At 35.1% G+C, this 72,089-nt stretch overlaps 4 protein-coding genes across 7 annotated transcripts; 2 read left to right on the top strand and 2 right to left on the bottom strand.

Moving 5' to 3' along the window:
- Positions 1–3,227: 3,227 nt before the first annotated feature.
- On the bottom strand, positions 3,228–14,662 carry LOC108989649 (phosphatidylinositol transfer protein 2-like). Its single transcript, XM_018963333.2, has 10 exons — positions 14,461–14,662; positions 13,797–13,827; positions 13,523–13,671; positions 12,885–12,976; positions 12,773–12,780; positions 12,603–12,674; positions 11,137–11,304; positions 10,712–10,807; positions 4,714–4,836; positions 3,228–3,600 (listed from the first exon to the last, which is right to left on the bottom strand). The coding sequence occupies exons 1-10, from the start codon at positions 14,478–14,480 to the stop codon at positions 3,559–3,561; spliced, it is 801 nt and encodes a 266-aa protein (XP_018818878.1). The 5' UTR covers positions 14,481–14,662; the 3' UTR covers positions 3,228–3,558.
- Positions 14,663–16,961: 2,299 nt separating this feature from the next.
- LOC108989648 (phosphatidylinositol transfer protein 1-like) lies at positions 16,962–22,537 on the bottom strand. 3 transcript variants are annotated; one of them, XM_035684987.1, is made up of 10 exons: positions 22,255–22,537; positions 21,994–22,024; positions 21,764–21,912; positions 20,919–21,010; positions 20,812–20,819; positions 20,635–20,706; positions 20,201–20,368; positions 19,783–19,878; positions 18,683–18,805; positions 16,962–17,511 (listed from the first exon to the last, which is right to left on the bottom strand). In XM_035684987.1, the coding sequence occupies exons 1-10, from the start codon at positions 22,272–22,274 to the stop codon at positions 17,392–17,394; spliced, it is 879 nt and encodes a 292-aa protein (XP_035540880.1). In that variant the 5' UTR covers positions 22,275–22,537; the 3' UTR covers positions 16,962–17,391. The 3 variants fall into 3 exon arrangements, with proteins under 3 accessions (XP_035540880.1, XP_035540879.1, XP_035540881.1); XM_035684986.1 differs by having other exon boundaries at positions 20,812–21,010; XM_035684988.1 differs by lacking the exons at positions 20,812–20,819; positions 22,255–22,537.
- Positions 22,538–37,456: 14,919 nt separating this feature from the next.
- On the top strand, positions 37,457–45,185 carry LOC108989639 (carbamoyl-phosphate synthase large chain, chloroplastic). 2 transcript variants are annotated; one of them, XM_018963314.2, is made up of 4 exons: positions 37,457–38,970; positions 39,815–40,507; positions 41,667–43,237; positions 44,873–45,185. In XM_018963314.2, the coding sequence occupies exons 1-3, from the start codon at positions 37,621–37,623 to the stop codon at positions 43,215–43,217; spliced, it is 3,594 nt and encodes a 1,197-aa protein (XP_018818859.1). In that variant the 5' UTR covers positions 37,457–37,620; the 3' UTR covers positions 43,218–43,237; positions 44,873–45,185. The 2 variants fall into 2 exon arrangements, with proteins under 2 accessions (XP_018818859.1, XP_018818858.1); XM_018963313.2 differs by having other exon boundaries at positions 37,478–38,970; positions 44,836–45,185.
- A 9,718-nt stretch (positions 45,186–54,903) lies between these two features.
- LOC108989605 (LOB domain-containing protein 1-like) lies at positions 54,904–56,563 on the top strand. Its single transcript, XM_018963279.2, has 2 exons — positions 54,904–55,248; positions 55,770–56,563. The coding sequence occupies exons 1-2, from the start codon at positions 54,997–54,999 to the stop codon at positions 56,166–56,168; spliced, it is 651 nt and encodes a 216-aa protein (XP_018818824.1). The 5' UTR covers positions 54,904–54,996; the 3' UTR covers positions 56,169–56,563.
- The last annotated feature ends 15,526 nt before the right edge of the window (positions 56,564–72,089 follow it).

The following is a 72,089-nucleotide window of genomic DNA, read 5'->3' on the forward strand; positions in this document are numbered from 1 at the left end:
TGGTTGATGACAATGACCAAGAATTTATTTCCAAAGAAGGAATCTCAAACTTGTTTCAAGATTATTTTCAAAACTTGTTCTCTTTTTCTAACCCTGTGAATATTGCAAATTGTCTTGGATCTATGGAGGCTCGTGTGACTGAGGATCAAGATAACATGTTGCTCAGACCCTACACTCAACAGGAGGTGAAGACTGCACTTTTCCAGATGAATGGCTTTAGCTCTCCAGGTCCTGATGGTTACCTTGCTGCCTTCTATAAAAAACATTGGAATATTGTGGGAGACCAAGTAAGTGGAGCAGTGCTATATGTGCTGAACTCAAAAGGAAGTATGTCTGATATTAATAGCACTTTCATTACTCTAATTCCCAAGAAAAAGAATCCCACCAAAGTGACTGAATTCAGACCTATATCCTTTTGTAATGTGATATACAAGCTGATTTCCAAAGTTATTACCAACAAACTTCAAAAAATATTGCCAAGCAATATATCCCCCTATCAATTAGCATTTGTCCCAACATACTAATTTTAGATAATGTGATTGTTTCCTTTGAAGTCTTGCATCCAATGAAGAGTAAAATGACAGGAAATGAAGGATATATGGCCTTAAAACTTGACATGAGCAAAAGGCATATGATCGAATTGAATGGAAGTTCCTAAGAGCTGTGCTAACCAAACTAGGATTCAGTAGCCAGTGGGTGAACCTTGTCATGAGATGCATTGAATCAGTTTCTTATGCAATCCTTGTAAATGGTGTCCCTCAACCAGTTTTCCATCCAACAAAAGGGATTAGACTAGGTGATCCCTTTTCACCTTATCTCTTTATTTTGTGTACAGAAGCCCTTAGTAATCTTATTGTTCAAGCTGAGAAAGCAGGAGTGATTCATGGTGTACTAGTTGCAAGAGGGCAGATTCGAGTCTCTCATCTCTTGTTTGCTAATGACAGCCTGCTTTTCTGTACGGCTAATGCTCTTGAGTGGAGAAGGTTATTCAGCCTTTTGAAAGACTATGAGAATGTCTCTGGACAGAGACTAAACTTAGAGAAGACATCCATAATTTTTAGCAAGAATACTCCCAGGTTGGCTAAAAAATACATCCTGTCACTAGCTGGAATGAGATCTACTATGTTCTATGAAAAATATCTGGGCTTACCATCTGTTGTGGGAAGGGACAGAAACAAGTCCTTTAAAGGTATCCTTGATGCAATTAGAGTGAGAATTAATGGCTATAAGGTGAAAAGTCTATCTTAAGTAAGGAAGGAGATCTTTATAAACACTTTATTCAAACTCTTCCCACCTACACCATGAGTGTCTTTAAGTTACCAAAAACCTTGTTTCACTCTATAAAGAGTGTCATTCATAATTTCTGGTGGGGCCAAAAGGAAAAGGAACACAAGATTCATTGGGTTTCTTGGAAAACTATGGTAAGGCAAAATCTGGTAGAGGAATGGGGTTCAGGGACCTTCAATGTTTTAATAATGCATTGCTTGCAAAGCAATGCTAGAGGCTAGTGCAAGAACCTGACTCATTTGCAGCTAAGGTATTGAAGGCAAAATACTTCCAGAATGCCACCTTCTTGCAACAAAATTAACAAAATTAGGCTCCAAACCATCCTTTATTTGGAGGAGTTTTCTGGCAGCTCGACATGTGGTGGTAGATGATTCTTGCTGGAGGATTGGTAATGGGAGAAAGGTTCAAATATGGCAGGACAAATGGCTTGGTCACCCAGTTCCTAGTAAGGTGCTTAGCCCGGTAGTGCATTTGGACAGTCGAGCTACTGTCTCTGAGTCGATTGATAACCACTCCATCCAATGAAAGTCTGAGCTTGTGAAGGAAGTCTTTGATGAAAGGGAGGCCAACCTAATCCTACAAACCCCAATCAGTTCTATGGATGGGAGTGAGAATTATTTGGCAGGGTACTAAAGATGGCTATTTCTCTGTAAGAAGTGCTTACCATATGGAATTAGCTAGGGAACATGCAGAGCAGGGTCAAGCATCTTGTAACAATCAATTTAAGGAGGTTTGGCACACTCTATGGAAATTGAAGGTTCAACCTGGAGATGAGGTCTTCCTGTGGAGGGTTTGTCTTGAGGCTCTCCCAACCCAATCAAATCTGGCTAAGAAGAAAATTGTGACTACTCCAATATGCCCTCTATGTTGTAGAGAAGAAGAAAGTGTGGTCCATGCTCTTTGGAGCTGTGCCTCTGCGAAGAATGTGTGGTGTCAAGCTTCAAAAAAGCTGCAGAAGATATACCTGCCACAACTATCTTTTCTGGAACTTTTTGTTGCCCTCATTCTGTTGACTGAAAACCAAGTGCTTCAAGAGTTTGTCATAGTGGGTAGGAAGATTTGGTGGATGAGCAATTGCTTTATCTTTAACAATGAATTCATTCATCCAAATTCACTTGTAAAGGAAGCTCGAGCCATACTTGATCTGTTGGATGAAGATGCTAGGCATAAGGACTCCAGGACTCAATAGTTTTGCTCATCCCTAGCAGCATGGAAGGCTCCTCCCTTGCATTGTTTCAAAATAAATTGGGATGGATCTGTTGACAAAAAGAAGGGAATGATAGGAGTTGGTGTTGTAGTCAGAGATAGTTAAGGGCAAGTACTAGCTACCATGAGGCCAAAGCAAGAAGCAGTTTCGTGACCCCTTGCAGCTGAGTCTTATGGTGCTCTTTTAGCTATTAAATTTGGTATGGATCTAGGCCTTAAACAAGTCATCATAGAAGGAGATTCCCTACAAGTGATCAACTTTATACATGAGGATAAGGAGGGAGGGGGAAGCAGTGCCTCTATGTTTGTTTGTGAAGCAAAATTGTTGTTGCAAAACTTTGCTAGATGAGAGGTTTCTCATGTTAGGAGAAATGTCAATGTTATGCCTCATTTGTTAACAAAAGATTCTCTTTCCATTTCAGATTTGATTGTACCGATAGAGGATACTTCTTATTGTATTTCCTCTTTACTATAATGAAATGGTCTAAGAGTTTTCCTTTAAAAAAAAAATGAATATTGGGTTGCTAGATTCCACCACAGACAATATTTTGGAGACCATTTTCGAAGAAGTCGCACAATCTTCTAATCATAGCCTCCGAGGTTGTCAAGAAAACCTTACTCGATGGAATGCACAAAGCTAACAGTATAGTGTCTAAATTTCGAAAGACATAATATGTAGATCCTATAAACAATATAAATAAAATGCTTAATAAATATTGACATAGGCTTTAGAATTCGGACAAAAGCTTTAGGGAATCTTTGCTGTCGCAAACAATAAGTTGCAGGTTTTGGTGCCCATATATTGTCCAAACTTGACGCCAAACTCTAATTTAGGATACTTTACAATACCAACTGTGTAGTCAGTCAAACTGAAATAATCAATAAAGTAATAAATGGGAAATTGAATATGTTACGTTAGCAACTATATAATCTAGGAAATGAGTGCTGTAGGAGTTACACTGCAAACGTATAACCGGGATAGTTCAGATAATACTTTGCAGATCAGCTGCAAACCAACGTCTATGTGAGCTCCTGCTATAAATGTCTTCAGAATCAAGTGAAGGGTTAATCTTCTGCACTTGTAATCAATGCCGGCTTGCCAAGTTTCTGCTTTTAAGCACAAGATGCCAGTCAGCAAGAACTGAATTGTATTAATAAACATCAAGCAGATTATGAAATACAGGACTGAAACTTTATATCTTGTATTCATGCCTTTTTTTCTTCCAGCAAAAAAAATTTCTTAAAACGTTAGACAATAATTCTTATTATACATTACATAATAAGAATTTAATTTCAAATTGATTCATTCAAAACATCAAGGAACGAGAGTAATTGCTTTTTCTTTCACCTTTTTTGATAATTGATTATAAATAAATTTTTATAAACTCTAAATGAAATTCAGTAGAATCAGTGCACTGATAAATATGTATGTGCGTGAATGCACAGGTGCAATTCAACGATTAAATGATAACCAGGAGATATATTCTCGACGAAGTGATAATGTGATAAGAGAACACATAGATGCTTTTGTAAGTTATGACGACAAAAGCAGGTATAAAGATTAAAATCGCCACATTTCATACCCTGCAAAGCTGCAATTCAGAGGAACTCCCTACTAGTTATTGACGCCAATAAACCAATTCAAGAAGATACCAATTGTAACTCGGTACATGAGTATTTTTCAAATTACCCCCACAAATACCAATCATCTTAGTAACAGCCTTCTTGACTATAATGATCTGTGCATTATTTGTCTGCTATAAAGCATCTCAGGGGGAAATATATAGCAGCCAAACAGAATAAAATAGAGCTGCCATCAATTGGTGAATGTATTTTGAACCATCTAGCTTTTCATGAGATCATAAAGTAGTCCAAGTAGTGAAGTACAAGATGAAGATGGTGATTGTTACATAAATTCGAAGAATTAAATCATTACATCATCATGGAGTGTCCAGACACTTCTGACAAACACCCAAATGTACTAGGAAAAACTATATATCAATTAATAATGGCTTGACATCAAAACTAGCATGAGTGGAACACAAATTCTACAACCCATGAAAATGCAATCCTCACACATTAAAAAAGAAGAAAACAAACTAGATGACTTAACAGCCAAAAGAAAACCCCAACTTTCAGATATAAGCCTCCAGATACAGTCCTCATATGCTGATCAAATCATATTTCTACCAACTTCTTTGGAAGTTTAGGACTTCTTACCTCATTTAATGCAGAATGGGTTTGTTGTTCGAGCTCATATATTTGTTGCACTGTCATCCCATACCACTCATCGATCCAACTAAAGCAATTACGGTGACTTTCCAAAAATAGCGCCTTTTCACCCTACCAAAAGCAGGAAAAATTATCAATATGGTTTTTCATTTTTGGAGGCAAGGAAAAGCTTAATGAATTCTATTTATCTTATTTATAATGAAAAAGTTAGAGCATGTAAACTACGCCAAAAACAAATATACAAATTATAGAACATACAGCTAACCAGTAAAGTTAATGGTACTTTAAGCAAGTCAGTAAAAGTAAGTCCAAGGATTTCTTTATCTTTCCATGTACTATACTTCTTTACCAACAGCATCTATTCAGAAAGGTCTCTACATTGTCGAAGTCAGCCAACTATGTTGACATTATCCATTCAGATACAATGTTTTGGTTATGGCTACACTACTAGTTCTTAATTCCTATTTTTCTGGTCCTGTTGGCCAGTGGTCTTATGCTGTAAGGGGGAGTAACGCCTTATTAAATGATTTGAGCTCAAAATGATCATCTTATGCCGTAACATGTAGTACAAAATGTACAACCTGATTGAGAAGGGATAAGTCGATCGTGTGTTATGCAGGATGCCAAGGAACATTGTATGTAACTGTGTATGGATTGTGAATGGAAAATTGGTATTCTTATGGATGAATTTAACGGAAATGAATACTAATGAAATGTTGTGGTCAGTTATGTTATATGCAATGGCATACGGAGATGGATAAAGCATTAAAACTGGTATTTACACGCATACTTGTGTTGCTGTACTACATAACTTTTGATTGAAGATACACTCATACATGTTGGCTTTGGCTAACCACTCACTTGATTACATACTAGCACTGGTTAACTTGCTAGTCAATTGTCAAACTCACCTCTTTTTTATGTCAATTGATGCCTTGGATATACTGTGACGGGCCACTTAATGGTCACAGATGGAAAGATAACCACCAGGACTTTGGCAATCATTCACCCGCGACTTGGTAATGAACCTTAGAGTGACATATTGGGTGATTGTTTTCTCTAATGTTTTCACCTGTTAATTTGTATCTACCCCCACTAGCACCTGTCCACCTTAACGAGCCATTGCCTAAACACATGTACTGATCCCTCCACCAGCAGGAGATAATCCAGTAACCCCTCTTAAGGATGGGGACATTTGTAGTACAAATGACTAGGCCAGCTACGGTAACAACTGGCAGTCTACAAACAGTTGAAGGTTGACTAGTATTTTGTTAAAAGTGTAGTGTGGTATCTATGGTATGAACTCTCCGAGGTTAATAACCTACCTATGAAAAGGTATGTATATTTTGGACAACTAGCCTTGGAAGACTGCTATGTTCTGTAATACATTATCAGGTATATTTCCCACTGATATATTATTACTTTTTTATTGGAAGATTAATTCTAAAAAAAATGGACCAAGTAAATGAATCCATAAAAGAATAATTAGACTTACAATGGAGTCTAACTGGTTTGGTCCCAAGTTTAGGACCAAAATTAAGATATGTGCTACTTTCCACTTTGTGCACGGTGGCTCCGGGTCTTGACCTAGTCAGGGTCAACTGGGGTCGTGACATTACGTGTAAAACAAAGACATGACCTTCCAGTTTCAGCTCAAAAACCTTAGATTCTACAAAGAATTGATTCAATACCCCCATGCTCTCCTAAAACACCAAAGACTCAATAGTGAGAAAAGAGGAATGTAGTTGTGAACTCAATAATTCATCCCATGAATTACTAAAAACCTAGGTTTTAAGCAATCAAAAAATTGAAATCGGGTAAGGACTGAATCAATGGATTGGGCGATTCAACAAATTGAATAGGGTGATTCATGAAAATTTTGAATTAGTTATTTCAAAGTTGATAAAAAGTATTCAAACCCATATATAATGCAATTCAAGCATTTTATATCACATACAAAAGAGTATAAAATATAAATTCATTGACTAGTTTCAATAAATATGGAATTTATGTATTTAACCTTAATTGTCCACATTTTTTTGCCTCATATATGAAGAAGAAAGCACATGGCAAATGTAGTATTTTAAGCACAACCACAAATTTAATATAAAAAACTAACAAAGCCGCTTCTAAGTAGTCCGTCCGTTTTTTAAGGAATAACAACCCTCCAATAGTTGGGCGCCACCTCATAAATCACACCATAACGGGGCTAGACTCATACGCACGGGATAGAATTGCAAAACACTAACTGAGATACAAACCATTCATTTGTTGCCCCCAAGAAATCAAATCTTGGGTGAACTGAACGTTGATTTTCCTCCTCCAATCTCGTTCCTTTGGTCTCCAACAATGCCTCTCATTTTCCTTCCACCCTCCTTACCTAATGTTCGCTCTTTGCAAGTGGGGCGCCACTCTCTCCAGTGAAGTTTGATCGAGAAATTTTGTGCCCATGTCACTCTACAACTTTGCTTAGAATTTTAGGGAAAAGAAAAATAATAAAGAAGCCTCTGAGGTTGATTGAAATTATGGTTCCCAAAAACTTTCTCATGCTTAAGGCTCGTTTCGATTTGGCTTTATAAATGATTCTGCGTTCGGGAACACGATTTGGGTTATGGGTTCTGTATGGTTTTTTGTCTGCAACTACATGCTCTTTGTTTTTGGATTACTTCTTAGATTCATATTCAGGTACGTTTTTCGCTTTCATTCTTGTGTGTTGGATAGTTTCTTTTTCATGCTTTTGATCATTAGTTAAGAAATGGGAGTTTTTCTTTCCTTTCTCAGATCTCAGGCAAATGATTCGGAAAACTTTCAACAGAATGATCAAAATGGTTCAAGTGATTCTCATATTGATGGATTCAGAGAAGAAGAGACAGGTTTTAGCTTACAGATAAGTAAAAGTGGTGACAAAAACAATGGTCTGGGTAGAGCTCCGTCGGGGGGTCGAGTTGCCGATGGGATGAGTGTGGGGGTCGAGATCCTTTGGGAATGGGATGGAGTGGAAGACGAAGAAGTGAGGCACGGGAGGGCTGTATGGGGTCTCATCGGGTGTAGGCAAATGCAGACTAAGTATAATAAAATGCATTCATGGCGTCCAACTATTGGAGGGCTGTTTATTGAAGAGGAGCAGATGGACCAGGCTGCAGGTATTCTCAAATACTAATTCATCTCCTATTTTTGCTCAACTAAATAAAATAAAGAACTACATTTTCATCTTTCAATTTTTCTGTGATTCTTATTGAATACAATGATGAAAAAGTTAATATATGTTTAGTTCTATTATATTTTTGTACAAGAAATAAAATAAAAAATAAATAAATAAATATTAAAAAAAAACTCAGTTTTTAGACAACATAAAAATAAATAAAGTTTAGAATCGGTCTGAATTGATCGATTGAAGCGGTTTAGTGAACGATTCAAACATTTCACTAAAATTGGTTCGGTTTCTTACAGATTCAATTTGAATCGAACCGTTTTTTCGAGCCTTGGTTTTAAGTAGTGTGTGCGTGTGTGTAGAGAGAGAGAGAGAAAGATCACTGCTGCTCTAGCTTTTTTCCACTGATTTTGAAGACAGAAGAATTGGTCATGCACACAAAAGCAAATTGAGCATATACAAATTGATCCATGATCATAAGTTATAATCAACTTTTTTTCTAGAAGTAAAGATATCATGTTTCTTTTCATAAAAAAGTGCCAGGGGCAGAACCCAAATACATTTGGGTATGCATAGAGACCTACTTTAGGAAATGGTAGGATAGCAATGGGTAATGAAATCTACAAGAGAGAAAAAAAGGAGTATTGTTATGAACTATAGTCCATTCATACAAAGACATAAGCATGAAAGTGTTTAACTATGCTAGTGTTCTCTCACGTTCTTCAAAGTTTCGTGCATTACGCTCATTCCAGTACTCCATTTTAAGCACAAAGGAGCCATTCTTCTGATGTCTATGTCCATATTTCCACTTAGGGTTAGCTCCACCACATAGAGCGGCTTCAGCCATTCTATCCTAAGAAGTTGGGAGACCGATGCCCACAAGGCCCTTTCCACTTCACGTAGCAACAGGTGGTCAATGGTTTCTTCGCAGTTCTTGCACATGCAACACCAATATCTAAAACCACTGTCCATATAAAGAAAGCCACTCTAGAGAGTGCCTTGTTTGGCCGTATACTTTTTCCAGGGAAAGAAGCGTACAGCCACAAGATGTAGAATGCTATAAAATGATTTTGAATCCACCCCATTTTGTTCTCACGTCCCTTAGCTAATATAGTACCTTGAGGAGTGAAGTGAGGACTCCGCATCCCAATCCTGCACTAATCTATTGAAGGATATGCTCCTCTAAGGACAGCCATTCATAATCTAGAGAAATTCATGCATTGAAGCCTCCCTGTAAGAAGAGATACTAAACAGTCCAGGGTATATTTCTTTCAAGACTTGATCTCAGCACCACATACACTGCCAAAACCTAATGCTACTCCAAAGGACCCATTAACTGAGTTAGTACACCATCCAAACCCACAACCTCCCATACTTTGCTTCCACAACAAGTTGTCACAGAGCTTCTCTCTCCGTTGCATCGTGCCAAAACCATTTGCCTAGCATTTTCCAATTAAAAACAAGCAGGTTTTTTACACCAAAACTACCAGAAGAGACCAGAGCACTTAATATTGACCAGTTGACTAGATTATATTTACCCACACCTTCCAAGCCACCCATAGGAATTCCTTTCGAATATTCTCAATGCATTTTACCCCACCTACAGGGGAAAAGGAAAGAAGAACAGAACATTGGTTGGTAAGTTAGATAGAGTACTCTTGATCGAGGTCATCTGGCCCCCTTTTGGCGGATATAGACATTTCCAGCCAGTCAGCCGCCTTTCCATTTTCTCAATAATGCCATCTCATAGTGATTTACCTTGTACGATGCCTTTCTATGGAAAATGACACCACCCTACATCCAAGGATAGTAGCTAATGACCCATATCTTCCATATCACCAGCCGAAAATGATTCTGATTTAGCCAAGTTAACTTTCAACCCTAATACAGACTCAAAGCATAAGAACGAGTATTGTAAGCAGTGAAATTGCTCTAGGTCATTCTTACAGAATATCAGAGTATCCTCCGCAAAACGAAGGTGAGCCACAATCTGCTTGTTCATGCTCCTTTGACCCACTGAAAAGCGATAGGAGTCCCCTATCCACAGTTACACATATCATTATGCTCAGAACTTCCTTGACCACTACAAAGGTCAGAGGGGATAAGGGCCACCTACGCAGACCGCAAAAATAGCTAATGAAGCCCAATAGTGTACTATTAATCAAGACACAGAAACACAAAGTAGAGAAACACACATCTTCTCAGCAAGTAAATAAAAAGTCTCAATCAACATGGTCAGAGGCCATTTTTAAATCCAGCTTACATAACACAATTGGGATCCCTGGACGAATTCTACTAGCTAGACATTCATTGCTAATTAGAACCTGATTTAAATCTGTCTCCCCCTGATGAAGGCATTCTGGGCCCTGGGTATTACCCTATCCAATGCCACTTTCATCCTGATAGCTAAGGATTCGTTTGGATTCGTAAGTGATCTCAGCTCATCTCAACTCATCTCAGCTCATCTCAACTCATCTCACTACTATTCAGCAACTTTAACTCATAAATCTCACTACTATTCACAACTCATCTCATTACTATTTACAATCCATCTCAGCTCATCTCAGCTCATCTCAAATCATCTTCGAATCCAAACGTCTCCTAAGACTTTAGAGATAATCTTGTAAACACCTCCACAAGACTAATGGTATGAAAATCCTTTTATCTCCACAATCCCAACTTTTTTTAGGAATGGTTGCCATAAAGGTGGCATTAAGGCTTCATGTGAATTTCCCCTGATAGAGAAATTCCTGGAACACACTCATTAATGTTGACTAAATAATTTGTGTTGAAAGTAATATATATTAAGAATGTTTGATACAAAAAAGGCATTACCGCTATTAGAGCTTGTTCAAGTCGGGATCCAAAACCCCAGTATGGTGCATCGATTGTTACCAATTTGTATGCTGTCATAACAGGATTACACCTATTCTGCAAAAGAATTTCATGGCTAAATCACAACGTTTTTTTTTTCCACAAGGATTTATGAAACATGGAAATCAGAAAGCACAACATGATTGTTACAAGATATTTGATCCATAAAATTGAGAAAGAGAGGGTGGGGGGAGGGAGGAGGAGGAGGAGTGGGGCTTTTCATGGAAGGTGAAAGCTACAAGACAAATGGAAAATTCCCACAAAAGCCATCAAAGGGTGAGAGAGCTAACAAGCGAACAAGAAACTAAGAAAAGATATAACAATAGAAGAAATGCCAGTGAAATTCCTTGCTAGTGGCATCTGTAACATATAAAGGAAATTCCAACCTGCCACCCCTCCAAAAGTGGACCACGGCCGGTTCTTTCTGATTTGAATTCAGAGAAGTCCACATCATTATTTCCAACTAGATAACTCCAATAATTGCCTTCAGAAGAAGCTATATCAATGTATTCCACTTCCCTGACTGCCAGTTGTTCTTCACTTAGACCATGAACCTACAGCTACACAGTGAGAAATGCCAAAAAAGCAAACAACAGAGGTAGAAAAAATGCAAATATATATTTGATAAAACGTTGGAGACATAGTTTTTAAATGCCAATTATATTGTGGATCGATTTACCATGTTTTTGTAATTTACATGACAAAAAGACACGAACATGCAATCAAATTTCTAAAAAAAATACACACGTAGGTATAAAATACACTTTTTTTTTTTTTTTCTATATGACCTTGGTAAATAATCAAGTAATGAGATATTTATCATCACTTAGGCAGTAACATTTAAGGAATATGGCTAAATAAATAAAAACAAGATATATTTGAAATATCAAAAATTTCATAAATTATCACACAATTTCAATTAAAAAACTAGCCGGTAAGGAATTCACACTTCACATTTAAATGGATCGCACCCAAAAGTGACAACACATGATATAGAACACGAATAATCGTCTTTTTTTTTATAGGTGAAACACAAATAATCTTCTTGTTTACCATCTTCGTCATCTTTTAAACTAGAATAGGCTACCTAGATACAAGGACACACCAAAAATAGTCATCTAATAAAATCTAACAATCACAAACTAAAAATAAATGTTCCAATAAGAATTCTCCACAATATCCTAAATACAAAGGACAAAAATAAATAATAGTTAAAGAGTTTTGAAAAATAACTTTCTTTAAGAGGACTTCTTCTTCTATATCTAAGAATAAAAGCAAAGCTATGGTAGAAAAAAATTTCCAATGACGAAAGCAACAAAAAGTTAAAAGGGAAGGGAAGAGAAGAAAAAAAGAGAGCTCTTAGATAGCTTTTTTCCCTTAAAACTTGGGTAAGCCATTAAAGATGATTGGGAACACAAGCAAAGAAAGATTACATCTTTACGCATGGATAAGCAAAAAGCCATATCATGTGATGTAGTGATTCTTCAATTTGAAACAATTTGCACGATACACCTCACTGTATCCTACCATTCAAGAGCCTCTTAAATATACCCAAAAGATTCAGAAATTTTACAAATGCTTCGCTTTGAATCAGACAATACATGATACAATTTCTTAAGATTGTAAAAACTATGGTTACAGGCATTCAATTGCTAAAGAATAGATATAGATATGGAGTGGCCAAAGAAACCAACAAAATGAAAACATAAAATAATATGCAAAAACATATATGATGACAATTCAAAGGTATGCAACTGCTAGTGTCTTACCAAAAAATGCTAGGGTCTGGATAAAGCTATAACTTTGAGTAAATAGGGTCAAAGAGAAAGAGAAACTTCCAAAAGAAACTTACATTTTCTGACTGCCCTTTGTCAGGCCTATTAACAGTTTCAAGGGTTAACTGAAACCTGGGAAAATATGGGCACTGCAGAAATGCAAAACCGATAAGCATGCTCTTCAGTGTTAACACAACTTGCCCACAAACATTTATTGAATGTGAAAATTAATTCAAGAAGTTGTTACCTTCATCACTGCGTAATGTGGCATCCATATGAAAATCACAACCAAAAAAAGCATATTAATGCAAGTTCTAAAAGAAACATGTTACACAAGGTACCATGATGAAGTGGCAAACCTGATTTGCATTTTGGGAATGCATTCCAGGCTTCCTCTTTTATGATGAGAGCATCCGATGGTGCAAAAGTAGTAAGCCAAGAAGGAACTTTGCTGCAACAAGAATTACACGAGTATGAGAATTTAAAAATTCTAACAAGATATTCCAAGAAAAACGAAAAGGAAGTACCAAAAAAAAAAAAAGAATCCACAAAAAATTTGCAGATGTAGCAGATCTTACAAATTCATGATAGTAATTATAAAAATTATAATTAAAGTTATCGTTTGATAGTATTAATACTTGTGCTCGTCAAATTTGCACAAGCATATAAGGATACAATTCAATAGATTATCTCAAGTGCCACATGCAGCGGTCATAATCTTATTAGATGCATAAGGGCAAACACCCTGTCAAAGATGACACTATTAGTGCCCTACAAAAAATTTCAGGTCACTCGTAACTCGGCTCATGAAATGCAATTAAAATAGTCCAACTTTCTCAGTTGATGAGGCAATAAAACAGTTCAGATTTTACAGACACACTAACTAACTCAATGATAAAGGGCCTTAAAGAACAGACACACAACTGTCAAATGCAAACTCACAATTCAATAACAACAATTTCTACCACACTTTAAAACTCATTGCCTGTCCAATTACCTTTGAAGGCGATAAATTTTGTTAGTGTATCGACCCTTCCCAAGCACATTATCTTCAAAGGATCTGTTCTCTATGACTTCTATCCCTTCATCGCCGGTTGTGTGCTGTTGTGACATCTTCATGACCATGTACATATATGCCACATGATACTGCATTGTAGACATACAATTAGAGACAAACTCAAAATTGACTAAAATAGGTTAGTTTCAATGGGTACTTAATAATTACACATTTTGTCAATCACGGAAGTCTTAAGCATTTTTTCTTGGTTTACCTCTTCCAATGACATGGGCATAACGATCCGGCTTTGCAGAAGTACCCCGATTCAAAGGTAATAGGTTAAGGTTTCAAACAGAACAGATGACTAATTTTTTGTAATAAGTATTGGATAACAAAAAAAAACTGGAAATAGCTATCTTTCATTGACCCCAAGAAGCATAAGCTGGATCGAACTGCTTAAAACTAGCACAAAACAAACACTAAGTGAACCGATATCTTAGTAGTAAACACAACATTGTAGACTAAATGAAGTTAAAATGATTTGAAACTGAGAGCTAAATAAAATGAATATAAGGAACAATAGTCAGGTAAAACGAATATATATCTGGAAACAATATTGCAAGACTCGGAATTTGGGGATAACCCAAGCCATACAGTAATAACAAAAATAAAAATAAAAAATAAAAAACATTAGGACGTGTTGGGCCTCACTAATTATATTGAAGTCAAACAATACCAAGAAATCTCAAAAACTAGAGATTGAGAATTTAATCTGAATGGATAAAAAAAGTCTCATCTTGAATGTTCAGTTTGGTTAGTGAGACAAAGAACTACCGAGTTCTCGTAATCGTACCTAGTAAAACACAAACGCCACCATACCAAAACACGAAAGCAACAAACTTGCTCAAAATTGAACCAAAGAGAAACAAAAAGGATACAACTCCTTGATTTGAACCATTTCTCAAAAATGAGACCAAGAAAATGAGCTCCGGCTTCAAATGCAAACAAGAGTTCGGAGAGACGAAGGAGGGGAAAGGTATAGTCTATAGACAGGGATATAAAAAGGATGCTCCAGCACCAGGCAGCGAAGAAATCACAGAGGAATATGCTTTTGAGAACGCGTATAATGTAAAGCGCGCCTAAATAATGGATGTAACTTGCGTTAGCGTAAACGCTAAGTCGTCAGCAAGTCCACGACGGATTCGTTTGTACTGTTTCTGATGTCAACTCCAAAGTTCCAAACCCCTTTCTTCCAAACTTTTTTTTTTTTTTTTGCAAAAATAAAATGCTACAGTTTTAAAGATGAAATCCAGTTTTGAAAACACATTTTAAAAAGAACATATAAATGTGTTTTAAATTATATATTTCTATTCAAATAATTTTAAATTCATATCTATATAAATATTTATGTATCGGACAAAGATGACGGCTTGAATGGGGTTAAAGTAGGGTTGGAATTGACTTTTCCTAACCAGTTTCAAAGAGGGTCCAACCAACCTGGCCATCAACGTCTGGCATCTATTTGCATGTGAAAACGTAGACATTAGTAGGGGTGAAAACCGACTGTATCGGCGCGGTTTTGGGGTAAAACCGACGCCGACCGATAGTTTATTTTTGGGGGAGGAAATCGGCCAAAACCGATCGATGGGGAGAAAAACACCGGCCGTCTCGACATCGGCAATTCTCTGGCGGTTCACAGTCGGTTCATCGGCGAGTTTCGTCTGAGAGAGTAGAGAGAGAGAGAGTGTCGCAGAGGAGAGAGAGCGGGGATGAAAACGGCGATGCGTCACTGGGAAGAAGACGCCCGAGGAAGAAGACGACCTAATTTCAAAACGACGCCGTTTGGTCTAAACCAAACAGCGTCGTTCTACTTAATTTTTTTTTAATACGTTAAGAATAAAACAATGCCGTTTAGTTTAATACCAAACGGCGTCGTTTCAGTTATGTTAAAACACAACTGCAGACTTAAAACGACGCCGTTCCACTTAAACTTAAGTGGAACGGCGTCGTTTTGAATACAGAATATATAAAAAAATAATAAAATTTCTTTAATCGGCCGGTTCAGCGGTTTGAACCAGGTTCGAACCGACGCCGAACCGGCCGATATCGGTTTATACTATTTTCTGCCGCACGCCGACCGGTTCTTCACTGGTTTCGGCCGGTTCCGAGCTCCGACGGCCGGTCTGAGTCGGTCTAGGTCGGTTTATCGATTTTTTGTACAGCCCTAGACATTAGACATGTTGCGTCGTCAAATCTGACTTTCTTAAAAGTCCATTACAATTGAAGATTAAGGTTACGTTTTAGATGTTATATTGAATTGAATTAAAATTAAAATTAAAAATTAAATGAATTATTATTTTTTAATATTATTATTATTTTAAAATTTGAAAAAATTAAACTATTTATTATATTTTGTATTAAAATTTAAAAAATTTATAATAATTAGATAAAATGAATTGAGATGAATATCCAAACTGACTCTAATACTAATAATAGTAATAACACTTTATATTTAAATTCTATAATATATTGGAAAATCCAACTCTATCAAGAATATCTAACGAGAGTGGTACCGATTGTACTTTTTTTTTTTTTTTTAATAGTTAAGAAAGTATTTTTTTTTAATGACTTTGTAAATTTTTGTCTTTTTTTAAAATGTTTAAGGTGTTTAAAAAAATATTTGAAAAAAAAATTACATGATCGGTGAGGATTCTCGATGTGTAGTAGTATCACCCTAATATATTATATTTTCAGTAATTACAAAATTCGACTTAAATAAAAAGTCCATTTAGCGATAAATTTTAATTTAAGATGAAGAACAGTTTTTCTTACAATATACTATATTAGCAGCTGCTGCCCATTAACTAGCAAGAACCACGCAAAACATGTCATTCTTAATAATATATAAAAACAAATGATCAAAAATTGCGTACGTCCCACCAATTATTGAAAATTATTTTATAATTATTGAATAATAGTTATAAATATATTAATAAAAGTAATATTTATAATTAATTAAAAAAATATACCATAAATAAATTTATATCTCAACATATATTTTTTTTTAATTGAAATTACTTTGTATTCTCACAAAAAATTAAAATGGTAGGTTTTGGTAGAGGTAAAGAGGCGTGAACATAGAAGAAGAATGATCTTTTAAAATAGGATGGAAAAAAAAAAAAAAAAAGAGTATACTGTTTATATAACTTTTTACTGTTTATATCAGTTTTATACTATTTATTTTACTGTTTATGTCAGTTTTATACTGTTTATTATATTGTTTATGTCAGTTTTGCATTGTTTATTTAACTTTTTACTGCGTATATCAATTATTAATTTCAAAACCTAAATGAAAGTTGAAAATATAAAGATGAAATAAAAACATCTCACTAGCCATTTGATACCTAAACGAGACTTGCCGTACAATCTGATATCCAAACTCCAAAGTCCAAACCGGGCATAATTCATTTTTCAACAAATTTCGGCTTAAAACAACTACATCAGTGAGCATCCGAATTGCTGCCACCAGCTCAAGTGCAATTTCTTGTACAATGTTTTTAAAGACAAAATAAAAATTAAACGATCTTGTTTTTTTCACTTTTATGGGGATCCCAAGGAGAGTGTGGATCCAATGATATGAAGTATAATCCCCCGCAGCTATGCTACCCCCTGCTACAGGTTCAAAAGAAACAATATGGCAACAGACTGATGACCTGATTGCGTATGATCGATTCTCCAAATAGAAAATCTGGATTCAAAACCTCCTACCCTTTGTATAAAATATAAATATCTGATATGGGGATTCATGTATGTTGCTTTGCTGTCTACTCCATTTTGTTTACTTTCCAAATATATATCACCTGTAACACTTAGCTTACACTCTGTTGAGATTTAACCTCAGACTTCTTGCTATAGATGCCTTCACCATCAGTTGGTGATTCCCCCCTAAAATGTTCAATGCTCATCATCAGAGCTGGCTTGACAATTCTCTGGTTTAGATCACAGGGCGACAAATGAAAACTTAATGATCAAAGATTACACAAAAATGAGGCAATAAAAGGCAGAAACTTAAAAATTTAAACAATAACCAGAATTATACTTGGGGCAGTCAGTGGTTTGCTAGCAAATATAAAAACAGTATTCACAATTGTATTCCACTTTCCATCCTGGAAAGAAGCAGCACGACCCAACTTAATTTGATAGTAATAAGTTGTATATAACTCACCACTAATAATTCAGGATAACATCAGTTCTTTGACTCTTTCTATATCCTTTACAAAGAAGAAAGGAACCTTCTTTGATTCCAACTGGTCTGTAACAGAGACCTTGTTTTAAATAGAAGTGGACAACTAAACAGAACAGCTTGACTTGGGGGATGCTAGTAGTCTCATGAAAATGTATACATATGGGGCTTTCATGAATCAGAAACTAATCAAAATCATATAAAGTGTATTATTTTGATCACACAGAAAATGTTGTGAAATGAAATCATAAGTATTTATCATTGTAAAATTCTAACTTAACAGTAACTTCACTTTATTTTGTAAATAGTCTGTCTCTGAAGATTGAAAAATATAGTTAGTACCTTATATATGCCATTAAGGGAATAAAAAAATTTAAAAATCCATCCTTTTTAAGTGCTTAATGACCGCAAACAATCACTGGAAATTAAGTCATTATACAGGACAGGAATGACCAAATGCCAGTTACTATTATTATGAAAAAAATTAAGTCAAAATCCATTCTCACGAGACCTAGTCCCCCTGACTCTCTCTCTCTCTCCTCCTTTTGTAATAATTTATCAAAAACTCAGCAAGGACTATCATCCATCCAGCTCAGTGCCAGGATACAAGATGCTACCCCATACACATATCCTCTAGTTGAAAGATATTACAACCAAAAACTAGTGCTAGAACGAACAAATATAAAAATAAAAGATTATATAAGATCACACATGGTAATATGTGCCCCGGTCCCTTTCTCCTCTTATAAACACACATTTGTATATACTCTTTTGCAAGAGAAGCACAATTATGTTTTGCCACAGAAAGCAATAAACTTATCACGTTAATACTTAAGTGAAGTGGTAAAATTCATGCATATATTTCCAGTTGTATCAATATCCTACCAACGAGTTTTAAGAAGTTGGAATCTTCTTACCTCATTTAACGTAGAGTCATTTGGTTGCAAGAGTTCATCTATTTGTTGCACTGTCATCCCATACCATTTATCAATCCAACCAAAGCAATGACGATGACTTTCCAAAAAAAGAGCCCTTTCACCCTATGCAATACAAAATACATAAGTTAAAGAGAACACATGAATAAATTTGTTATTTTTGTTTTCTTTCTTGGGGTTGGGGGTTAAGGGATTAAGGAAAGACCTGACACTAGTACCCTAAAGTAATTTAATCATCCCTCATGAAAAATGCTATACGGTATGTAGATTAATTTAATAAGTTGAAGGTTTTTTCCTGACTTTCCACTTATCCGTTCTTCATGTTCTTTATTCTATTATTTTTTTCTCAACTTTAGACTGTGATCTCTATATATTCAATTATCTCAGTCCTTTCTTTTCTTTTGTCCAGCTTCAGGATTTTGGCTTTTCAAATTACCCCCCCAAGTCTTCGTCCTTGAAACTAAACATGTCACAAGGCAAATTTTGAATGAAAATATTCTATACCATTCCCAAATTATTTCTCAAAACCTTTTTATTTTCATCAAATGAGTACATCATGAGAAAAGAGAAGAGGGAGAGCAAAGCCCAGTTGCACAGCAATATATTTTCCATACTCGCAGGGTTGCCACATCCCTTGCACTAGCAGAATCTTAGAAAATAACTAGAGGAAGTACTGTAGAACTGAGAACAGGTAAGATATTGAGAATTATAATCTGATAAAGCTATGAACTGTACCATAAGCATTGGAGGTTTTCTTGCATTTCCAATTTCTGATTCTTATACTTATCTTTCCTTTTACAAATTATGTAATAAGAGAACTAGTGGTGCAGAAAAAGTGATAATTCAGCATACAAGCATTAATTATCAAGTTAACTTCTTTATAGGTACTAATTATCCAGTTAATTTGCAATCCAGTTGCAGATTTATATTTGCACTGAAACATTAAAGCATTGATGTCAAAACCATGTTGGCTTCGGCCTACTTCTTGAAATATGTATTTCATTGGGCAAAACAGCTTGGAAAAGTTTGAACAAAAGTCAAAAGTGATATTTCAAGATTTATTGAGGCCAAAGAGATGGTACTGCTAGCAGGGCCTGTTCAAGCTGACGACCAAATCCCCAGTATGGTGCATCAATTGTCACCAATTTGTACGCAGTCATGACTGGATCACACCTATCCTGAGAAAGTATATCAAAATAATAAATAAAAACACAAACTAATTTGTCGCGAGGATTTGAAAAACATTAAAATTAAAGGGTGCACCTTATTAGATTAGGGGAGAAGAAAAGTGACAGAAGAAAAGCAAATGTGATTGTGTGATGTTGAAAGACAAGTAAAGAGCACTGAAAAGGGTTCCTTTTTGACACAACAATTTGAGCCCTGATGTTAAATGACGTAAGCAATCTGTGTATTCTGCCAAAAAAGAGAAGAAAAGGAATGCGAGCCAAAGTTCCATGAGACAAATAAAACACATAAATTACAATTACAGAAAACTCTAACCTGCCACCCCTTTGGAAGTGGACCACGGTCAATTCTTGCTGATTTGAATTTGGAAAAGTCTATACTACAATTCCCAACTAAGTAACTCCAACAATCCTTTCCAGGGATAGCTATATCAATATATTCCACTTGCCTGGCTGCCAGTTGTTCCTTGCTTAAACCATGTACCTGGTTTGTCAGTTCACAAGTGAGTGCCAAAAAACCACCAAGAAATATAAAAGGTATAATACATTGCGATTTCATATTTGATGCACAATTAAAGCCATGTGACTGCTAAGATCTAGATGAAGCTACATGGAAGCTAAATAACCGCGATTAGAAACGTAGGAGTACAACATAATGAACTTCTTAAATACATGAAACTGCCAACATAAAAAGAAAGCTACACATTTTAGTATTTAGACAAAGAATGAGAGAGATTCTCAGAAACAAACATTTTCCGAGTGTCCATTGTCAGCCCTGTGGACAGTTTCAATAGTTAACCAAAACCTGGTAAAGTGTGCGCACTGCACAAAAGCAAAATCAATGAATACCTAGAGTACTGTGAAGTAAAACATTTTCCCCAGAATGTTTGTGGAAGTGAACTTTGATTGGAAAGAGAGAAATTTTACCTTGAGTACTGGGTAGTGAGGCATCCATTCGCAGATAAAAAACCAAAAAGACATTAATACAAGTACAAGAAACACACAAGGAGGGATGTCTAGAGGACTTGGCAAACCTGATTTACATCTCGGGTATGCGCTCCAGGCTTCCTCTTGCATATCAAGAGCATGTGGTGGTGCAAATTTTCTAAGCCAAGCAGGAACTTTGCTGCAGAAAGAGGTCAAGATTAAGAGATTATAATAACTGTAACTAGAAGTTACAAATTTTCATTCCAAAATGAACTTTCAAGAAACGATCCAATTCAACAAAAACAGAAAAACTAAAATCATAGAGGCCTAGGCAGGCAGGTGCTCTGTCAACATTGTGGAAGCAACACATTATCCAACTGATTGTGCCTGGTCACACTCACCCAACATAGGAGAAGAAAAATGCTATTCATGACCCTCTTAATCATCATTATTTCATCATCCCTGAATGTGATATCAAATGATTATCATATAAGTGAAAAATAACAAATAGTTTTTTAATCATTTAAGGCCACATCAGAATGATAAAAAAATGATAATTAAACGGATAATGAATAACACAATATGAAAATGCCTTCAAACATTAGATGTGATAATTTTTTTTTTATAAGTAACATTAGGTGTGATAATTTTTTTTTTTTTTTTATAAGTAACATTAGGTGTGATAATAACATCCAGGAATTAGCAATAACATTAGGTGTGATAATAACATCCAGGAATTAGCAATCAGCCATACTTACCAAGAGAAATGCCCAATGTGGCATTCAAAACCTACAACATTTGTGCAGAAAGCCACATAAACCAAAAACAAGAATCGAGTTGCCTTAATCACTGCATTTTTTAACCACTCAAATTTGCATATTTGATACAATAATCCAGCGATAACGACTTCTTTCTACCACATAATACTAAAACTGCGATCAATCAAGATTACCTTTGCAGACGATAAACTTTAGAAGTGTATCGACCTTGTCCGTACACATCGTCTTCAAAGGGTCTGCTTTCTAATAGTTCGACTCCTTCAGTACCAGTGGTGTTCTTTTGCTGCATCTTCGTGACCATGTACATCTGTGCTATCCCATACTGCAATGCATACATTTAATTCTTAGAAGTGAAATGGGGTGTCACCATGACAGAGTTTTAAACGCGTTTGCTTGGTTTTACCTCTTCCAGCGACAAGGGCATGACGATCCGACTTCAAAACATCCCCATTGAAAATTTATCAGCTAAGGAAACCTAAGAATAACTATTTGAAGAAATATGAACACCACCCGAACGAACATTAACCACTAATACAAGTATACAACAATGCATAAACTGACAAGCAAATGAACCAAACAAACACTCCAAGAACAAGATTTGTTTTTAATATTTTCTTTTCCTCATTTCATCCGATGCAAAAACATTTTAAAAATGGAAGGATACAATTCCTTGATGACAACCATCTCCAGCAGATTCCTTCTATTATGTTACTTGGCTTCCGGCGAGACTCAACCGAACTTGAAATGTAATGCAGACAGGACCAAGCGAGAGGCCAGAGATCGAGATGCAGAGATCGTGGAAGAGAAAAAGAATATGCAGAGCGGAATGCGGGGTGCTGCTTTGAGCTTGGATCTGAGACAAAGGGGGATGGATGACTATATTTCGTCATGAACTTTTTGGATTCTAGTGCTCTACTCATGGGAGGACGGACGGTTTTCCCCTGGACTTCCAGGAAATTTCCAGCGACAGGTATTCGTTGATCATAATAAATAGAGTGCTAGGCTCCCGCCAGCAGTTACAGGCTCACAGCTGTGCGTGCCGCTAGATTTTTTATTTTTCATTCTTTTAACATATTTCAACATTTTTTAAAAATTAAAAAAAAATATCATGAGCAGTTAGAATAAAGAGGTCAAATGAAAAGTTATAACAGCATTATTCATAAATAAATATGGGTGGCACTACGGTCGCTCCCGACAAAACAAATTGCATTTTTTTTTCATATGTTTTTTTTTTTTATATTTTTAAAATATTTTATTTTAAAAAAAAATCATAACATCTATTAAAAAAATTACTTACTTAACCATTAAATAAAAACAAACAAAAAAATCTATAGGATGAAATGATCGAGATCCATTATCGGTATCTCAAATATGTCTAAATAATATATGTGTTTTTAATAATATAATTTAAATATGAGAAATTGATTTTAATAAATATAGAATTGAAATTTTTAATTTTTAATAATATATATTGTTTAAGATGAAAGCTTGATGTTTGCTCTATTCATATCTAACAAGATGAGTAATATTAGATACAGTCATTAAATACGTAATACTATCTAATTCTCTTAAAAAATAATGAAATTTATCATTAAAAAATTACTTATTTATTATATAAGTCTAGTATTTTTTTATTTTTTAAAAATAATTATATTCTACGATTATAAATATTATTTTTCTTTTCAATATTTATACGGGCCGATTTTGAGAAAAACTCCGATATAATGGATCTACGCAGGCCCATGAATCTTTCTAGACGTACGTCGTTGTCTCTTGTTTGATGTTGTCGAATCGCTTCCATCCATCACCAATGTTAAAATTCGAAGTAATTCGGTTACATAATCAATGTTCATGGAATTCAACGAATAATGTTTAGTTAAACTACTAAAAATTTATATAATTTGGTTCTTCGTTTTTCTACTGATTTTTATTTAAAGATAAGGAGTTGGGGTAGGGGGTTGGAACTTGGAATAGCAAGATTTGGATTTAGTTTAATGAAATTAAACTCTGAACCACGTGCCCCCATATTTAGACTCCGTTTGGATAGTAAAAATATTTCATTTCATCTCATTATTATAATTTTTTTAGATAAATATGTTAAAGTTTTACGGTGTACAAGTCTCATGCACTTCCTTTAAAAAAATTTGATAAATCTGGAATTTAAGTGAAAAAAATATTTTTTTAATGATAAATCTCACTTTTTTTAAATGAGTATGCGAAACTTGCACATCTTAATATTTTATTTAGCATTACTTTTTAAATAATATTGTATTTTTTAGGAACAATCATATATAGTGTTGGGTCTAAAAAAAATCTTATAAAAATAAATTTACGAATTTACTTATTGTGAGTTAAAATTTAATATATCATATCAAATAAATTATATGGCCTTTTAGTAAATCAATTATTTCTGATTACTCGTATATGGTTTATATGGTTCTTTAGTAAATAAATTATTTCTGTGCACTAAGATTCTTTTGGATAGTGTAATGAGATATGATAATTTTAGATAAATTAAATAAAATATTATTATAATATTATTTTTTAATATTATTATTATTTTAAAATTTGAAAAAATTAAATTATTTATATATATTTTATGTGATAATTGAAAAAAATTATAATAATAAAATGGTTTAGTTTATCTATACAAACAAGTCATAAACCTCGCAACAAGTTGTCGAGTTGACTCTTTCTCTTTCAGTGCAAGACATCCCTATTCCCTACGAAACATTATACTTTTATAGATATTTTATCTGGGTGGAAGAAAGCTAATCCACTTTTCACTTGCCTCCTTTTCCTATTTTTCAAATCTAAAGGCGGGGGGTCTCTACATCATCTACCCTTTTGGATTTTTCTCCCTTTTTTCCCACTTGCCAAACAGGACATTTTCAGTTATTTAAAATTACAAACTCCCACGCCATCAATAGAAAAAATAAAAGGCATGGATCAAGTTTAACCTTCTGTACACATCCAACAGAAATGTTAGTCCAAAATTTGAAAACTAGAGCATAAGATGTTTAATATATACTTTTTATAAATAAAATAGATGAAATAAGTTAGATAAGAATGTAATTAAACTAAGTTATCTATAAAATTAGACTACAACATTCAACAATATTATAATATTATACGTATTAAGTGGGAGTCTCATTTCATCCCTACTTACAATTTTACACATATAACTATACATATCCACGGGTCAGAGGTAATTCGAGAAAATAATTACGATATTTTTTGCTATTTTAAGATAAATTAAAGTTTGTTAAATAAATCAATACTCTAAAAAATATCACTTTGTATGGATGATCTTAGAACTTCACCCTCCCAAAAATCTAGCACCCCTTTGATAATTGAGGAGGCAACTTTATTAAGAGATTATTAAATTTGGTACACTTCCTTCTACACAATGCTTAAGATAACGACATAAATAATAATTATGAGTCTTGTTAGGTACAAGCAGTTTAGCGCACCAAACTGAGTACCAATACTCACATGGCTTTTTTATTGGAAAGAAAAATAAAAGGAAAGTTTTTTGAAATAATAAGAACGTCTTCTGTCTCATGAAAATCATTTTCATCTTCAATACGTACTGTTTCATTGAACGGATGTCTGACATTTTGCATCAGTGCGCAGTTTGGTGTGCGAACTCACTTGCAAGAAGATTTTTCTAATAATTATTATTATTTGAAACGACTATAAAAAAAAAAAAAAAAAACAAGTTCTCAATATTATAGTGGCATTAAACCCAACATATAGGTCTAATCCAAAAAAATTAATTTCAAAAGAAAATGACAAAACAAATTATGAAAGACGATATGGGTTCCTTCAAATCTTTATTTGAATCATGATTATGTGAATCCTTCACATTTAATCCAATCATCATATTTTAAAAGAAATGTTATTTCAAAATTTGAAAACTAGAGCCTAAAAAGTTTAATATATACTTTTTATAAATAAAAGAGATGAAATAAGTTAGATAAGAACATAATTAAACTAAGTTATCTATAAAATTAAACTATAACATTCAATAATATTATAAGTATTAAGTGGGAGTCTCATTTTATCCGTACTTACAATTTTACACATATAACTATACATATTCACGGGTTAGATGTAATTCAAGAAAATAATTACGATATTTTTACTATTTTAAGAAAAATTAAAGTTTGTTAAATAAATCAATACTCTAAAAAATATCACTTTGTATGGATGATCTTAGAACTTCCCCCTCCCATAAAATCTAGCACCCCTTCGATAATTGAGGAGGCAAGTTTATTAAGAGATTATTAAATTTGGTACACTTCATTCTACACAATGCTTAAAATAACGACATAAATAATAATGATGAGCCTTGTTAGGTACAAGCGATTTGGCACACCAAACCAAGTATCAATACTCACATGGCTTTTTTTATTGGAAAGAAAAATAAAACGAAAGTTTTTTGAGAAAATAATAAGGTCTTCTGTCTCACGAAAATCATTTTCGTCTTCAATTCGCACCATTTCATTGAACGGGTGTCTTAAATTTTGCATCAATGCGCGGTTTGGTATGTAAACTCGCTTGCAAGAAATTTTTTTTAATAATTATTATTATTTGAAACGACTATAAAAAAACAAATTCTCAATATTATAGTGGCATTAAAGCCAACATATGGGTCTAATCCAAAAAAATTAATTTCAAATGAAAATGACAAAACAAATTATGAAAATCAGATATGGGTTCTTGAATTCTTTATTTGAATCGTGATTATGTGAATCCTTCACATTTAATGTTGTGCAAGAATTTCGAATATGCGGATTACATATGAACATTATGTACTATCTTTGAATCCAATCATCATATTCTAACATAAAATATTGTTAAAAGATCATGATCTATAAAGCAAGAAAAAGTTTGAATGCAGCCGATTTGGGAGACCAATTTGCATTCAAAGTTGAATCACCTTGGCTGGTGGTCATTGTGGAGCATAGGAGAGGACTGACCTTGACAAAGGTGGGTCATGCACAGAGGATTTCTCTTGAGTGGCGGAGGTAGGTTGCATGCAGAGGATACCGTCGACGCAAAGGAGACCAACCGAAGGTTAGACAAATTGATTTGGGGGAGAAGAGACAAATGAATGGGAGATGAAGGGGATCATATGAAGCCGATGTCTTCTTTTTCTTTCTCTTCCCTTCGTGTTTTGTTTTTTTTAATATAATATAAAAATGGAATTTGACACTCAGTCCACCTCATCATTTGGTACGCGGTTGGTGCCCCAAGCCGCCTATACCTAGAAGAATTGCTCTACATCTCTGCCCTTTTGAATTTTTCTTCATTTCATCCCACTTAGGACCGTTTGGATAGTAAAATGAAATAAGATAGTTATAGATGGAAATTAAAAGTTGAATAAAATATTATTAGAATATTATTTTTTAATATTATTATTATTTAGGAATTTGAAAATTTTAAATTGTTTATTATATTTTATCTGAGAATTTAAAAAAGTTATAATAATGATATGAGATGAAACTGTTACTATATTCAAATGAGGCCTTAAATTTTGCTTGGATTCGGCTTCCCTCCTGTAGTCAAGAACAGGACATCTCCAGTTATTAAAATTACAGTCTTCCACGTCATCAAAAGAAAAAATAAAAGGCATGGATCAAGTTTAACCTTCTGTACACATCCAACAGAAATGCTAGTCCAAAATTTGAAAACTAGAGCATAAGATGTTTAATATATACTTTTTATAAATAAAATAGATGAAATAAGTTAGATAAGAATGTAATTAAACTAAGTTATCTATAAAATTAGACTACAACATTCAACAATATTATAATATTATACGTATTAAGTGCGAGTCTAATTTCATCAATACTTACAATTTTACATATATAACTATACATATCCACAGGTCAGAGATAATTCGAGAAAATAATTACAATATTTTTACTATTTTAAGAGAAATTAAAATTTGTTAAATAAATCAATATTCTAAAAAATATCACTTTGTATGGATGATCTTAGAACTTCCCCCTAACAAAAATCTAGCACCCCTTCGATAATTGAGGAGGCAAGTTTATTAAGAGATTATTAAATTTGGTACACTTCCTTCTATACAATGCTTAAGATAACGACATAAATAATAATTATGAGTCTTGTTAGGTATAAGCAGTTTGGCATACCAAACCGAGTATCAATACTCACATGACTTTTTTTTTATCGGAAAGAAAAATAAGAAGAAAGTATTTCGAGAGAATAAAAAGGTCTTATGTCTCACAAAAATCATTTTCGTCTGCAATTCGCATTATTTTATTGAACGGATGTCTTACATTTTGCATTAGTGCGCGGTTTGGTGTGCAATCTCGCTTGCAAGAAAACGTTTCCAATAATTATTATTATTTAAAATGACAATTAATAAAAAAAAATTCTCAATATTATAGTGGCATTAAAACCAACATATGGGTCTAATCCAAAAAAATTAATTTCAAATGAAAATGACAAAACAAATAATGAAAGACAGATATAGGTTCCTTGAATTCTTTATTTGAATCGTGATTATGTGAATCCTTCACATTTAATGTTTTGCGACAATTTCGAATATGTGGATTACATATGAGCATTATGTACCTTCTATGAATCCAATCATCATATTTTAACATAAAATATTGTTAAAAGATCATGATCTATAAAGTAAGAAAAAATTTGAATGCAGCCGATTTGGGAGACCAATTTGCATTCAAAGTTGAATGACTTTGGCTAGTGGTCATCGCGGAGCATAGGAGAGGACTGACCTTGACAAAGGTGGGTTGTGCACAGAGGATTTCCCTTGAGTGGCGGAGGTAGGTTGCATGCAAAGGAGACTGTTGACGCAGAGGAGACCGACCCAAAGTTAGACAAATCGATTTGGGTGGGATTTTGGGGAGATGAGACAAACAAATGGGAGATGAAGGGGATCATATGAAGCCGATATCTTCTTTTTCTTTCTCTTACCTTCGAGTTTTTTTTTAATATAATATAAAATGGCATTTGACACTCAGTCCACCTCAGCATTTGGTACGCGGTTGGTGCCCCAAACCGTTTGTACCTAGAAGAACTGCTTTACATCTCTACCATTTTGGATTTTTCTTCCTTTCTCCCCACTTAGGACCGTTTGGATAATGAAATGAGATAAAATAGTTATAGATGAAAATTAAAATTTGAATAAAATATTATTAGAATATTATTTTTTAATATTATTATTATTTAAGGATTTGAAAATTCTAAATTGTTTATTATATTTTGTCTGAGTATTTAAAAAAGTTATAATAATGAAATTAGATGAGATAAGATGAGATGAAACCGTTTCTATATTTAAACGAGGCCTTAAATTATGCTTGGATTCGGCTTCCATCCTGTAGTTAAGAACATGACATCTCCAGTTAGTAAAATTACAGTCTTCCACGTTATCAAAAGAAAAAAATAAACGGCATGGATCAAGTTTAACCTTCTGTATATATCCAACAGAAATGTTATTCCAAAATTTGAAAACTAGAGTATAAGATGTTTAATATATACTTTTTTATAATTAAAAGAGATGAAATAAGTTAGATAAGAATGTAATTAAACTAAGTTATCTAGAAAATTAAACAACGACATTCAACAATATTATACATATTAAGTGGGAGTCTCATTTCATGCATACTTACAATTTTACACATATAACTATACATATCCATGGGTCAAAGGAAATTCGAGAAAATAATTACGATATTTTTACTATTTTAAGAGAAATTAAAGTTTGTTAAATAAATCAATACTCTAAAAAATATCACTTAGTATGGATGATCTTAGAACTTCTCCCTTTCAGAAAATCTAGCACCCCTTCGATAATTGAGGTGGCAAGTTTATTAAGAGAATATTAAATTTGGTACACTTCCTTCTATACAATGCTTAAGATAACGACATAAATAATAATTATGAACCTTGTTAGGTACAAGCAGTTTGGCGCGCCAAACCTAGTACCAATACTCATGACTTTTTTTTATTGGAAAGAAAAATAAAAGGAAAGTTTTTTTAGAGAATAAAAAGGTCTTCTGTCTCACGAAAATCATTTTCATCTTCAATTCGCACTATTTCATTGAACATATGTCTGACATTTTGCATTAGTTCGCGGTTTGGTGTGCGAACTCGCTTGCAAGAAAACTTTTCCAATAATTATTATTATTTGAAACAACAATAAAAAAACAAATTCTCAATATTATAGTAGCATTAAAGCCAACATATGAGTCAAATCCAAAAAAATTAATTTCAAATGAAAATGACAAAAAAAATAATGAAAGACAGATATGGGTTCCTTTAATTCTTTATTTGAATTGTGATTATGTGAATCCTTCACATTTAATGTTGTGCGAGAATTTTGAATATGCGGATTACATATGAAGATTATGTACTTTCTGTGAATCCAATTATCATATTTTAACATAAAATATTCTTAAAAGATCATGATCTATAAAGTAAGAAAAAATTTGAAAGCAGCTTATTTGGGAGACCAATTTGCATTCAAAGTTGAATCATTTTGGTTGGTGGTTATAGCGGTGCACAGGAGAGGACTTACCTTGACAAAGGTGGGTCGCGCACAGAGGATTTTCCTTGAGTGGTGGAGGTTGGTTGCATGCTGAGGAGACCGTCGACACAAAGGAGACTGATTGAAGGTCAGGCAAATAGATTTGGGTGGGATTTGGGGTAGAAGAGACAAACAAAAGGGGAGATGAAGGGGATCTGATGAAGCCGATGTCTTCTTTTTCATTCTATTCCCTTCGTGTTTTTTTTTTAATATAATATAAAAATGGCATTTGACACTCAGTCCACCTCAGCATTTGGTGTGCAGTTGGTGCCCAAACTGCCTGTACCTAGAAGAACTGCTCTACATCTCTACCCTTTTGGATTTTTCTTTCTTTCTCCCCACTTAAGACCGTTTAGATAGTGAGATGAGATAATATGGTTTTATATGGAAATTAAAAGTTGAGTAAAATATTATTAAATATTATTTTTTAATATTATTATTATTTAAAGATTTGAAGATTTTAAATTGTTTATTATATTTTATCTGATAATTTAAAAAATTTATAATAATGAAATGAGATGAGATAAGATAAGATGAAACTGTTTCTACATTCAAACGAGGTCTTAAATTTGGCTTGGATTCGACTTCCCTTCTGTAGTCAAGAACATGACATCTCTAGTTATTAAAATTACAGTCCTCCACGTCATCAAAAGAAAAAATAAATGGCATGGATAAAGTTTAACCTTCTGGACACATCCAACATAAATGTTATTCCAAAATTTGAAAACTAGAGCATAAGATGTTTAATATATACTTTTTATAAATAAAAGAGATGAAATAAGTTAGATAAGAACGTAATTAAACTACAACATTCGACAATATTATACGTATTAAGTTGGAGTCTCATTTCATCCATACTTACAATTTTACACATATAACTATACATATTCATGGGTCAGAGGTAATTCAAGAAAATAATTAAGATATTTTTACTATTTTAAGAGAAATTAAAATTTGTTAAATAAATCAATACTCTGAAAAATATTACTTTGTATGGATGATCTTAGAACTTCCCCCTCCCAGAAAATCTAGCAACCCCTTCGATAATTGAGGAGGCAAATTTATTAAGAGATTATTAAATTTGGTACACTTCATTCTACACAATGCTTAAGATAACGACATAAATAATAATTATGAGCCTTATTAAGTACAAGCGGTTTAGCGCACCAAACTGAGTACCAATACTCACATGGCTTTTTTATTGGAAAGAAAAATAAAAGGAAAGTTTTTTGAAAGAATAAGAAGGTCTTCTGTCTCACGTAAATAATTTTCGTCTTCAATTCGCACCGTTTTATTGAACGGATATGTACATTTTGCATCAGTGCGCGGTTGGTGTGCGAACTTGTTTGCAAGAAAACTTTTCCAATAATTATTATTATTTGAAATGACTATAAAAAAAAAAAAAAAAAATTCTCAATATTATAGTGGCATTAAAGCCAACATATGGGTATAATCCAAAAAAATTAATTTCAAATGAAAATGACAAAACAAAATATGAAAAATAGATATGGGTTCCATTAATTCTTTATTTAAATCGTGATTATGTGAATCATTCACATTTAATGTTGTGCGAGGATTTTGAATAATGCTGATTACATATGAACATTATGTACTTTCTTTGAATCCAATCATCATATTTTAACATAAAATATTATTAAAAGATCATGATATATGAAGTAAGTAAAAGTTGGAATGCAGCCGATTTAGGAGACCAATTTGCATTCAAAGTTGAATGACCTTGGCTGGTGGTCGTCACGAAGCATAGGAGAGGATTGACCTTGACAAAGGTGGGTCACGCACAGAGGATTTTCTTCTAGTGGCGGAGGTAGGTTGCATGCAGAGGAGACAGTCGATGCAGAGGAGACAGTCGATGCAGAGGAGACTGATCGAAGATTAGACGAATAGATTTGGGTGGGATTTGGGAGAGAAGAGACAAACGAAGGGGAGATGAAGGGGATTTGATGAAGCCGATGTTTTCTTTTTCTTTCTCTTCTCTTCGTGTTTTGTTTTTTTTAATATAATATAAAAAAGTCATTTGACACTCAGTCCACCTCAGCATTTGGTATGCAGTTGGTGTCCCAAACGGTTGTACCTAGAAGAACTGCTATACATCTCTACCCTTTTGGATTTTTTTTCATTTCTCCCCCACTTTGGACCGTTTAGATAGTGAGATGAGATGAGATGGTTATAGATGAAAATTAAAAGTTGAATAAAATATTATTAGAATATTATTATTTAAGGATTTGAAAATTTTAAATTGTTTATTATATTTTGTCTGAGAATTTAAAAAAGTTATAATAATAAGATGAGATGAGATGAGATGAGATGAAACCATTTATGTATTCAAACGATGCCTTAATTTTGCTTGGATTCGGCTTCCTTCATGTAGTCAAGAACAGGATATCTCCAGTTATTAAAATTACAGTCTTCCACGTCATCTAAAGAAAAAATAAACAGCATGGATAAAGTTTAACCTTCTGTACACATCCAATAGAAATGTTATTCCAAAATCTGAAAACTAGAGCATAAGATGTTTAATATATACTTTTTATAAATAAAAGAGATGTAATAAGTTAGATAAGAACGTAATTAAACTAAGTTATCTATAAAATTAAATTGCAACACTCAACAATATTATATGTATTAAGTGAGAGTCTCATTTCATCCATATTTACAATTTTACACATAACTATACATACTCAAGTGTCAGCTATTAAAATTGTGAAAATTTTAAAATTTAAAATTCGAGAGTTCTAATTAAAATAGAAAAAACTGATGAAATGAGATCTTTATTCAATACGTATAATGTTGTGCATAAAGTTGTAGTATGATTACTAGTTTAATATATGCTTCTTTTGGTTTTCAAAATTCGTAAAAAAGTATATATTAAGAGAAATATAAACTTTATGTGATTAATATTGTGAGATTTGCCAACTATTTTAATCTCTTTTATCTATAAAAAGTATATATTTAACATCCTATCAACTTTCAATTTTTAAACTTTGGAATAAGATTACTATAAGATATGCACAAGAGGTTAAACATGTAGGATCTCATTTCGGTGGGGTGCTCGCCTATAAAAAAAACTGTTACAGATATAAAAAAAATTATATAAAATAAACTCATAAACTGATATGATTTGATAAAATCTGTTAGATCTATTTTTACATTTTAATAATCGGTGATGTCGTTTTCTCGAGCTACAGGAGGGAAGCCGAAGCCATTTTGCCTTTGCTGGTGTGAGCAATGTTTTTAATTTCGTACCGTACCGGCCGGTACGGCTGAAATTTTTCGTTTCGGCCGTCTGGCCGGTACAGGTACTATACCGTACCGGCCAAAATACCCGGCCGTTTCGGCCTAAATTTCGGCCTGTACCGGCCTATATTTCGGCCGGTACCGGCCTTGTGTTTTTTTTTTTTTTTTCAAACTACAAGTTTATTTTTTAACCCCCAATTTAAATTAGACTATTTATAATTTATATGTATGTATGTATTTATATATAATTTATTCATATATAAACTATTATTTTAGAATATAATTGTTATATATATTTATATATATAATTTATTCATATATCGACTATCCCGAAACGGTACACGAAACGGTACCGGTATCGAAATATTTTGTTTCAGTGTCTTGACCGGTACGCCATCCGGTACGGTATTCAAAACATTGGGTGTGAGTGGTGCTGCCATACACGTACTTCCGAATCCTGAACTTATCTTCTATTTTGGCGCATCTTCCATCGACTATGTATTTTGTTTCTTCCCATCAATAGGATTAAAAAATATCATTAATTTATTAGGCAACAATGTTGATGCTAACTAGATAACATTATATACATGAGTTGGTGTAATCAATTTAAAAAAAAACGTAGTCTATTATTAAAAAATAATTTTTTTTATTAAATCTTAATTTTTTTTTGAATATATATTTACAAAATTTACAAACTCTAAAACTACATCATTTATCCTTAGCAAAATAATTCTTTATTTTATAATTTCCATCTATCATCGTTAATAACAACACATGCTTCAAGTTCGAAGACAAGAGCACCGGCTTTTCCTAGGAATCACTGCAATCTTCCCACTCCTTTTGATTATCATATACCAAAAAAAAAAAAAAAACTAAAAAGTCTACCAAATCAAATACTTGTCAATTTAGTTATTTCTAAAAAATTAATTGAATATTTTTTTGAAAATGAGAAATATATTTGGATAGATTCGGTTCCATTTAGATACAGAAATGATTTTATTTCATCTCATCATTACAACTTTCTTAAATTTTTACATAAAATATAATAAATAATTCAACTATTTTAAATCTCAAAATAATAATTTTTCATATAAAATCATCTTATCTTATCTCACTATCCGAACGGAATCGAAAATTATCCAAAATCAAGTGCTATTTGGATATTAAGTTAAGATGAAATTATTTTAGATATTTTGAATAAGATATTATTAAAATATTATTTTTTAATATTAATATTATTTTATGATTTGAAAAAATTAAATTATTTATTATATTTTATATCAAAATTTTAAAAAAATTATAATAATAAGATAATAAAATAAAATGAATTGAAATTACTCCTCATTATTTTTTGGTCATTTAAAATGATCTCGCTTCTAACTTGCAAGACACGAAATTATCTGTTTCAGAATTTTTTGAGTTCTCCTTCGTACATTTTTTGACTTCATCAGTTGAAAACTCCTATTCAAAAAAAAAAAAAAAAAAAAAAAAAAAAAACGAGAAAAATTAGGGGGCCCACAGTGGTGCCTAGTCATTTTCTTTTTTAATTTTAAAATTAAAGTTTCCAAACAAAACATAAAAAAGCCTTTTAATAAAATAATTCTCACAAATTTTAATATCTAAACGTAATTTAATGGGACTCGTAACTTTTCTAAACCCCCCAAAAACTTTATCTTTAAATATTTTTCTCATCCAAATTAAAATATTTTAAAAATTGTTTATATCCAAACATGAACTAAACGCTGGTTTGGATACTTGAAATATTTCAAATTATGTAAATACTAGTTAAATGGTTTGAATTAACATGTTTTATTATTTTTTTAAAATATAAGAGAAAAAAAGTAAGAGAAAAATGATAAATGAAATTTGAAATCATAGAGTGTGCATCCATTTTGAAAAAAAGTGAGTAAATATATGACCTACATGAAAATATTAATTTTTAAATGGTGGACTATAATTTTGTTTAAAGAGAGTATTCAACGCTTGCAAACTAATGATTATATCTAGTATTATTCAATAAAAATATTATAAAGTTAAAAAAAATTGTTTAAATATAACTTTTGACATTTTGTTTTGAATTTTGAAAAAGTTTTATTGATTTTTATGTTTTGTTTAAATTTTATAAAAATCGAAGATTTGAAATTAAACATTATGTTATGTTTGAGTGATGTTTGGAAAGAAAATTATGACAAGTTTTGAGAATTTATCATCTCATTTCATCTTATTTACCAAACGTATTAGAATAGTCATCGGAAATAAATTAAAAAAAGAAGAAGAAGTATTATTGGATGAGTAATGCTAGATATAATCTTAAGGCGAATAAGCTATCAAGTTTCGCGTATTCTCATTGAAAAATTCAGGAGAAATTTGAGACTCACATAAAAATTTTTTTACGATATTGATATTTTTTTTAAAGAGAATGTGTGGAACTTGTACACCTTAACACTGTACTTAACATTATTGGAAAAATATTATTGGATTTGGTAGAGGAGAAGATTTAAAAAGATTTGATAGGATTGATAATAATTCTCTAATTTGGAAAGAATATAAAATAGCATCACTCTCCCATCAAATGAAGCATTAACAAACTTATCGTGAATATCACATCTGGTCACAAGAATATTATTATATGCAGCATATGCCCCCAAATTGATTAAGAGGCTAAAATCAATAGGAGTTTTGGTGTTAGCGCTGATGATGAGAAAGAGGCTTTAAATTATTTTTTTAATTTTAATTATGGGTATTTCTTAATATTTAAAATAATTATAATCATTTTATTAAATTGTCATAATATTTTAAAATATTGCTGAGAACACAACTATGTATAAGTTAATATAAGAACGTTGGGCAAGTGACACTGCAATGGACAAATTGCCCAATCTCGAATTAATAAATACATTTGAGTAATGTTGGGATAAATTTCAAATGCAAAGATCTTGCATAAGCCTTTTGTAAAAAAGTAAAATTTTCATATTTTTTTTTTTGTAATGAGATCCATTTTTTTTTTTTGTAAAAAAATGTGCGAAAAATTTATATATTTTGAATTTGTATATATCATTATTTAATATATGAAGACATGAAAAGTGAAAAATCGAGCTAAAAAGTTCACCTAATGCTTATGTATGCAGAAAGAGAAATGATTTATATAAATTCTAAATAGGCAAATCTCGTGTAAATTTTTGACAAAAAATAGATCCCATCTTGAAAAGGTATAAAAAAACTTTATTTTTTAGTGGAACTTACTTTTTTACAAAGGACCTATGTAAGACTTGTATATTTGGAATTTGTACCTATTATTACTCTGTAAAAATAAATAAAAAAATTATATTAATATTTAAAAAAATTGATAAATAAAATTAAGAAATTGATTGAATATGATTTTTTTATCGTAGTTTTTATTTTGATTTTTGTTACAATTATTTTGATTTTTTTCACTGTTTAATTAAATATATGCAAATAATTAAATGAGATTGAAATATATATTTTTAGATTAAAAGATGCATAGATTGAAGTTAAGACTCCTTTTAGAATTTCTTCATTTAAATTATATAAATTGATTATATCACTTTATATAATTTAAATAATATTTCAATAGCTAAAGTGAAAAATCGTTTAAATTGTATCTTTAGTATGATTATAAGAAGTAATTTTTATATTTAAATAAATAATTTTTTTAAAAATATGAAAAATTATTTTAAGTTAAATTATCTTACTAGATTAATATAAAATGGATTTGTACGAAAATAAAATATATTTTTAATTATTTAAGAAAAATAAAAAAAATGATATTTATATAAAAAATAATTTTTAATTATAATTTTTTTTGAAAAATAATTATACGATAATTGTGCGTAAAATTAATCGGCTTAATCTGGCTGCATAGCCGATCAAATGACAAATTGGGCCTCGATTTCTCTCATACGACGACCCGCCCAAGTAACGCCCGGACAGCGACATAACGCCACTAAGCTAAACCCTAGTCTTTTCAAGTTGTCTTGTTTGGCCCCTCCACTTTTTCTTCTACTTTTATATAACCAACCAGGACACTCACTTTCCATTATCAACCTTCTCCAATATCTTCTCAGCCTCCATTTGCATATTATCTAATCTCTCTCTCTATCTCTAGCTCCGTTTTTGTATGTTGCAGTTTCTCCGAACTTGTTGAATAAAGAGTGACTCTCGGCGATCATGGGCTATTGCATCAACTGCGATACTCTGTCTTCCAAGGTCGTTCTTTCGCGACCGTCTTCCATTTTCTTTCGCTCCAAACGCTTGTTTTCGAAACCAAACAGTGAAAGGGTCCATTTCTGCTCCAACGAGCTCCGCAATAAGAGAAACTTAGCCCCTTTAAGCCTCCGACCATGGCCGGTTCAGCTCGCTCGGCATGAGGCGGACTATCGGACCCGAGTCAGATCGGCTCAAAGCAAAGAATCGGCCGTCTCCATCGCCGATTCGATACCCAAGTTGGGGAAAAGGACCGACTTGAAGAAGATTATGATAATCGGGGCCGGGCCCATCGTGATCGGGCAGGCATGCGAGTTCGATTACTCGGGCACTCAAGCTTGCAAGGCGCTCCGCGAGGAGGGTTACGAGGTCATTCTGATTAATTCTAACCCGGCCACGATCATGACCGACCCGGATTTGGCTGATAGAACCTACATTGCGCCGATGACTCCAGAATTAATCGAGCAGGTGCTCGAGAAGGAGCGCCCCGACGCTCTGTTACCCACCATGGGCGGCCAGACAGCGCTGAACCTCGCGGTGGCGTTGGCAGAGAGTGGTGCACTCGAGAAATACGGCGTCGAATTGATCGGAGCCAAGCTCGAGGCCATCAAGAAAGCAGAGGATAGAGACTTGTTTAAGAAGGCCATGAAAAACATTGGGATTAAAACGCCGCCGTCGGGGATTGCTACAACGTTAGATGAGTGCATCGAAATTGCGCACGATATTGGGGAGTTTCCATTGATTATCAGGCCCGCCTTCACTTTAGGAGGTACTGGAGGCGGTATTGCTTATAATAAGGAGGAGTTTGAGACCATATGTAAATCTGGGCTTGCAGCGAGCCTGACTTCGCAGGTTTTGGTGGAAAAATCTCTGCTGGGATGGAAGGAGTATGAACTCGAGGTCATGAGAGACTTGGCCGACAACGTGGTCATTATATGTTCCATTGAGAATATCGATCCGATGGGAGTTCATACTGGGGATTCGATTACTGTGGCGCCAGCCCAGACATTGACCGATAAGGAGTACCAGCGGCTTCGGGATTACTCCATAGCTATAATTCGGGAAATTGGGGTTGAGTGTGGTGGTTCCAATGTGCAGTTTGCCGTTAATCCTCAAGATGGTGAGGTGATGGTGATTGAGATGAACCCAAGGGTGTCGCGGTCCTCGGCTCTGGCATCGAAGGCTACAGGGTTTCCGATAGCTAAGATGGCCGCCAAGTTATCTGTTGGTTATTCGTTGGATCAGATTCCAAATGACATCACGAAGAAGACCCCAGCTAGTTTCGAGCCTTCAATAGATTATGTGGTGACTAAGGCAAGTGTTTCTTTTTAGCTTTAGTAGCATTATTGTTTTTATTCAGAATCAAGACTATCTTGTCTCTTAAAGTATGAATTAAGTTACTTATAAAAAAAGTATGAATTAAGTAATTCTGTACTATATAGCGGGTCTAAGTTTGAAAATGATATAAGTGAATTTTAGTGTATGCGATCCCACGTTACTTATTCTCCGTTTCACACTTGGTCTCCTATTTTAAATCTTTTCTCTACTTTCTTTGACATTTATCGTTGGAGCTTTAATATCATACGCGAGCCGTTTTCATCTTACGTTGTTATGACATTTATATAAGAGTTTGGAGAGGACTAAAGTGCAGCTTGGTAACCATTACCCAAATAATTAATAAGTTCCTTTTTCGGCCCCTCTACCAACTCTGGGTGCCATCAATTGTTGCAACAACTAGAGTTTTCTCGAGTACTAGAGCATTTTGTATACATTTATATCACAAAAAAGAACGATTTCGTAGCATTTGGCTTGCCTTTTCTTTAATTAAATGATCAATCTTGGCAGAAGTGGCCTTATTTTCTTATTTGATTGCCGTCATGCATTTTTCAGAGATAGTATTATCCATGCATGTTAATGGCTTGAAGAGAGCGAGATCCCCCCCACCCCCGGGGGCGCTTGGAAGAAAAATAATTTTATACTAATAATGTTTGAGATTGATGATATGTTCAAAATTGAGCTATGATTATCCATTAGCTCTTGCTAACTTCCACTAATATTTTTTGTTAGCTTCTACGCATGCAGGAAGGAATAGAATCTTTCTTGTTCCCCCTTCCTCATCCTACTTATCAATTTGCTTTTCATCAACTTTGACATGCAGATCCCCCGGTTTGCATTCGAGAAATTCCCTGGTTCTCAGCCAATACTGACAACTCAAATGAAATCTGTTGGTGAGTCTATGGCAGTAGGCCGCACGTTCCAGGAATCCTTCCAGAAAGCAGTTCGATCACTGGAATGTGGCTACTCAGGATGGGGTTGTGCACAGGTTAAAGAACTTGAGAGGGAATGGGAAGAGTTGAAGTATAGCCTTCGGGTCCCTAATCCAGATCGAATCCATGCCATATATGCTGCAATGAAGAAGGGGATGAAGGTAGATGATATTCATGAGCTGAGTCTCATTGACAAATGGTTCCTCACACAGCTTAAAGAGCTGGTAGATGTAGAACAGTTCCTCCTTGCTCGTAGTTTGTCTGATTTGACCAAGAGCGACTTTTATGAAGTGAAGAGAAGAGGTTTCAGTGATAAGCAGATTGCCTTTGCAACTAAGTCCACTGAGAAAGAAGTCCGATCAAAGCGTCTGTCTTTAGGTGTGACTCCAGCATATAAGCGAGTAGATACTTGTGCAGCGGAGTTTGAGGCAAATACTCCTTATATGTACTCTTCCTATGATTTTGAGTGTGAGTCAGCTCCAACCCGAAGAAGGAAGGTTTTGATTTTAGGTGGAGGACCAAATCGGATTGGTCAGGGGATTGAATTTGACTATTGCTGTTGCCATGCATCCTTTGCCCTTCAGGTTTGTCCCGCTGACTATCTTTTTTTCCTCCATCTCCTCTTTTTATATTGTGTTCTCTCTCGTTAAGAGAACCAGGCTAATCTGTCATGCATGGACAGTTTATTGACATGACAAGGCAACAAGGTACTAGCCGAATCATATTGCCATACGAGAAAATCTATTTATAAGCCTTGTTTTTTACACACCCAACACACTGCTAGTAGCTTCCACATCAACTATGCTAAAAAATGATTGGTGTTTTGATTTTTTTAAAGTTATAATGGGTCTCCGGCTTATGTGTAGCAAAACTCATTGCCATATATTATTTCGTTATTTGAATGATCAAACATCGTAGCCATGAGTCTTCTACTATAGGCTCTTGAATTAGGCAAGTTGAACTTTTGATACGGAGTCGGAATTAGATAAATTTAGTTAGATACTTTATTGGGGGCCTATGGTTGGATAGAAATATTTAAGATGAGTTTGATAAACAATTGTGGAATTCATATTCTATTTTAAAATGTCCAAATTTTATAAGACGGAAAAAATGAATAGGAGAAACAAGCCTGTTTATTCTTGATTCCATGTTCACCTCATAAAATTGTAATGGGCAGCATCAAAATGGCATTTATGTATCACATATGAACTTCATTCACGATAAAATGAATGTGTTTAATTAGTTGTCGCACACGTATGCTTGCATTGGGTTAGTATTATTAATGAAAACGATGTTATCTAAACACAATCTTTTACTGATTAAATCTTTGATTTCAGTGTGATGTATCTGTAGTTAGTTTTAATATATATGTTTAACCAGATTGGATTTGGATCGTTTCTAATCTGTTGTCTGCAAAAATGATGATTTAATTCCTGTAATTGTTGGAAACCAGTCCAAAAAGTGGTCTACTCATTGTATATTTGGATGAGATAGTGGTATAAAAAACCTGGTTTTACCTGGCCTTGTTGCTCTAATATGGTTAATCTTTATTGTGGCCATAATGGTTAATTCATCGGTTAATTGATGCGATTATACAAAAACAGTCCAAAAATGGCCCAGGGACTGTATATTTAAATGAATTGACAACCATATTCTTAGAAGCCTGGCTGCACATGGTCTTGTTGCTTTAATGTTCTAACTATTGGTTTTATCATTATATTTTCTTCTTTTCCCCTTTTGCAGAAAGCAGGATATGAGACAATCATGATGAATTCAAATCCTGAAACAGTATCCACTGATTATGATACGAGTGATCGTCTATACTTTGAGCCCCTGACCATTGAAGATGTTATAAACATAATTGATTTGGAACGACCTGATGGAATCATTGTGCAATTTGGGGGTCAAACACCGCTGAAGCTGGCTCTCCCAATCCAGCAGTATTTAGATGAACACAAGCCCAAGTGTGCCAGTGGGGCCGGGCTTGTAAGCATTTGGGGTACATCGCCTGATTCCATAGATGCAGCTGAAGATAGAGAGAGGTTTAATGCAATATTGAAAGAGTTAAACATTGACCAGCCAAAAGGAGGAATTGCCAAGAGCGACAGTGATGCCATTGCCATTGCCGCAGACATTGGTTATCCTGTTGTTGTCCGGCCTTCCTATGTATTGGGTGGCCGTGCAATGGAGATTGTATATAGTGATGCAAAGCTTGTGAAATACCTGGAAAATGCTGTTGAGGTGGATCCAGAACGACCTGTATTGATTGACAGGTATTTATCTGATGCTATTGAGATTGATGTTGACGCACTTGCCGACTCACAAGGTAATGTGGTGATTGGTGGGATCATGGAGCACATCGAGCAGGCTGGTGTCCATTCGGGTGACTCAGCTTGCATGATTCCAACACAAACTGTCCCAGCTTCTTGCTTGGACACAATTAGGTCATGGACTACAAAGTTGGCTAAGAGGCTGAATGTATGTGGTCTCATGAATTGCCAGTATGCAATTACAGTTTCAAGGGACGTTTTCTTGCTCGAGGCAAATCCTCGTGCGTCCCGTACCGTTCCATTTGTGTCAAAGGCTATTGGACACCCATTGGCTAAATATGCTTCCCTTGTCATGTCTGGGAAATCCCTTCATGAACTAGATTTCACAAAAGAGGTAATCCCTAAATATGTGTCGGTCAAGGAAGCGGTTCTTCCATTTGAGAAGTTCCAGGGCTGCGATGTTTTGTTGGGGCCTGAGATGCGTAGCACTGGTGAGGTGATGGGTATTGATCCTGATTTTTCTATTGCATTTGCGAAGGCCCAAATTGCAGCTGGCCATAAACTACCACTTTCTGGTACTGTGTTCCTAAGCTTGAATGACTTGACAAAGCCCCATCTTGAAAGAATTGCAAGGGCCCTTCTGGCACTGGATTATAGTATTGTTTCAACTTCGGGGACGGCGCATGTTCTTGAATTAGCAAAGATTCCAGTGGAGCGAGTGCTGAAGCTGCATGAGGGTCGGCCACATGCTGGTGATATGCTTGCTAACGGGCAGATCCAGTTGATGGTGATTACAAGCTCAGGTGATGCACTTGATCAGATTGATGGAATGAAGTTGAGAAGAATGGGTCTTGCTTACAAGGTTCCTGTGATAACAACTGTTCCAGGAGCTTTGGCAACTGCAGCAGCAATAAAGAGCTTGAAGTCCAGCACTGTTAAGATGATTGCTCTTCAGGACTTATTTGATGTTGAGGTTAAAACCGAGGGTAGTAAAGATTTGCAGTCAGCCTCTTCCTCTCTATAATTTGGCTAGTAATTTTTCTGGTAAGCCCTTGCGCTTCCTTTCTTTTATTTAATAGTTTTCTAATATGTATCCATTAATGTTGCATTGATCAGTTTTTTATTTAAATATTTTAAGTTGTTTGTTTTTACTAAAACTTCTTTCTTCTTTCCAAATCTTTTTTTTTTTTTTATGTGAGATGATAAAAAATAATTCAGTGTTTAGGGGAAGATTTGATGTTGATATGTGGAAAATAATATCATATATGATGATGCAATTATCATTAGCCAGTAGTTCATTGCTATATGTTCTTTAATTCTCTTAACAAAGTTGTTCAAACTTCACTATTAGTGTACTGCTTCCTAACTCCCATTATAGAATCTTAGACGTGTGACTGAGTGAGATTTGTAGATACTAATTCAAGATCCTGCTTCATAAGTTAACTATTACTGTATGCTTAACTTCTGTGGGTTTGTATGTAATTGCAGCATATTAGTTTATTTTACACATTTCAATGGTGTTTTCTGATAAATTTGTGCAAGGCTAATGGACTTGGTAATTTTGTATCTTATCTTTTAGGTGTGGGATTATGGGTTGTTTGGGAAGTTTGATGAAAGGAGATGTTCTCATCTCATTCTCAAAACTTTTCATAAATTCCTTCTCAAAACACAAAACACTTTTCAATTTTAAATTTTCAACTTTTTCATCTAATCATTATCTAATCATTACAACTTTTCCAAACTTTCAAACAAAACACAAGAACAATACAGTATTTTCAAATTTCAAAACAAAAATTATATTCAAACAATTTTTTAACTTTTACAATATTTTTATTCAACTTTTTTTCCCATTTCCCAAAACTCAATAAAACATCTTAACTCAAACCATTTCACTACTATTCACAAACCATTTCACTATTATTCACAAAATTCTCATCCCATCTCATTTCATTACCCAAACATGCAAATCTTAATTATGTTTGGTCATATTGGAATTAGCATACTTCGTTTATGTGAGTGTATTTGATGGTGCTTTGATTTCAAAGAACTTGGTCAACTTCAGAAGTGCTGTTAGCTTGTTAAATGTGCTGAAGTCGTAACAGATGCATACAGTATTCAATCTATTGGCACAAAGGTTGATCAAAAGATTCCAGTACCACTCAGCTCTTACATTTATCCTCATGTATTTTTTATAGTATTAGCTGAAAATGTACGAGATTTCATTTTTCCTCAACCAGTATATTTGTCATGCTTGTTGGAGTACATTAATTTATTTAGGAGTAATGATAAAAAAATTTCACCACAGTCCACAGGTATCTACATAAATTACCAATTTAAACTTTTATTTGTACTTAAGCTTAAATTACTTTACCATATAAGCATCTGGGAGCGGATGGATATCCTTCATCTCCTGCAAGAGGGATTCTCCCGGGTTGCCTGCAGCCAACTATAGGACAAGCCTCTTAGATGCGAAAATGCTTCATAGTTTCCCAAAAGGGGAGATTTTTATTGCCTTCTTCAGGGCACCAAGTTTGTTTTAGCAAACGAATGAATCCATATCTATTTTCTTACGGCTCATTTATCAAAGGAGCTTTTGGTATTACCGACCGTTTTAAGCATTTATTTGTTTGATGTTATTCTAGGATATATGTTACCCTCAACAGCTGATCTATCAGACAGGCCTCTGTGCAGAGATATCTCTTAAGATCTGGACCGGAGTATCTATATGAGTTTCTCTCCACCTGATCGTAGTGATTCCAGCCTGTGCAGATGTGGTTGATAACATGATTGAGGGGTTCAGATTGAATCTGTGTGGTGCTTGTAAAAAAAAAAAAAAACACTTGAACATTCACACAGCTGTCATGATTTTATTTATTAATATAGCTTGTGAAAGTGGCTGATTATGTAAGTTTGTGGTCTTGTGTAAAAGGTTGAACATTCGTCCAGTTTATGGACTTTTCCTTTGAATAGGGGAAAACAAATTCCGTGCCTATAAATATATTATATATTATATATTATATATTATATATTATATATATATATATATATAGCTGTCAAGTTGAACCTTAACATCATCTACTGAAGAATCTGAACCTTCTAGAGATAAGACACCGAGGTTGTATTGAATAATTCTTTCAACTATTGTTGCTGACTGGTTTAAACTTGTTGAAAAATTGCCTTGTTTCATGCTTTTACTAGGATGATGAGCAGCAAAACATGCATTATTGCTAATTGCATATCATATCATATTCAGGATTTTATAAAAGGTTTTTTCTCTCGGACTCGATCACTGATATTCCTACTGTTAGTAGAACTTACAGAGTTTAACATTTAAAAGGCCACAAAAGAGGGTGATATTTTCCAGGATCTTGTCATCCTCAATCTAATTTGTTGATTTTTTTACTATGTTGGATGGAATGCAGCATCGAATTTAAAAATTTTAGTACTTTAGGCTTATATTGTTTGGGAAACATAAACCTCGTATTTTATGAAATCTTAAAACATAGAGCTTGTGGGGAAAAGCTGATTCACCTATTAGGATCAAGTGGATTTCTTTACATTTTAATCATTATTTTTTAATTTAATTATGTGGAATTTGTCACATGAGCACATCATGGCAATTAAATTCAGATTTGATGGCCGAATCAATGGCCAATATTCTTTTTTTTTTAAAATAATAAATATCCTAAGAAAGTAAAAACTCTAGAAGATCTTCCTCACCTCAAGTAGAGTTCTAAACAAGTATAAATTTGTCAGAAATTCCAACAATGTGTACTTTGTCTGTAACCTGAAATTTCAACATCCTGTACTGTCTTTTGATTTTAGTGGTAGACCGTGGCCATCTAAAATAGAAAGCCATCCTTTTACCAATATGCATTGCATTTTTGACAGAAAATCAAACCCTTAAACGTGTGCATATTTCAATTATTGACAGATCAGAAAGAGAATCTGAGTGGGAAACTGGTTGGAATGGAACTAAGACGTTAATTCTGCACTAAAACCGTGTGGGCCTCAAACCCACATAGCAGAATGGACTTTGGAAATAATACTTAGCTTGTATTTCAGGGAAGCTCTAGAAAACTGACAACTTGCAACCACTTAATGGAATTTACATGTCATTTGAAATTCTGCAGAAACAAACAGTACCTTAGCAATTGGTATTTTCCATATCATTTTCATGGATGTCAAGCTCTGCACATTAATTTGGTGTACAGCTTAGGTTTGCATCACAATTCGATCCTATTTTGGTCAAGTCTCGAGAATGTTTATTTTGGTCATGGTCTTCCTTCCCTGTCCACATGTTGCACAATTTCAATTGGCCTTGTGCCCTTTTTTTTGGGGCTGCGAAGTTACTTAATTAAAAAAAAAAAAAAAAAAATCAATTTGTAAAAATTTACACCCCCCACAGATATGTAAAAGTGTGTCACATCAACTAATATAAATATTTTATAGGCCGGTCTTATATATAAGAAAAATTCTTATCATCAGTCACTATTCATCATTCCACACCTTATACTTTATAAAAAAATATCCACACATCTTATGAAAAAATTATAGGTGTTGAGTGATCGGTGTATGAATAAATAGTGACTGATACATAATATTCCTCTATATATAAATACAGGTGTATTCACATACATTTACACCAAGCCAGCAGCTTATAAATAATAGAGGAGGTCGATCTATAAAAACCGTCATCATGACTATTAATTAGATGTCATGGGTGTGAAGTTATATATATTCTCGTCAGCCAATTTAGACTGGAATCAAACAGGCTGGCGGAAGAATTTGCATTTATCAAGTGTGCAAACCTACATTTTCTCATCATAATTAAATATTGGAAAAAGTAGGGATGACCAGTGGCTGAAAGTACAGATGCCGTATAACAGAAGTGCACTTAGAGAAGGATGGATGGATCAGGGAGGGAGGGATCAGGGATCACACAAGTAGCAGTACCATATATCATATATGACTATTCTTTCTGATCAAGACATTATTAATATGTGAACCTTAAATTGGTAGGACCCTTAATTCCTACGAAGACTTGAATGACTCTCTGATCATCAATGAAGTATAAAGAAAAGAAAAGAAAAGAAAAGAAAAGAAAAGAAAATTCTATTGTATTTATCTTTTTAGTTAGTTATATGTCATGAATTTGAGACAAATCTGGTCGTTTTAATTGGCATTTAGCATGAGGTTGTTTTTCTTTGCGTGTAAAACATTTAACTTGAAACTTCAACGTTTTATGTTTATTTATGTTTAGAAGATGATCGAACTATATACTCATACTGCTGGCTTTTATAGACAAGCGAACAGCTTAGTACTGTTACGTACTGGTAATTATATCATTAATCCTCTCGATCGATCGGTCATGTCATGCACAAAGTATATGCATATGTTAGGCAGATGATCACTAGCTTAATTAACTAGCAATGGCTAGGATATATATATATATATATATATGTACGTACATGCAAACCCCAATAAAATTGTCACATTATTACCATATCGAGTGCGATTCAACAGAAATTTGTTTTCTCTCTCTTCAAACTACAGTACTGCGTACTCCAAGTACCCTATATATTATGAATTAATTATTGATTTATTAGTTTTTGTAATATGATCTTCAAACTATATATTATTTTCCATAATTGACTTGACTATATGGAATTTATTATGTGAAGTAGGCCAGCCAAATTGTCTTCAACTTCTTTTGAATGAAAAAAAAGATTGAGTATATAAAATTAAAATGATTTGTATAGGTCTAAAGTCGTGTACAAGTTTTGCATAGACCTTTTAAAAATGTGAAAGAAAAATGCTATTCTCACTGACAATTGGGTTCTGATTAAGTCTCGATAGTTTTATTTATTTATTTAATAATTAAAAAAATATATTTTAATAATATTGTAATTTTTTTTAAAATATTTAATATTATAAAAAAATGAATAAAAAAAAAACCTTTTTACCTTTATCGGGATTCGGGACCCATCTTGGTAGGTGTAGCACTTCATATGAGAAAATAGATTTTTTTTCTTAATTTGTTCCACTTTTTTTTAAAGGGTGACATGTGCCGAGCTTGCACACCATTGATTAGCATTTAGTAGTACTCCTGACATACATAGGCGAGGTCAGATCCCTAACACATGATCCAAATGGGTGCAGACAAAAAGTTCTATTAAAAAATGATAACTTAGAGCTAGTATGCATTCAAAATTAATGCTGGATATTTGGGGGATCTAGATATAATTTTCCCTTTGTTTTCCCTCTCCTCTTCTAACCACAAGGTGAATGCATGCAGGGAACTGAACTTGGTTCAGTACTTAACCTGCTGAGCTACTGATATGAACTCATCTTTTGTTATAATAAGGCTTAATGGCTTTGTTGGTATTGGAGTAAACCATATAGAATAAAGATTGCTCGTTTTTTCTGTTGGCAAAGGGTCCACACGGAAAAGACTCTTGGAGCAAGAGAAAGATGAGCTAGCTAGCTAGCTGGCTGTACGCGTGTGGGTGAGAAAAACACAAGTCCAACTATTTCCACGACTCCTCCAAAATTGAAGCTCATCACGTTTTTCCAAGCATGCAGCGGAAAACTTGGTGATCGCTGAAGATTAGAAACCCCTCAAAACTAAAAATAACGAGAGGCGAAAGTTCTACTTATAATAGATTAAAACTGATTAGCTAGGGTCGCAATCTTGAAAGGCAGATTTGCAGAATTTCTTACTTCATGAGCGGAAAGGAGGACAGGCTCTCCACCAACCTTACCCCACATGATATAATACTCTCTCTCTCTTTCTCTCTCTCATAGACACACTGATTGGCATATATACAAATACTTGAGTCGTTCTCAAGTATAAATGGGTAGGTCATGCGGTGGTTAGAGGGAGTAGAAATTAGATAGCACTGTCTCAGTGGTGGTAGCAAAGCCCTCTGGCTCTCAGTCTAAATAGCTAGATGGACCTGTGCCACATGGCATCCTTGCAATGGCTGACACTGAAAGTACAGACATATGTTAGATATGTATTGGACTATATATATATATACGTGCCTTGATTTTGAGGCAATTAGCAAAACAAGTAACTTTGGTCTTTGGGTCTCAGCTAGCTGATCAGACGATGAAAACCAGTACCAGTACTTAATTAGCAGCATGCATTGTTAAGTAGCAGCTTGTGCTGATCGTGATGTGAGCTATGCTGGGGTCACTTTTTCACTTGAATCAGCTTCTAAGATTATAGAGTAGACTAACAATTTGTTAGCATGTGCTTATCAGATTACGTATGACTTTTTTTGCTTTTGGTTGAAATTTGCCTATCAAGATTTGATCAGTTAGCCCAAGAAAGTTGGGGAGAGAGAAAGAGAGAGAGAGAGAGAGAGAGCGCGCTAACTTAGCTTGGAAAGTTAGGCCACCGATAGAGAATTTGCAAAGACGAATACGAAATTAGTTTCACGATCGAAGATTATTGTAATTGGTAAATAATTTGTAGGGGAAGACTATTTTTTTTTTAAAAAATTATTATTAAGGACTGGAAGTGGTGTTAGGAAAAAAACTATAAAAAGAAAAGAAATAGTGGGAAAAAGCATACTCCTTTTAATCGACCTGTAATAATAAAAAGTAACATGAACACAAGGCATTGCTGTGATATATGTAAAGAGAATTGTTTACGTACCGCATCAAATCACGTTAATTTATAGATTTACTTTATAATTCATTTGTGATTAAAGTATTTATCATATTTAAATATATTAAGTACTTGGTTTTTGAATGAAGAGATTTTTTTTGTTATGACCTATATCATCTATATAAATAATTTTAAACAAAATAATAAAAACAATCCGAAAGGACTTATCTTTAAGGTGCTATTTGGATAATGAGTTGAGATGAAAGTTGAATAAAATATTATTAGAATTTTATTTTTTAATATTATTGTTATTTCGAGATTTGAAAAAATTAAATTGTTTATTATATTTTATGTGAGAATTTAAAAAAATTGTAATGATGAGATAAAATGAGACGAAACACTTATATACAAACCAGACTTAAATATTTAGTAATTTGGAATTTTAATGATTTGACGGAGTACTTCTTGCCCCCAAAGAAGGCCACACGCCTTGTTGCAGGACTTCCAAGCTGCCGATCTTCAAGATAGCCTAAGTAGAATGTCAAACGGAGCGACAGTGAGCCACACTCGCAGTTCAAACCGTGCGTAAGATTCACGCGCTGCCACACTGAGGAGTGCCTATTGCCGCCACACGCAGCATTTTCGGGGCCAGGGACCTCAGGTCCTTCAGACACGACCATACTCCACTCTTCTAGTGTGACGTGTGGTCTCCACACGCCACCGTGGTCTTGGGCGGTCGTCCACCTACGATTCAGTGTATGTCCTGTTTGCTATCTTCCTAAATCTTTACTTCCCCTAACCAAGGATCGTGGGAGAGAGATGGTGGAAGTCTACGACAGCCAGTCCAGACCAACAAAATGCATCACACAACTCTTCATTGCGACTTCCAGTTGTAGTATTGCAGTCCGTTTTTGGTTTGTATCGAAACTGCTTCAAGCGGCTTTCCCTTGTGGGAAATGGGTGGGGGTCAAGTCATTGGCCACAAATCTTTTTTTTTAATATTATTAATTTATTTCTTATTTTGTATTTGCTAGTTTGGGATGAATGTTGGGACCTCCCACCCTATTGATTATTGTATCCAGTAACTGTTAAATATATCTATAATATGCTTGCTTAGAAAAAAAAAATTAAAAAATAATAATAATAAAGAAGGGCAAAGGGAGAGAGAACCAAAATACTCAACCAAATAATTTAAGAGATCAAGACGCAAACATTGGCACTCTTTTAAAGTTCTACTTTTTATATAAAATATGAAAAACACTATATGCAACCGAGATGGAGAATTGCAGCGGTATTGTTGCCCTCGTGGAAAATGAAACGGGGCGTTTTGTATTTTCTTCAGCACTCCAGTCTTCAACCATCATTTTCCTCGCTCCATTCGACGCTGAAATCTTGTGATGGTTGTTGACGAGGAATTTCAACACCTGGTTGACAGTGAACATTGGGGCGCCTTCTTTGTCACGAGTGAAAAGGAGTGAAGCGAGGATGTCGCCGGCATCGGAGATGGCTACGACATCAAAGAAGTCAGAAATGCAGGCATCTGGGTTGTTGGATTTGTGGCGAAGGAAGTCCTCGAGACGGGAGAGGGTGGTGGCGGCCAAGATATCGTCCGTGGAGCCTCGACTGTCAATGGATATGATTTTGACTTTGGAGTTGGGATTGTGCTTGCATGATGAAATCAAGTCTCGACAGCCGGAATGAGAGGAGAACTTGAAAGTGGGATTGGGAAGGGGAAGGTCGTTCTCGTAGCCGAAGAGGAACTTGTTCTCGAGAACGGAGAAGATCTCATAGGTGAGTTTGTCAATTCCCCAGGGGTTCCCCACCCCCAATTGCCTGTAGCAGAACTAATAAAATATAGCTCAAAGACATGTTAAATTTATATAAAGTATTTTTTTGTTTAATAAATTTAATTAACTTTGCATGTCATAAATTTAGTAACATGAGTGGAGTACTTTGTCCAAAGAACATATTACATATATAGTAGTATTGTATCACAGTTATTTATGGTACTTTTACCTTAAAACGAGCTGAAATGGTGTCTTGATTTTTTGCTCTGCGCATCCCATTATGCTTTATTAATTTTTCTTCTAACTAAAAGCATTTAAAGAAAATTGAGCAGGATATAATAAGGGGTGGGGACGGCCCACCCGACAAACTTGCCTGGGCCTAGGCGGGCGGGCTAGCTCTTAGCACTAGTATTGGACTCATCAAATTCATCTTTAAATTTTGATGAAAACAAATGTTTTCCATATATCTAAAATCTCATTATCTATAACTCTACATTGGATTAGCCATTGAATTTATCAAAATAATAATATAATATTATTTTTTTAATAATAATATAATATAACATTTTTTAATATTTTATAATTACACTAATCATATGTTAATTAATAATTTAATTTGATTCTTACATTATTATTACCAGACGGTTGGAGATTAAACGTGAATAAAAAAGACTGTTGGAGATTTAAAGTGAATAAAAAATAGATTTAATGAGTGAACAGTAGCCATTCAAATTTGAAGAAATACATCCATTTATTATAGCTCAAAACTTTCTATTTATCTCTTTGACTAATCTAAATGAGCTATCTTTTAATGAAATTCATTATATTTTACATTTGGGAGTAGCTAGGGGCCGGTCGGATGAGCTTTTTAATTTTACACCCACTAATAAAAACTTGACACGTTGGAGGTTCACTAAGTTGAACGATAGAAATGCATGTAGAGCATTCCATTTATTATGCCATCTTCCCCAAAAACCTGATTCTGTATTTCCCCAAAAACAAAACCCGATCTCCCCCCTCCCTTGTCGTTTGTTGTCCCACATAGTTTCTATAAGTAATGAAAATATTGCATGGTTATGATGATTTTAGGGCTAGGCTGGGTGTATTCGTTGCTCTGTAATGGCAGGGGTTGGGACTGTAGTTGATGAACGAGTATATTTGCAGCTGTGGGTGTATTTGCTCTGTTTTTACAGAAACAATGTTAAAAAAAAATAGAAAAATTAATCATATTTGCATTTATGTCCAACAATTTTACCAGATTGACTTGCGTTACTAGGTTGAGACGATGGGTTGAGAAGAGAGAGATTTTCAGAGTTGAGATTATGCATAGAACGATGGAGAGAGACCAAGCTTTCGACGGATTGAAACCACTGGGTTGAAACGATGGTGTCTCATGAGAAGAGGGAGATTTTCGAGGTTGAGAAGAGAGAGATTTGTGGGGAAGAAGATGATAAGGGTGAGAGGATGGTGTCTCCTGAGAAGAGGGAGATTTTTGGAGTTGAAAAGAGGGAGATTTGTAGGGAGAAAATGATGTGTTGAGAAGAGGTTCCACTGGATTCACACTTACAATTAGTCTAATGCTCTGTATTACGTGTCTTAATTTCATTGGTGGGGTGTAAAACAAACAAAGTCACCTGTCCGGTTTGAAGCTTTTCTCTTTACATTTGACTAGACTTTTTGATGAAGTTAATACCATACTCTAAGAAAAAAGTGGTGGTGGGTTCTGGTGGGACATTACCCCGCCCGAATTCCACCTACTCTCCCCCTTAGAGCATTCTCATTGATTTGGTCAAATTCATTTTTAAAATTTTGTCAATATCACACTTTTTTACATTTGTCTATTTTATTTAAATTTAACCTCCACATTAGATTATACATTCACTCTCTATATAATAATAAAATATTAATAATTTAATAATTTAATTTATTTTTATCACATTTTGTATCTCTTCCAATTAAATGTTAATAATAATTATATTCTAATTAAATTAATATTAAAAAAATCATATTTTTTAAAGTCATTTAATGTTAATAACAAAAAATATTTGATTAAACACATTTAAAATTTTATCTAAAATTCTTAATTACAAATCAAATAGTATTTTTGCTTGGAGTGAGAAACTAATATTTTAATATTTGTTTGGAGTGAGAAATTAATATTTTAATATTTAATGAATTAATTGTAGTTCTTCATATTTGGCCAACTACTAGAATAAAAGTTTAAATTATTTTAAATTTGTCTAATTTAATATGTGATGTTTTTGATATCAATTATATAAATTTTATTCAATTTTTATATTTGATCAAATTAATGAAGATGTTTTTATATATATATATATATTATATAAATATATATTATACTCTATATATTTAATTTTTTAAAAATAAAAGACGTCATTTTTGAAAGGTAAAAAGCCCTCCAGGTGGCCCCCCTCTTCCATAACTCTTGCCCATCTATATCTCTCGAGTTCTCGGCGCTTAGATCATGTTTAGATGTTTAGATGGTTAATTGAATTGAATTGAGTGAATAAAATATTATTAAAATATTAATTTTTAATATTATTATTATTTTAAAATTTAAAAAAATTAAATTATTTATTATATTTTATATTAAATTTTAAAAAGATTATAATGAAATTTACAAGCAAACGAAGCATCTCTATCTCTCCTCTTTGTCTCATGACTCTCTCTTCTCTGTCCGTCTCTCGTCTCGCCATCGTTGCAATCCCAGTGTCGTTGCCGCCGTTGTCTGTCTGGGAATCCATCATCCTCTCCATCGCAAGTAGCTTGAAACCCAAAATCGCCATCGCCAAAGTCTCCACGGGTGGCTGAATGTTCATGGGGCCAATCCTCCCACTCGCATATAGCGGGATCGAGTGGCGGGGGACAAAAATATAGCCCCTGCCGGTGCGAGACCGCTGCCTGCTCGTATAGGATGGGTAGCAGCCGTAGGATGAATATATAATATTAATAATGGACATCAATTTCTTGAAAGTGAAATAGAAAAAGAATTAATCTCACTTAGACTTTTGTCGCTATTGCCTTTTGCGTTTTCAACTCTAACTATTTCCCACTTTTTTTTTAACTTATATTAGAAAAAAAGTTTTATTTTTCTACGGAAGAGATTTCAAAGTGAGTTTTCCATACAAATAGGCCAAAAAACACAAACCTAATTGGATATGGCAGCAGCCACAAAACCTAACGGTAAAAATCAACTGATGATGGCGTCAACATCTTGTATGCTGACGTTCTCTCCTCTCTATTTTCCTATTTATACTCAACTTTGGTCTCCAAAACAAACCCCACCTGACCTCTCTCCCTCCCTCTCTCTCTCTCTCTCTCTGATCTATCACCCATACACAGACATTTTACACATTTCAAAGCAAATTAAGCCTAAGATGGAGATCAGCAGTGACACAAACACTAGTACTACTTCCTCAACCCTTCTCTCCCACTCTCCATCTTCCTCATCTTCTCCTCCTCCTCCCACTGCACCTGTTGTCATAAGCCCCTGCGCCGCATGCAAGATTTTGAGGCGAAGATGTGCAGAGAAATGCGTGCTGGCGCCCTACTTCCCTCCCTCTGAGCCAGCCAAGTTTACTATTGCTCATAGAGTGTTTGGTGCTAGCAACATCATCAAGTTCTTGCAGGTACTACTTTAAGAACTTACGTACGTCTTTGGTGTTAGGATTTGAGAGCAGCATGAACTAGGTAGCTAGCTAACACAAATGCTCCAACGAAAATTGAGAAATCGTATTAAGTTTGTTTTCTTTTCTGAGAATAGGACGGAAAGAAAATGACCTCTCAGTGCAGAGGATCAACACATTTGTCATCTCTGCTTTCAAGTTTCAACTTTGAAAAACAAGAAATATATGAACTTCGTTCACACTGAAAATACACAAAACTTTATAAATATATATATATTTCCATTTAGTAGCCTATGCTTTGTCGGGCTTCTCTGACCAAAAGACTGCAAATGGGAAACGATCATGAGGAAAAGCACTAATATCTTAGAATGTGCTTTGTACGGTTGAAAATTTGCATCTTCTTGACCTTATCTCTTTCATTTTCCCAAAAGCCCTTCATGTTCTAGTTATTTAACTTTTTCACATTTTGCACTTGCTTGTAACAAGACTTATGTTAATGAGACATGGCTGAATTAAAATCCCAGGAACTCCCAGAATCCCAGAGGGCAGATGCAGTGAGCAGCATGGTTTATGAAGCTAGTGCAAGGATCAGAGACCCTGTTTATGGGTGTGCAGGGGCAATATGTCAGCTTCAAAAACATGTGAACGAGCTGCAGGCACAGTTAGCCAAGGCACAAGCCGAGCTTGTAAACATGCATTGCCAGCAAACCAACCTTGTCGCTCTAATTTGTATGGAAATGTCACAGGGCAGCGCTCCAGTTCTACATGATCATCAGGCAGCATCGCCTCATCAACAATCACTTGACAATTTCATCAATATTAATACTACTCCTCACAGCTACCAGATGATCAGCAGCAACCAATGCTTCCAGCTTGACGATAACAGCCTAGGCTCAATGTGGGAGCCAGCTCTCTGGGCATGATGATGATCATCATGATCAAACTCGATCGATGATGATCATCAATAATCTATACTTCAGCCCCCATTTTGAAACTGATCTTGACTCTCTCCTAAGGAGAAGTTTGGGACACCAGAATTTAATAAATATATATATATATATATCTATATATATATGAGTATGTAAAGAGCAAGTTGTATGAACAAAAATTGAAGTGGGGGAAGAAACCCTACCAGTACTAGCTAGTTATTTATTAAGTTGGATCTAATCTCTTTGTTAAAGCTAGCTACGTACGCAAAGTAGATGCGTGATCTTCTTTTTCCTGGCTGCTGCTGCGCTCCTTGTAATGTATCAAATTAAATTGGAGAAAATTAAAGCGAGATGTTAATTTGTTTGGAATTAAGTAGTAGTGGTCCAATATTATTTCTCATCTGCTGATTGATTATTCAATTATATAAACCAACTTTTTGGTCACCTACCATCATTGTCTTAAATAGACGCTTCAGTAGTACGACTTCCTTGTCAAACTATCTTTTGACCATTTCTTCCATTTTGATTTATCTATGGTGGCCTTTAGCTACCACTCATCCATTCTATATATAATTATCCAATATAAATCTTTTTCTAAACCTGGCAATTTGCTTTTTTTTTTTTTTTTTCACCCTTATCAATTAATTAATTAATGGACGTTAATTTCTTGTGCGAGTGCATGCAAATTATGCATATATATATATATATATATATATATATATAAAATGATAGTTACATTCGTAAATATGCAAGCGGCGTATAATTACTTTAAAAAATATGAATAAATATGAGATTCACATGAAAGAAAATTAATTTTTTAATAATAGATCTCACTCTTTTTTAAAACGATTGTATTGTATTTATATATTTTACGACTGTATGTAGCATTATTCTATATATATATAGGTAATTAATTGAAAAATGAGATCAAATTAATGTCCAGCTCTATATAGATAACGTACTATATATGTAACTTCAATAAAATCATGTTGTGTTTCTTTTTTCTCAAATTTGATACCAACAAGCAATATTTGGGTTAAAAGATTTGAATCCCTAAATACTTTCGAGTTCTTCTACTTGGAAATTGGTGTGCAAAACACACCCTTCATTTTATTGATATTATCGACGATAACGACTATTTACGACAAAAACATATTCATTTTGATAAGAAATAATCATTTTCGTTAGAAATAACTAGTCACAAATAAACAATTTTCTTGTAATGAGAGTTGATTTTAATTTTTTTCTAACAAATCAAGTCTTGCCATGCATATCAATTAAATGGAGGATGTGTTTCGCATACCGATCGATCGACTACTTCCAAATATAATTTTTCATTACTTTAATTTTTTGTCACCGGGGAAAAAGCAATTATAATAGTAGTACAACATGAAAAGACGACATGATATCCAATCCAATTAACTCAAAAAGAAAATTAATAAAGTTTACGCGTCGTGTTTTAAATCTGATTTGAATGTCATTATTAATTACTGTCTCCATCTTTTTATAAAGCTAAAATCATTCTATATAAGACGATCATATCTATCCATCATGTATTGAGCAATCTAGCTAGCTAATATCATATATATGTTGAACAAATAATTGGGCCCACGCTTTGAGAGAGATCACAAGATTTGATCATCGATCAGTTTATTATATATGTAATGACAATATTAATAATTAATTACAACATACTATATATATAGTAGCCGTATGATCAACATAGCATATATATATATATATATATATACACATCATCATCATGTCATGTCCCTAGCTAGCCTGTTCATTGCAATCTTTGGTTAATTTCTTTGCCGTAATGATGACCTACGTGTCCCTTAAACGCGTTTTTGGATGTAATTCAAATCGTGTGCACCCCACGTGAGTTGATCATGATCATAGGCTAGCCAATAGCAAAGCGTCACCTGTCGGCAACCTTTAGGTAGCCTTTCTATCTATTTCTAAGGGACAACCTAAACGATCTCACCCAACATGTCATTATTTTCTATGCTTGAACGGGGAACAAAAAACATCGTTCTTTTTTGACTCAAATTGTACCTCTTCATACATATGGGGTAACAGATTTCATCAAATCAATTACATATATATATATATATATATATATAAATAGATGATCAGTAAGTTTTCGTAGGTACTACTGGTTCAAGGTCAATGCTAAGCTCATTAATTTTCGTAGGACCCTGCAGCATGAGTCACTTCCTGGTGAAAATAATGGATCTTAATTAATTAGTAATGTTATATGTAGTTATAGAGTGCGCAAATATCGTATACTCATTTTAAAAAAAGATAAAATTTATTATTAAAAAATTAATTTTTTTTATATGAATCTCATGTATATTTATTTATTTTCCTGATACTTGTACTCTCACAATTATAACTATAATTTCTCTAATTAATTCACTCATGAAGAAGAAAGATTATCATGATCAGATGCATGAGATATAATTCATGTATATGTCACATGTGAAATAAGGTTAATTATAAGAAAAAAAAATATTTGTAACCGTGATTTATGCAACAGTCGTGTAATCGTTTTGAAAAAAGTAAATAAAATATATATGAGATTCACATGAAAAAAGTTAGTTTTTTAATAGTGGACTCCATTATATATTTTCAAAATGATTATGTGGCGTTTACATACTTTACAATTGTATATAAAATTACTCTAATTATAAGTTAGTGTATTATAATAAAGCAAAAATATGGGGAGTGGGGCAGGTTCTTAGGGGGGGAAAACAAAATTCAGGAAGTTTTCATGGAATAATAGACCCCAAGTGGGTGATCCATTAATTATCAAATTGAAACTTGAAAAAGGTTATTAACTCGAAGTCAAAACGGTCTGTTACTGAAAAATCAACTGACAAGATGCGTGCGTCGTTACACGTAGTTTGGATGATATGCTAGTACTCTTTAACCACTCTTTGGACTCATTAAGAAATTAAAACCCCTTTGATTTGAAGTAAAATAATAAATTAAAAAAATTAGATCAAGATTTCTTTGAATTTTTCAGCTGAAAATTTGTTCGAATTTTCAAACGTGGAGAAATAATTAGAAGGTTCTCAAATTCATCTAGATTTTGCCGAGAAAAAAAAATATAAATATATATATATATATATATATATATATTATATTGATTATTAGCAACGAGCAAATTTCATCGATCATCTTGAACATATATCATAAGTACTTCGACTGAATAATTTACACTATATATAATTTGACTCTGCTATTGATCATCTAAACGACTGACACACACACACATGAAACATATATATATATATATATATATATATATATTATATATATATATATAGGATAGATATCAAAAGTACTTATCGTCACATGACGTTGTTAGGTCACGTCTGAGAAGTTCGTGGTGCACTTTTCTACCACTTTCATCCAATGTCTTCGTATAATCTAGAAGTTTTTGTTTCTATTGGCTCTTGAGACATGAGCTAAAACACTTCGAGCGTGTACGTACTTTGCGTGAATAGTTTACACTATTTGACTCTGTTATTCATATATCCAAACGATCGACAAATAGGATATCAAAGTTAATCTTATTTTGTCACACATAAACCGCACAACATAGTTTGTCACATGATGTTATTAGATCGCCAGGTCTGAGTTTGTGGTGCACTTTTCTACCACTTTCAATATCCAATGTCTTCGTATAATCTAGAAATTTTTGTTTCTATTGGTTCTTGAGACAATTAGAACACTTCGAGCGTGTATTTCGAGTAAATAGCTTACATTATTTGACTCTCATGCATGTTATTCATCGATCTAAACGGCCGACACGACAAGATATACAAAATTATCTTATTTTCTCTCACATAAACCCTATAGAATCCAATCCCTAGGTTAGGTGAAGTCCATACTAACCTCCTAGCTAGGTTAAATACTTAGGTCTCTAAGATATATACTTAATTACCATTTTAGTATTTTATTTTATTCAACATGCATGAAACCGAATATATAATAAGTAATATGCTTTTTCATAATATATATGGTTATTCATAAAATTAGTTAAAAGTGTCATCAATCAATGTTGTTAGATTCTTAATAAACATGGTATTACATGTTCATTAATTTGTTCTCTACGTTGATTAATGTTATAAAATATTTAGGTAATTTGGAGGGGCAAATTAGATAAGAGTAAAATAAACCAATTTCTAATTCCTCGATCCAAAATATTTAGATTTGGGGGTAAGAATGCGGGTTCCGTGACCAATGCATATAGCTGTATATATATAGGTAATTTTGCAAAGAAGTTCATGAAGTCTTAATCATTTCTCATACACTTTTAGCTCGGAATTATCTCTAGCTATCTCTAATATCATTTGTAAAGATTCAAGTAAAACTCAAAGCACATATGAGCTTATATATAATCCAAAAGACTAACCCCAATTTTACGATTAGAGACTTGTAAAATCTTGATTATAAACCAAAATAATTCTCCCTCCAATTAAAGAAATATATAAATATATATATATATATATTTATATAAGATCTCACTGAAATTATGACCACCATATCCTATATATAGTCAATCTGGTGTATCATAAGTGGAGTTCAAAATTCTAAATTAAGCTGTTAATTAATGAGTGAAAATTTGACAATAAAATAATCCTAGGACCTAAAAAGATGCTTAACTGAAATTTAAGTTTTACGAATCTCTTAGATCTTATTTTCTCACAAAAGTACACGGGATCCTTTCCTAGAACCTCTTAGATCTATACACAGGCGCCTCGAGGAACAAGGGCTTCTGAGATCTTCTTTCTCTAGAAACGAAAGCGTTATCTTCAACCTCTCTCAAAACTCTTGTTTCGGCCTCCAGTGTGTACAGAGAATTAATCTGTAAAAGCATGAAAAGTTGTAAAATCATCAAGTATAGTGAACTTGCCTCCAAATAACTAGTGAATATAGACTTCATGCTGAACTATGTAAATCTATGTATCTCTCCTTATTTTTCTCTTATTTATTATTTATGTTCATACAAATGCGTTTGGGCACTGTATCAACACGGCCCAAGCCACCATTGTGGACCATTCAATACCATAGTTGGTTTTGGCTAAGCCGGAAAAAATGCACCAACTGATATATGAACTGCAATATATATGTATGTGTGTGAACTATTCAAGTTAATCCCGATGATATAATATATGCCTACTATAATATGAAAGAATCTCGCAGTAAGTTGGTCAAAATCTACTGGATTATCTCTAGTATGAAATCATCCTCCAAGCAAAACCACTTCTTTTCAAAATTTCAAATGATCACGATGCGATGTGTCAAAGACTAGAGCCAGCTCGCGGTTCATGCCTCCAAGATATATGAAAATTAATATAGAATCAATTAGTAGCTAGTTAGCTTCACTTTCCTTGATTCCTAGATGGTACTGCACATCATCATGTGTCGTCCATATTTATAATTATGATCTCTTGAATAATTTTATGCATGCAGTAGCTAGCGGTAATTGTACTGTAATGGGGGTTAGATCAATCTACATCAATATTTCCCATCTATACTAGTACTGTTAGTGGTATTAGGTTTAGTATAGTTTAAAAGGCCACCTAACAGAATTAATTTGAAAAGAGAAAAAAGTAATAAGATTATAATTAATATTGGAGAAGGTAAGAAAAATCGCCCATGTATGTTTGAATTGGGAATGATGAGACTGGCTAGCTAGCTAGCTAGTACGTACATCATTTCTTCAACCCAAAAAAAGAGAGCAAGGGAAGGCCATACCCAATTAATATATTAAAGCTTTAATTAGCGGCTAGAACTCTATATATGATCTTATCCATATTTCGAAACTAAGTACTCATTTGATTATGCAATTTAAATAAGATGATATGAGATTATTTGAAATATTTTATTAAAAATTAAATAAAATATTATTATAATATTATTTTTTAATATTATTTTTATTTTAAGATTTAAAAAAATTAAATTATTTATTATATTTTATGTTAAAATTTAAAAAAATTATAATGGTTATATGAGATGAGATGAGATAATTTAATTTTGTATAACCAAACCAGCTAAAAATAATTGCAATGGGAATGAATTAGACGTTGTTTCTGAAAAATGCATGCATGGGTGGGAGTTGGGAATCACTACTTTAATGTATTGAATAAGAGCCGCAAAAACAATATTATCTTTAATTTTGATTCTCATTCTCTTATATATATAGTTTTTGATTCGTCTTGCACCTTTTAATTTGCTTCAGTTTTCTTCGTGCGCATGCATATCTATCTATCCACTTACTAAAGAGCTGCTGCGCCTTTTGGAAGTTTCTCCTTTTCTCACTTCGATCCATTAAAATGGCCACCCCTTGGCCGTCTTTAATTTGGACTGTACATACCGTGAGGGCAATCCTTTTCATGAGACATTCTCAAAAGTAGCAGAAAGTTGTGTTCATAAATTAATGCAGTGATCAATGAAATCGATCAGCACGTTTGAAGGATGATACCAATTTATTCGTCGTTGCTCTTTTCTTTCTTTCCCACTTCAGGAATTAGCATAAACTTTGAATTCGTCTGGAAGGAGCTAGCTAAGCGCAGTAGTATATACTATAATTATCAATTACCAATATGACATCATTGACATGATATTGCACCTACACGTTATCCTTTATTTTTTTTTTCTTTAACTTTATAAAATTACAATTAATTAATTTGTATGGTGTATATCTTTTTTAAACATTTCAATAAATTTTTATTTTCATTAAGGATTAACCCATTTATATTGTGTATATATATATATATATTAAATTTAATTTTTCATAAAAACTCAGCTTCTTTGAACGTCATTTTCAAGCCAAAGTGATGTCCTACCGTCCTACGAATATATATTGAAAATTATTCGTGTAGGATATATATCGATCGGTCGCTAGCTCGATGCATTAATTTCCTACTAAGATCCAAATTATAATTGGTAGATATATAGATAGATTGTGGCCTGACCATTGACCAGTACTACCACCAGTACTAGTCATGTTGTTTTCCACATTCTGTAATTTTCTTATTGGTCTTATTTGCCGCGCTGCATGCATAATGCATGATGTGCACCTCGACTAGAAAATATCCAGATCAGATCGATTATATTATAATTCCTACAGCGAGTCAACTAATTTATAGTTAGGTGCGCAGTGTCAAACTTCCATGGAAGCAAGTATATATTTTACACTGTTTCGGCCTTCCCAAATCCCAAATTAAAACAAAGCAATAGATCCTAGATCTCTCTCTCTCTCTCTCTCTCTCTGTCTGTCTCTGCATGTGGAGAAGTTGGATAAAAGAAAAAAACAAAAGCATTAATTATCATGATCAGCAACTTTTTTTTGAGGGTTGCATGGTTAAAAGCATTTGTTTTGGTTGACTTTGGCATATATTTATGAAAAATGATATTTATAATTGTGGGTGTGTAAGTATTCTGTAGTATATAAGATCTATATAAAAAAAAATTAATTTTTTAACAATAGATCTTATTTTTTTTCAAAACGACTACACGATACTTACGCACTTCACGACTGTATGTAACATTACTCTATATTTATATAGTTTTGGATGTTTTAACATCCAACCCAAAGCTTTTTCTGGTTGGGCTTAAGTTAGCTTTAGTTAAAATATTAATTTTTTTGTTCTTTATAATTACGGAATAATTTAGTTTCCTGATAAGAAAAACAAATTCGAATACAACAATATATAAGACCTAATGGGTCGGAGAATATTCAATACAGACATGCTGCATCGATCCAGTCTATTTATGCAAATCTGCAACGTGCGTATATATATATATATATATATATATATATATATATATATATATATATAATATATATGGCTGCATGTATACGAAATTTGTTAGGTATTAGAAGTTGGAAATGAGCAGACACACACTTTGAAAGGAAATTGAATTGATCCTTTAATTAAATTGATGTAATGTAATGATCTCATGATGATCATGATCCCAGTACAGTAAATTCCAAGAACTTCTTTTTCCACTTTGAACGCTCTATTGTTTCTAATGCTCCACCAAGAAAACAATATCGAGGTTGGGTTTCGGGTTTTGTGGTGTTTTCTTAAATTTTTGTATTACGTTGAGAACTTATATGTCATTTGGTAACATTGTCAAAAACTTGTCGGAAAGAGTGCCTAAAAATTGTACAATCGAGAACAGTATTCTATCAAGAGAAATTGACCATGTGTAAGAAACGAGTCCTCATTTTGACGTCATTTTCATGATTTTCTCATAAATGAAATGGATTTCTCCGAAAACATATATATAATATATATCTATTCTATTATAAAGAACAATATTTTTTCTCCAAATTTTAATTTCCAATTTTGTCCATTTGTGTTTCTCATTTTTTCCATTTTGTCCTTGTGATTGGTTTTGTTTTATTCGTATGTTTACGTTTTTTTACCCTTTTGGCTGGTTGTCATATGTTTTTGAGTCTTTTCGATTTAGTTGGTTTTTGATCGGGTAGGGGCTCAGTTGTTCTCTTTTCTATTCGTTTGTAATGGATTATTTTTAGGGGTGTAACCGGTCCGATTCGATCCAATTTTAGAATATTTTAGAACCAAATCGGTATATACCGATTTTGAAATTTAAAGAACTGATACCGCACCGATTATACCAATAAACCGATATTTTCAATTTTATCGTTTCCGATCAGGTTCGATTCAATTTTTCTAGTATATTATATAGTATATATATTATAGTATATAATAATATAGTGATAATATATTGTAGTATATTATAATATATATTATAATTGTATTATAGACTATATTGATATATTATAATATACAATATAATGATATATTATAGTATATTATAATATATAGTGACATAATATTAGTATTGTTAACGTTAGTGTTTTGTATACCGTTGGGCTGGGTTCCAACAACTCGATTCTTGAGTTTTTCACCTGTACAATTGGGAAAACATGGAGAGTGGGAGGCCTTGGCGGAGGTAGGAGAGTATCCGATGTTAAAGTCAGTATATTTCCTTAGTAGTTTATGCGTGAGTTTAGAGGAATCAGAGAGAGTTCTTCGTACATGGGGGTCAGCTTTTATACTAGATTTCTAGGTGGGAACAACTCACACCTAGCTTCGAGGAGTCCATGTCACTTCAACTGTTTTCTTAGTTAGAATCCTTTAATGTGGCGTGGCTTCTGGGGTGGTGTCATTAATGCGGCGTAGAGTCCGGAGAGTGACGCCATTAATGCGGCGTGGCTACCTGACTCATTTTACCCTGCAGACATTCCCTATTAAGCCCTTCCATGCATGCTGTCAGAGATCAATGGTTTCCCATATTTCTTGCTCACCTGCTTATGTAGGTTCCAGAGGATAGGGTGTCATTGGGGAGGTGTCAGGGTGGCGAGTCCCATATACCCCTACCGTCCACTTTCCCCAAGCGCGTGGTTTGCTTCGTGGGTGGGTTTTGCTCATGGGCTGAGTACTCTGCAGAGGGCCCCATTAACTCTTTTTAGAGGAGGGTCGTTGGGTTTGGCTAAGCTTACCAACTCTTTGAGTTACTTCTCAGAGGTCCCTCGTGGATTTGCGTACAGGCTGATAGGAGGGAAAACCCCCTTACAGTTACCCCGCCAATTTTTATTGGACTAGTCCAATGGAAATTCCTTTTCGCCTTCGTCGTCATGCTATAAAATTTTCCAATCGTTGTCGTTGAGATTCTCTTCCCTAGAAATGGGCTGTTATTACTCTCTTAACTCTTTTACTTGTCAGGTTCTGGGCTATAGATTATGCCCGTGTGGTTTTTCGTCATTTTAACAATCTCAAGCAGCAATTCCCCTCCCGAATTTATTGGCACGTTTTTTTATTGCTGGATTTTGCACTTGATTGCGTCCTTCCAATTCCCTTGGCATTGATGGTGTCAGGTGTCATTTTAACTCGGTGCTTATCTTGCCAGCCTCGTTGGGCGCATGCATTCCCACGTCTTTGGGATGCCAATCGTCGCTGGGGTCTATTTAAATCCCCCCTTCGTTTTTGGAGCCCACTTGGCATTCTCTTCCTTTCTCAAAGCTCTTTGCGCTTCCTTCCTTTCTCTTCAAACTTCTCTCTGAGTGTATTTTGTCTTCCCTTGTTTCGTCATTCACATGGCTCCAAAGAACTCTTCACGTCTTGCTCCTAAAACCCCAAGTATGCCAAGCCTTCTGGTTCTTCGCATGCTCTCGGGGGCCTAGATCCTTCTGAGGTCCACCAAGTTACAAATATTCGACAGGTTCTCGTTGCGGTAGATGGTGAATCTCGATGAGTTGGATTTGTTGAGGACAACCTACAAGGTACCTGCCATCTTAGAGCTTGAGGTGTCGTCCTTCAACAAAGGCACCGTCGACTCCAAAGGGTATACGTCGATGGTGGCTGTGTACCCTAGCATGTTCTCTAGCGGCCTTAGGTTGCATTTCTGCCGTCTAGTTCATTACTGGACTACCTGGGCTTGGCACCTACCCAACTCCACCCAATCTTCATGGAGGATCTTAGTATCGTGTTTCCTCATTTGGCGGCGAGCGCTGGAGGAGGTAGGTTCTGAGTGCCCTGATCTCACCGCTCGTGAGTTCCTCCTTAACCACAATCTTCTGAAGTAGAGTGGCAACACATGCAGTTTCAGACCCATTCAGTGTTTGATCGTTTGGAGCCACACTATAACAGGGTGAACGGGTGGAGTCAGTGCTTTTTCTTCTTGTCTGGTAGGGGTGGGAGTTTCCGGTCGGGCAGACCAACCAGTGTGACTACCCATTCATGCCATTTGGGGGTCGTGGGTGATGACAAGAGTTTCAGACCCTCGACAACTCCCGAGAAAGTGATTCGGATCGGTTCGCACTTGGGTGAAAGCCTATTTGAACACTGTTTTTTTAGGCCCTATTGGATGAGGGCAGTCTTCGACAATATTTGCCTCCTTCGGCCAACATGCGTTTTGTTGAACGGACCATACCGATGCAGGTGGCTATGCCTTAGGTCCGTAGACATTCCCCTAGCCCACTGGTGAAGGGGAAGGGGAAGAAACCTAGGAGGGAGTCTCCTGCCAAAGCCGACTCAGACAAAACGCCCATTCCCCCTCCGAGGCAATCTTCGGTTGGGTGCTCGTTCAACGACCAAAGTAGAAGTCGGTGAAGAAGGTGGTGGTGACTGTAACGCCTCCTCTCACTGTGCCTTCTTCTTACCCACGAGGGGTGGATGGCTCTAATTCTCTTCGGCAAGTTTGGGCTAATCTTCCAATGGCCAATCTCACACAGCCCGGGGGAGGGGGGGGGTTCTCCAACTATTTTGGAGGCTTCTTCTCCGACCCCATCGGGCAATGTGGGGGGTTATGGAACTTTTGTCTGGAGAGGAATTGCTCTCCATGCGATTTTATGGGGTCCTTTTAGACCGTCCTATTTGGGAGTCTCAGATAGTGCCCTCATCCCCCGACATTGATATCGAGAAAGTTCCTTTGCCCTTCCACGAAGAGCACCCTGCCTGGAGAGGGGATCTCCTTGACTGGGTTTCCATCCTAGATTCTCCCATCGCTTATTCTTCTGAAGTCGAGGTTGCATCAATCGAGCCTAGCTTGGTGGGTGAGGGAGGTGACAACGTAGTGTTTGGGAGAGAGATAACAAGGGCTAAGGGAGTTCTAGCGGATGCATATGAGATTGAGGTCGCGATGGTGTCAGTGGAGGTTAGTGAAGCTTCAGCTGTTGCGGCCGACGCCGGGGCTCCATTGCCTTCCACTTACACCATCTCGACCTTGGCTTCGGTAGAAGCTGGAGCTGGGGTCGAAGTTGGCAAGGGTGACGAGGCCCTAACCACATTGGTGGATGCTGGTATTTCTATGGCCTTCACTGACACCATCCCGACCTTGGTGTTGATGGGGGTTGGTGCAATGGCGACGGGAGAGATTGAGGGAGCCCCCCTCGGGCTTGGTGCATATATGTCGGTGGTTGGCGAGGCTCTAGTAGTTTCTACTGGCTCAAGGGTTAGAGAGATTTCCGAACCTGCCCTTGAAGGCGAAGGTGAAGACTTAGGCCGACGAGGTCCATCCCCAGTGGAGTTCATGGTGGGTGCTGAGGCATCGGGGGGGTGAAGGCATTGTGCTTGAGAACGATTATGAGGAAAGGGTGGATGCTGCCCCAATGCTGGCGGTAGGTGAGGGCTGTCCTGATCGTGTCCAGGAAATGGCTAGAAGGCTAAGGGAGTTCTTCTCCAAGGTTAGCTATTGACTCGTCATATTTCCCTTTAAGCTTTCTTGGTGCATTTTCCTTCATCACTAACTCGAAATTTTTATGGCAGGGCGTAGAGTAGTTGGCGGCGTTCATTGTGGATGACCAGGAGGGACTGGATGACGAGAACAGGGAGCTCTGTTCTTTGGCACGATTTACCTTGTGCTATGACAATGAAAAGAGGGAGAGAAAAGAGGAGTTGGAGGAAACCCCCGTCAAGGTGCAGTTCAGTCGGCAGCAGAGGCAGAAGAGGATGCTCTAGCTTCATGAACGCAAGACCCAACTTAAGTCTGACTTGGTGAGGTCTCGGGAGGAGGCCGGCTCGCACCGTGTTGAAGTAGTGCTTACCGAGGAGGCGAGAGACAACCTTCAGGAGTTGCTCGACCACTAGCAAGAGGAGCTGGAGCGGCTGCAAGCTGACAACTTGAAGTTGCTCAAACAACATGACTCTAACTCCCGATCATACAAGTGGTTGGAAGAGAGATTCGAGGAGGTCTCCAACTCTCTACTAGAAAATAGGGACTATCTCAAGGCAAAAAATGAGAGAGTGAATAGCTTGGTGTTCGAGAAAGTTGAGGCCGATTGTGTGATAGCCGCCCATGAGTCCACCATTCTTGACAGTGCCGAAATTTCTTTTCCTTAGTTGCGCGAGGAGTTGTCACACATCTGTTTGGTCAGCGTCGATGCCTGGAATTACGGCTACTTGGAGGGTTTGGAGAGAATGACGGATCATGTGCTCCTGAATCTCTGAAGCAATTTGAGGACACTAAAAGTGCAAGACCTCTCTTCGAACCCGGCGGCGTTGAAGTGAGGTGTCTCAATAGGGAAAGAGCTGATCCCGAGTGCACTCTCAGACAACCCTTAGTGCCAACCCCGCCAACTGAATATTTCCCCTTTTGTATCGATGTATTTATTTTTCTTCTATTTTTGATGTACTTCGCAATAATATTAATGGAGTTCCTTGTACATGCTTTTCTTTCTTCTTGGCTTCTTCTTTTTCTTCTTTACTCTTAGCTTTTCATTCGCACGCTTCAGGGAGTGCACCCGGCGAAGAGTGTAGATGCCACTTGTGTGATGAAAAATTGAGTAAAATTTGTTTGTTATTGCAATCATAAACTTGGGTTATCTCGATTTGTTATTGTCGATTTAGGGGGCGGGGCTCCTCTGGAGCCTATGCTTTGTAGTGGAGAGAACGGGCCCATATTTCGTGGGGAGGGTGGCCTGGATGTCTTAGGCTAAGCCCTTCTCTTTGGTCTACCTAGGGGGCATGAGTCACCTCGTAGTTGAGTATTTGTCTAGCTCTTTGTCGTAAGGCTAGTAGGAGATGCTTAATAGCACTGAAAATCTAAGGAAGTTAATATAACTCATCCGCATCTACGAGTGTGAAGTTTGCAAACCTGGTTTCTCATTTGGTGGTGGAGGAGTTCAGCGAAGATTTTGAGGCGCTACTTGTTTGGTGTTTTGTTGTTGGAGATGGCGTATTGTCGTACAATTGAAGGACTAAACCTGCTCTCCACTAGGAGAGAGGTCGGGATGCCTTAGGCTAAACCCGCCCCTTTGGTCCCCCAAAAGAGGTAATTTTTTGGACGACTGAGAAGTCGGTCCACTTTTTGCAATGATGGGGGTGGGGTAAGTTGTCGGGTAGCCAAGAGGCTGGACCTCTCTCCTACATAAGGGAGGTTGGGCCGCCTGCCCACCTATTAATTCGCATGGGGAGGTAAGTTACAGGGTAGTTTGGGACTGGACCTGCTCCTATACGTTGACATCACAGGGAATGTAAATGTTGGGTCAGGTCGGTGATGATCCCATTCTTCGTCGTGGTAGATGTATGAGTAAGTTTCCAGGCAGCCGAGGGGCTAGACTAGCTATCCATTGTAGTAGAGAGAAGATGGCCTTAAGGCACATCTCGTCCTTTAGAGTCTTGCAAGGAGGTAGGTTATCGGGTAGTTTGGGACTGGGCCTAGTCCCGCTTGTTGACGCTCATGAGGAAGGTAACTATCGAGCAGCCGAGGGCTGGCTTGCTCTCCACCGCGAGAGGGATAAAGCAGCCTTAGGCGTAACTTATCCCTTTGGTACCTCGCGGGGAGGTAAGTGTCAGACAGCTGAGTAGCTGGTATGCTCTTCACCATGATGGGGGCTAGGTAAGTTGTCAGGCATCCAAAAGGCTGGACCCGCTCTCCCCTCAAGGGAGCTTGGGATGCCTTCCCACCTTTTAACTCTCATAGGTTGGTAAGTAGTCTGGCAGTTTGGAACTGGGCCTACTTCAGCTAGTTGATCCCACTCTTCGTCGTGGCGGAGGTTGGGGTAAGTTGCTGGGCAACCGAGGGGCTGGACCTGTTCTCCGTCAGTGGAGGGATGAGATGACCTTAAGGTGCATCTCACCCTTTAGGGCCTCAAAGGGGGGTAAGTTACAAGGAAATTTAGGATGGGGGGGCGATGACCTTAAGGCTGCTTTATCCCTCTCCCGGTGGAGAGCGGGTCACAAGGAAGGTAAATGTCGGGCAGTTGAGGGCTGGTCCGCTCTCCATCGCGAGAGGAATAAAGCAGCCTTAGGTGTAACTCATCCCTTTGGTGCCTCGCGGGGAGATAAGTAGTCATTGACGGAGATTTTGTTGATGGAGATTACGTTGATGAAGTCGAGATATGGTTAGGCGAGATGTGTTTTAGTCCTAAAAAGCCACACTTTCATTAATAGAATTTACACTATTAAAATGGAAATGTAAATTACAAGTCATAAATATTTCTAGTGATAAAACTTTCGCAGATGCTTAGCGTTTTAGGTGTGTGGACCATGTGCACCCCGCCATCCTTTGGCTTCAATTCCTACACGTAACACTCCCACGCCAAAACATGTTCTTCTCAAATTTCTCCTACTCCCTGAGAGGTCGGAAACTTCATCTTCAAGTGGTAGGTCGATGTCACTGTCCTTAGATTGTTGAGGGTGGGTCTGCCGATTAAGGCTTTATATGATGAAGGGGCCTTTACCACCAAGAAGTCGACCAAGACAGAAGCTGTACAGGGGGCGCTGCCCACCGAGATAGATAGTTTGATGGTTTCAACTGGCTGGACCATTTCCCTGGAGAAACCCTTCCCAGAATACTTACGGAGCTGCCGTTATCGTCAAGGGTCCTTCTAGTGGTAAAGTCAGCAATCAAGATACTTACCATTAGGACGTTGTCATGTGAATAGAGGATACCTTCCTCGTCATCTTCTCAAAGGAGATGATGGGTGCCGGTTCGCATCTCCTGTACTTAGGGGCGGTATTTGCTAAATACACTTCTCGGTATCTCGCTTGCCTAGTGTGCGCCTTCTGACTGGATGAGGTTGCACCCTCACCGGCAAATCCTCCCCCGACGGTCCTTCCTAATGTGGTGATTCCCAAGGGCAGTTGTGCGAGGGTCCTTGCGCAACTACCCTTTGCCTCGGGCTCCTTTCTCTCATTGGCCTTTCGACCCTTTTAGCACTTCTTTCTCGTGATCTCTTCCTCCACCCCCCAGCTTGCTCTCTTTCCTTTTTTAAGGAAAGGCAATCTTCAGTGTTATGAGTGTTGGACTGATGGTAGGTGCAATAGCGGCAGCTGGTGCTCTTGTAGTCGTCTTCTTGGGTAGGTTAACTGTCGTTTTTTTAGATGGTGAGAGACGACCGATCAAATCAAAACCCCATGCCTC

This window comes from Juglans regia, chromosome 14, assembly GCF_001411555.2.
Source record: "Juglans regia cultivar Chandler chromosome 14, Walnut 2.0, whole genome shotgun sequence".
Taxonomy (NCBI): domain Eukaryota; kingdom Viridiplantae; phylum Streptophyta; class Magnoliopsida; order Fagales; family Juglandaceae; genus Juglans; species Juglans regia.

Excerpts from the sequence above, each read along its gene's own strand:
- LOC108989649 (XM_018963333.2), bottom strand. The coding sequence starts at position 14,480 with ATGGTTCAAATCAAGGAGTT. Across the intron at positions 13,672-13,796 it reads TGCCCATGTCATTGGAAGAG|TATCATGTGGCATATATGTA; the intron begins GTAAACCAAGAA and ends TCTACAATGCAG. Across the intron at positions 10,808-11,136 it reads CACTTTTGGAGGGGTGGCAG|AATAGGTGTAATCCTGTTAT; the intron begins GTTGGAATTTCC and ends ATTCTTTTGCAG.
- LOC108989648 (XM_035684986.1), bottom strand. The coding sequence starts at position 22,274 with ATGGTTGTCATCAAGGAATT. Across the intron at positions 20,707-20,811 it reads CTCACTACCCAGTACTCAAG|TGCGCACACTTTACCAGGTT; the intron begins GTAAAATTTCTC and ends GCTTTTGTGCAG. Across the intron at positions 17,512-18,682 it reads ATGACTCTACGTTAAATGAG|AGAATTGTCAAGCCAGCTCT; the intron begins GTAAGAAGATTC and ends GATCTAAACCAG.
- LOC108989639 (XM_018963314.2), top strand. The coding sequence starts at position 37,621 with ATGGGCTATTGCATCAACTGCGATACTCTGTCTTCCAAGGTCGTTCTT. Across the intron at positions 38,971-39,814 it reads TAGATTATGTGGTGACTAAG|ATCCCCCGGTTTGCATTCGA; the intron begins GCAAGTGTTTCT and ends TTTGACATGCAG. Across the intron at positions 40,508-41,666 it reads ATGCATCCTTTGCCCTTCAG|AAAGCAGGATATGAGACAAT; the intron begins GTTTGTCCCGCT and ends CCCCTTTTGCAG.
- LOC108989605 (XM_018963279.2), top strand. The coding sequence starts at position 54,997 with ATGGAGATCAGCAGTGACACAAACACTAGTACTACTTCCTCAACCCTT. Across the intron at positions 55,249-55,769 it reads ACATCATCAAGTTCTTGCAG|GAACTCCCAGAATCCCAGAG; the intron begins GTACTACTTTAA and ends TTAAAATCCCAG.